Source organism: Cetorhinus maximus, chromosome 1 (assembly GCF_964194155.1).
Source record: "Cetorhinus maximus chromosome 1, sCetMax3.hap1.1, whole genome shotgun sequence".
Lineage (NCBI taxonomy): Eukaryota > Metazoa > Chordata > Chondrichthyes > Lamniformes > Cetorhinidae > Cetorhinus > Cetorhinus maximus.
Window position 1 is genome coordinate 224640945 of NC_135879.1, and position 72089 is coordinate 224713033.

General features: G+C 44.0%; 2 protein-coding genes across 2 annotated transcripts; one reads left to right on the forward strand and one right to left on the reverse strand.

Moving 5' to 3' along the window:
* The first annotated feature begins 8491 nt into the window (after window positions 1-8491).
* LOC144687663 (vasotocin-neurophysin VT-like) lies at window positions 8492-20857 on the forward strand. Its single transcript, XM_078554048.1, has 3 exons — window positions 8492-8679; window positions 15963-16167; window positions 20295-20857. The coding sequence occupies exons 1-3, from the start codon at window positions 8560-8562 to the stop codon at window positions 20456-20458; spliced, it is 489 nt and encodes a 162-aa protein (XP_078410174.1). The 5' UTR covers window positions 8492-8559; the 3' UTR covers window positions 20459-20857.
* Window positions 20858-47433: 26576 nt separating this feature from the next.
* Window positions 47434-53776, reverse strand: LOC144687794 (neurophysin 1-like). Its single transcript, XM_078554302.1, has 3 exons — window positions 53657-53776; window positions 50729-50933; window positions 47434-47702 (listed from the first exon to the last, which is right to left on the reverse strand). Exons 1-3 carry the CDS (start codon window positions 53774-53776, stop codon window positions 47647-47649), a joined length of 381 nt encoding a protein of 126 aa, XP_078410428.1. The 3' UTR covers window positions 47434-47646.
* Window positions 53777-72089: the final 18313 nt, after the last annotated feature.

A 72089-nucleotide genomic window follows, 5' to 3' on the forward strand; every position in this document is an offset into this window, starting at 1 on the left:
AATCTGGGCCTGGTGGTCCGTTGGAAAGGCGGCTGGTGATGCCACTCCGGCACCCGAGGACAGATGCGGAAGAGAGGTACAATCGGAGTCATGCCTCCATAGGGACAGCAGTTGAGAGGACAACAGGGCGACTGATGATGAGGTTCCACTGCCTGGACCGTTCAGGGGGCTCCCTGCAACGCTCTCCAGAGCGTGTGTCGTTTATCATTGTGGCCTTCTGTGTTCTGCACAGCCCGGCACTGGCAAGCGGGGACCTGCTCGAGGATGAGGATACCGAGGCTGCTCCACGTGCCTCAGAGGAAGACTCTACAGGTGGGTGTGATAAGCAGCCCGGGCAGGCTCAGGGTGAGGGTGAGGAGGCAGACTCGATGAACCTTCAGGGAGGCAGGACTGAACGCTCCTTCAGCGAGGCTGCCAGGGCTGTGCTGCCATCTCTGTGTGAGGGCACCGCCTCCGTCACACATAATGCCTGAGACAGCAAAGCCACGACCCAATGTCGCCTCACAGCCTCTGTAATACAGTTTGCTGCCCTTGCCGTCCGTCATAAGGCACAGGTGAAGCCTGCATTCAGGGCATTGAAACAAAATCTTGCTTTATATCTTTACCAAAGTTGCATTAAAGGAACAAAACATATGATAGTTGCCAAAGTCACACAAAAACAATACATAGTGTTGATGAAATGAACGCCTGTTACTCATGAAAACCCCATCCTGTGCTCACAGTGCCTTAAACTTAGGCTTGCGAGTGCTGTGTCATGGTGCCCCCAACCCCGCTCTCACTGATAGCGGCATTGGAGACAGCTTGTTGACTCTGCTGTCCTGTTGGCCCTGGTGGCCTTAGCAGTCGTCCTCCGGCCTGAGCAGGCTCCGCCTGGGAGGATGTGACCAGCAACATGGATGGGCACATCTTAGTCGTCACAGCCTCAAAAGATGCCACAGTCATTGGCAGAGGGGCAAAGGACCTGCTGCCCTTGCCCTGAGCGCCATGAGAGGTGTCCACAGAGATGACAGGCAGCTCATCTGCCAGCGTGAGGTATGTTTGGACCTCCCTGCTCACCATTGATGGACAGGCACCTAGCAGGGAGACTAGGTGTCTCACCCATCTCTCACACGGGCAGTGACCTGCTGAGGTAACAGCAAGTGTGAGGGCTTCCAGGTTCGAGCACAGCTCCAGAAACCCCTGATTCTGTCCCTGGAGCTGCCTTTCCATTAGAGTCGCCACTCTCTCAATGGAGGAGGCAGTGCACTCGGTGCTCAAGGCCATCGCAGATCTCAAGCTCTACATGGACTGCTCCATGACAGAGACCATGGCATGCAGACCCTCAGGGATCTCCACCAGATATTCCCGTGCATCCCACTGGACATCCAGCATCTACTATCTGATGGACGACTCCAGAGGCTCATCATCTGCCTTGGACTCAGCATGGTCCTGGTCTCCAGCAAACCACCAACTGCCAGTGCCCTGGGCTCTCTCTGCCTCTGCCAACTCCTCATGCAAGTGTGATGTGCCCTCAGCACAGTGCACCCCAGAGCTGAGGCACTGTAGCTCACCAACATGCCTGTATCTCCGCTGGTACTTGGTGCAGAGAGCCGATGTGACCCTGGTGCATGGCTCAGCAGTTCCTCCTCAGGTGTCAAGGGGTGTCCTTGGGGTCAGGCGTGGGTCGTGAGGATGGCATTTCTGAGGGGGAAACAGAACCTGTCAGCTAAGAACATCATCACTAAGTATCTGTGCATGCACGCTGCTTGCTTGCTAAAATGGACACGTGCCTCTCTGAGGCACTGTGAGTGGCCAAGCGATGGGTACTCTGGATTTGAACTTCTCATTGGAGATACCGCGACCCTGCCATTCTTGCAGCTACCCCAGTCTCTCTTACCATCCTCCAAGACTCTTGCCTTTCTGAGACCCTTGCCTTTCCGAAACCTGTGGACCTAGCTCTATGCTCGCATTTCATGTCCAGGGCGTCCATCTCAAACCGGGAGAGGATCAGGATTTTGGGCACCCCACTGTCCGTTCATGTGTGCATTATGGCTTCTTTTCTCCTGAAGTGAATTCATTAGTCCATCATCTACCTGCAACACCATTCCAGCCTCACGAACCCTCCCCCCACCGCTGGGGGGCCAGCTTGAGGTGCTGGTCAGATTGGCACTCCTCGTCCTTCTATATACACAAGGTGATCAGCAACATCACCCACCCATGGCAGGCACAGGGATATGTACCATATGGCACCATGCATCTCACACCCCTAATCACCGCGATTTACGGCCATCCTCCAAGACATATATGCTCAGTTCCTTGCCATGTTGGCACTCACCCTTGCGGAGCGCAGAAGATTATTGAACCGTTTCTGGTACTGGATCCACATGCGGCACACCACATCATGCCTGCTCACCTGGGCAGCCACCTCCGTCCAGGTCTTCTTTGTCTGGTGGGGTGGCATCCTCTTGCTATGCCGCGGCATGAGCATTTCACGGAGGGCACTCACTGCCTCCTCTAGAGGGCACAGGCAGTCATCTGAGAATCATGGGGCAGAGGGTCCACCAGCATTGGCATCCCACTGGGCACCGAGGCCATCACTTATGCCAAATTTTCCCATCTCTCGTTGACAGCTCTGTTAGGCTCCTCCCCAATACCTGGCAGCATTCGGGAGGTTGCCTGGGCTCGTTTTATACCGGGACACCATTCAACCCAGCGCCCGACTCCTTCCTGCCCCAGCCAGCAGCATTGCACCAATGTCCGGGTGCGTTTTACTGGCTCTCAGTTGGCCAGCCAACATGAAATCGAGTTGTTCTGATGTTAGCAGGCAGCAGCAGACATCATAGCCACTACTGGGCTCACCAATCATGCCAGCCTGATGAGCACGAAATTTGGGCCCATGCCTTCTCATATTTTGAGAGATGTGGCTTAAGGCAATTCACCCACTGATTACATAATTCTTTGTGTTTTCTAGGTAGCTCCTCTATCGGGCCAAGAATTGTAATGCACACCCTACCAGAAACTTTTGACATCATTTGTGATCAACAGCGTTCATTTTCACTCATTTAACACCAATTGTGCTCAAAAGCAATCATTTAGCTATCATTTGAAATCATTTGCACTCTGGTGGTGTAAAAGGGTGGTGTAGGCCCAAGACTTGGGGGGAGAAGAGGAGAAAGTCGTTGGGGGGCTAGGGCACTAGGCTGCCAGGAGGAGATTGTGGAAGGAACCATCAGGTAATGCTGAGAGGAGATCAGGGTGGTAGGAAGAAAGGGAGGCACCAGGGGTGCCAAGATTTACACAAACAGGAAATGCTGGAAAAACTCAGCAGGTCTGACAGCATCCGTGGAGAGAGAAACAGAGTTGACGTTTAGAGACCGTATGACCCTTCTTCAGGACTCTGTTTTTGTTTCAGATTTCCAGCATCCACAGCATTTTGCTTTTATCTTAGTGCCAAGGCTTACGCTGATTGTCCCACACTTCACAAACTTTCTTCCCGATGGCCATTAATGAATTAATAAAATGAATTAAGAACTGATGGGGATCTGTTGGTGCTCCCAAACGTGTATTGTGGATAAAATGTTCAGACTAAATAAAAATCCTTAATAAATTCTGATATTATTTAAGTAATTACTTTACTTGTGTTTTGAAATGCAGGTCGCTGAGCGCATTTGATACCTTTGAACGCACTTGATAGCATCGAGCATACTTGATGCCTTTAAGCGTCTTTTGCCTTTGATCGCATTTGATGACAAAGATGGCAAAAGTGTCGGGACCAGTCTCAATTCTCCCATTGTCATAGCAAATGGCACCAAAATCATGGGGTGGTCAATAGAAAGTAGAAAACCTTGGCCTCTGTGGCCTCTCACCACCCTCCCTACCAGAAAATTTTGACATCCTTTTTGTGTCCAAATGTGCTCAATGCACTCAAAACCAATCAGCGATCATTGGATATCAAATGTTCGAATTTGGAATGTGTTTTTCAAATTGGAACACAAATTGTTGTCACAGAAAATAGTCAGGAAAAACTTCCTTCAAACAGGTTGTAAATGGTTGGGTGTTATAACCACAGTATCCTTATCCTTGGGCTGCTTAATGTGCCTTGTGAAATGTGTCTCAAACGCAATTCATTGCACAAGGAATGGCCACTCTTGCAGAGGCTACGCTTTGTAGGAACCGAACTACCAGTGTATTTTTCTTGATTTTACAGAACTGGTCACTCTCACAGGGATCCCTGTGATCAGAGTAGTGATCAGTCATTTGTATGCTAAACTCCAAATTCACAGATCTTTTCAGATTCACAGGACAACTCCTAAGATGAGGAAAAATGTCCAGTCTCCTGTGCTGGAACTGATCTAACAAAGTGGAGCTTCATGATATTTACTGTCACCATTCACCTTGAAATTGTCATTTCCTGAGGAAATGTGCATTTAATGTCAATAAATATATTGACGTATGTAGTAAGCTATTAATTTGAACTAATTTCTATATTTCATGGTTGGGTGTGATAATACACTTATTCTTTCTCATCTAAAAGTCTCCAGTAGAAAACAACTCATGACAAATATTCAATATGGTAGTCCCAACAGATAATGTGATGCAACAGCTTGACATTTCTATCACTTTGAATTCAATTAGATATTCATGAGAACCATATGTACGAAATTGGACATTTTTTCTTCTCTGTCAAGTTGTAAGGCTAATTTAACAACAATAACAACTAGCATTTATAAAGTACCTTTAACACAGTAAAATGTCCCAGGATGCTTAAAAGGAACATTATCCAAAAAAAAGTCACATAAAGAGCTATTAGGATATGTGATCAAAAAGCTTGGCAAAAGAGGAAGGTTTTAAGGAGTGACTCAAAGGAGGACAGACAGGCAGAGAAGCTTTTTCCAATTCATTTTGGGATGTGGGCATTGCGGGCTAGATCAGCATTTATTACCCTTCCCTAATTGCCCTTGAGAAGGTGATGGTGAACTGCCTTCTTGAACCGCTGCAGTCCATGTGGTGTAGGTACACCCATAATGCTATTAGGGAGGGAGTTCCAGGATTTTGACCCAGCGACAGTGAAGGAACAGCGGTATATTTCCAAGTCAGGATGGTGAGTGACTTGGAGGGGAACTTCCAGGTGGTGGTGTTCCCATCTATCTGCTGCCCTTGTCCTCCTAGATGGGTTTGGAAGTTGCTGCCTACAGAGGCTTGGAGAGTTCCTGCAATATATAGTGCTATATACAGCACTAAGAGTGCTAAGGACGTGACCACCAATGTAGAGCGAAGAATGCACAAAAGCCCAGGATTGGAGGAGCGCCCAGATCTGAGGCTGAAGGGGGTGCAGAGTTAGGAGGGGCATCAGTATATTAGTTTTAAACAGCAGTACACCAAACACCAGATGGAACTGGATAATACATTAAAGCCAACCTTAGCTTCTGTCATGCTCCAAATATGGGTGCAGACTGCTCATATCTACCCCTGCCAATCTAACCAAATCTGCAGACACTATGAATGTTCCACAATTTAACAGTACAGTAATTCATATGGAGATATGCTTCAGCAGGAGGTCAGTGGCAGACTTTTGTGACCTGGAGCAAGATCATTTGTAGCCAGCCTCCAAGGAACACACATTGCCTGTTGCACTGCCTGAACTATTTTGGACCAGGGTGCCAGAGTCATTAGCCCACCTGGAATGCTTATAAGAATAAAACCCATGAATGAGCACTTGTGTACCAGTGAAAACACCTATATCACTTTCAGAATGGACCATCCAAAAGAGTGGACCTGGGCCATGTCCAGACTGAAGGCATTCCCAAAGTCTAGGGCATTGCACAGATGTTGGCCTGCTTGCATCTGCTCTCTATAGTGTAACTTCCTTGACTCACAAAGGCTTCCACTACACCTAGACTTGTGCTTCAGATCTATCTGTGCTCGTAGTTAAGCTGTTCCAGTATAATGGAATTTACCCAACAATATGGAAAATTGCCCAGCCAAGCCCTCAAAATGCAGGACCAATCCAACCTGGCCAACTACCGCCCCATCAGTCAATGCTCTATTATCAGCAAAGTGATGGAAGATGTCATCAATGGTGCTATCAAGCAGCAATAACCTGTTCACTGATGCTCAGTTTGGATTCTGCCATTCAGCTCCTAACCTCATTACAGCCTTATTCCAAACATGGGCAAAAGAACTGAAATCAAGAGGTGAGGAGAGAGTGACTGCCTTTTTACATCAAGGCAGCATTTGACCAAGTGTGGCATCAAGGAGCCCTAACAAAACTGGGGTCAATGGGAATCCACAAGTAGGAGTCATACCTAGCACAAAGAAAGATGGTTGTGGTTGTTGAAGACCAAACATCTCAGCCTCAGGACATCACTGCAGGAGTTCCTCAGTGCCCAACCCTAGGCCCAACCATCTTCAGCTACCTCATCAGTGGTAAATAGTTATTTATCAGACTGGAGGAAAGCATACAGTGGTGACCCCTTGGGGTCAGTATTGGGACCACTGCTCTTTTTGATATATTTAATGGCCTGGACTTGGGAATCGGGAGCATAATTTCAATGATTGCATATGACACAAAGCTTGGGAATGTAGCAAATAGTGAGCAAATGTCTACTATACACTCTAGTTCCACCAGTCACAGTTAGACCCCCTACCCTATAACCTAGTTGGCCTGAAAACTGAACTTGACCTTGACTCCTAGGGTTGCCAATCCTTCAGAAATAAAAGATTCATCTCCTGGAGACTACTGTGAGCAGGCTTGGAGAAAAGCCACAGGTGCATTCAAAAAAGTGTGCATTTTACATTTTCTTTAAACACTTTTTAAAACCATAAGACCACAAGACATATAAGCGGAAGTAGGCCATTCGGCCCACTGAGTCTGCTCCACCATTCTGTGAGACCATGGCTGATCTGATAATCCTCAACTCCACTTTTCTGCCTTTTTCCCATAATCCTTGATTCCCTTACTGATTAAAAATCTGTCTATCTCAGCCTTGAATATATTTAATGACCCAGCCTCTACAGCCCTCTGTGGTAAAGAATTCCACAGATTCACTATCCTCTGAGAAAAGAAATTCCTCCCCATCTCTGTCTTAAATGGACGACCCCTTACTCTGAGATTATGCCCTCTGGTCCTAGACTTCCTCACAATGAGAAACAACTTCTCAGCATCTACCCTGTCAAGCTCCCTAAGAATCTTCTATGTTTCCATAAGGTCACCTCTCATTCTTCTAAACTCCGATGAGTACAGGCCCAACCTACTCAACCTCTCCTCATAAGGAAATCCCTCCATATTCACGATCAACCTAGTGAACCTTCTCTGGACTGCCTCCAATGTCAGTATATCTTTCCTTAGAAAAGGGGAACAAAACTGTTCACAGTATTCTAGGTGTGGTCTAACTAGTGCCTCGTATAGTTTTAGCAAGACTTCCCTATTTTTATATTCCATTCCCTTTGAAATAAAGGCCAGCATTCCATTTGCTTTCCCTAATACCTGCTGAACTTGTATGTTAGCTTTTTTGGGATTCATGCACGAGGAACCCCAAATCCCTCTTGCAAAAATATTGAAGATGAGGCACAAGATGTTTGAGTGGTTGTGGTAGTTGGAGGTGAGAATCATGTGGTGAACCCTCAACCAGAGTTGACAATCCTATTGACTTCCTTATATGCAACTCTATGGGAGACGGGTGAATGGGCTAAATGTTGCAATGTGCCACTCCCCGACTCGCTTCAGGATTACAGACACAAAATTGAACCCAGCCGGCTATTACTCAACAGAATAATGCAGCAGCGGTGCCTAATTCTGTGATTTGCGCCCTTGTGTGCTGAGCAGCAGCATTTTCGGAATTTTAATCCCAAGTGTTGCTGAAAATTAAAAGAAAAACGATTCAAATGCAACTGTTTCAACTGTATTCTGGGGGTGGGGGTTCATTGTACAGGAAATCTGTTAAAATTTAGATGTTTGCACTTTATTTTTCTCTAGTCGAGGTCATTCGACAGACACAGCAGGGCACAACAGACAATACCACTCAGTTACTTCACCTTGTAATGAACAGTTTTCCAAACTCAAGTTGGAAAGTAGCCAATTGAAAAGGGAAAATGAACCATTTTAAAAATTCAACTATTCTTGGGGGGGGTGGGGGGGGGTTACTTTTGCCTCAGATTCCCCTCTGTATTGTAAAGAGGGCTGCCATCAAAAGGCCACATTGGCACAAGAGGCTAACAATAGCCTAGGATCTTACCCCCTACTCTGAATTAAAACAGACGTCGTCCTTTCCAGCCTCCGTTGCTTTTTTGTTGGAAGATCGCCCCCTAACTTCGTTTTGCTGTTTGGACTTTTAAAAGTTCTTGCCAAGAAAGTGATGGACAGTTTAACATGTCCGTGCTTGGCAGTGGGATGCAGCAATTAACGTCGGCATTTCAATTTTTAAAAAAAAACACCAGCAATTTATGCAGAAGATGAATTGGCAGAAACCCGTGACGTCTGCGGCAGAATGGCTTGAGAGTATAAATAAAGGCTGCTGAAACCGATCCTGCAGCTCATGCTCAGCCAAGAGTGCGTAAAACAGCTGATCGCCTCTGAACACCATGCCTCGACTCTCGCTACCAATTTGCCTGCTTTGCCTCCTGGCTTTCACTTCAGCATGTTACATCCAGAACTGCCCCAGAGGGGGCAAGAGGTCGTTCCTGGATACAGGTGTCAGGCAGGTAAGGAAGGTCCCGTTTATCCTCAACTTTCTTCTACATTTTTTTTAATTTAAAAAGTCCTCGGTTCTTCGAAAGAAAAACGATTCCCAGTTTAAATTCCGTGCATCGATTTACTTGTTATCCTAGTGAGTTTAAACACATTCAGTTCAATTGATGACCGATGCCAAATATTTACTTTGCGAATTATTTCGAAGTTGTAGCTAGGTGAGTGGGATTAATAAAATACGTAAATAATTATGAACCAGACGCTTTTCACCCTGTATGTTCCCCAGGTCAGAACAGAAGTTTTTTTTATTAAAAATTAACCTCTGTGCGCTCATTTCAACTTTCTGGGCGAGAAGAGGCCTGTTCAACACCTGTCGAAAATAAATGTTTTTGTTCTAGCTGGATATGTGTGGTCACAAGCTTCACTTAGACCCAAAGGTAAAGAGATGAGATGGTTTAGTAGTTAGAATGGGATCTCCTACTATCCTAACTCGAACTCCACTACAAACTGATTGGGCACAAGATTTTTTTTATTCAGTCAGGGGATGTGGGTGTCACTGTCCAGGCCAGCATTTATTGCCCATCCCCAATTGCCCTTGTTCAGAGGGCATTTTAAGAGTCAACCACATTGCTGTGCATCTGGAGTCACATGTAGACCAGACCAGGTAAGGATGGCAGATTTCCTTCCTAAAGGACATTAGTGAACCAGGTGGGTTTTTGCAACAATTGACAATGGTTTTATGGTCATCATTTGACTTTTAATTCCAGTTTTTTATTGAATTCAAATCCCCCCCATCTGCTGTGGTGAGATTTGAATCCTGGTCCCCAGAGCATTACCCTAGGTCTCTGGATTACTAGTCCAGCAACAATACCACTATGCCATCACCTCCTCAAAGGTGAACAAGGGGTGCCCAAAAAAGAAATCAAGAAGTTAAATAATTGCCCATGTCATTCAAATAGCTGAGATTATGAGATAAAGAAACCAATGTCAGACTGAGGGAGCATTCCTTCCAGTTACTTCAATGTCCTTTCTCAACCATCTTGACCTTAGTAAGCAGGCAAATGTGGAGGATTTATTCATTTATACGAAAATATTGAATTCACCTGCAAGCATTTTTGTTTGAAGCCTTTCACTTTACTTTAATATATGATTAGCATTATGAAAAGTTGAAGTAAGAAAGTTTTCTTAAAATTAGCAGAAATCACATGCAAACGAGATATAGTGAACAGTTATAGACTGTGAATACGGAAACCTAACTTCTTAAACAAGCAATAGAGAAATACAGTGATTGTAAACGTATAAATTTTGAAGGACTTGTGCTATGGATTGTACATTATGAGTGCAGAATTGTAAAAACAGATGCACCTAGTGTTAAAAGGTTATAAAAGCAAAATACTATGGATACCTGAAGTCTGAAACAAAAACAGAAAATGCTGGAAAAACTCAGCGGGTCTGACAACATCTGTGGAGAGAGGAACAGAGTTGACGGTTCGAGTCTGTATGACTCTTCTTCAGAGCTGAAGAGAAGTGAAAATGTGATGGAATTTATACTGTTTAAGGTGGGGTGGAACAGGTGAAGCTGGATAGAAGACCAGAGATAGGTGGGGGCAAAGGAGAGATTGACAAAGATGTCATGAACAAAAGGACAAAGGGGGTGTTAATAGTAGTGGTAAGGGCTAAAGGAGGTGCTGATAGTGGAATTAAGGCAAGAAAGCACTTTAGGCACTTTACAGTCTTCCAGGCTTAACACTGAGTTCAACAACTTCAGGCCATGAACTCTCTCCTCTATCTACACCTCTTTTTTGTCCCTTTTTCTAAATTCATTTTTATTTTTATCCACTTATTTTTATTCATTTTTATTTTCATCCATTTATTTACTGTTTTATCTCTTTTTTATCGCCCCCTTATCTAATTTTCAATCCCTTTTTGTTTTCCCCCACCGCCACCCCCTTCCCCCATCCCACCCCCACAAGGGCCATCTGTTACTTGTTCATGTTGTTCTTTCCAGAGTGCTTAACCTTGTCCTGCTACTATCACATTCTGCTTTCTGACCTTAATGCCACTATCGTCACCTTTTTTAGCCCATACCACTAACATTATCACTCCCTTTGTCCTTTTGTTTATGCCATCTTTGTCAATCTCATTCTTGATCCTTTTATGAGTGGGAACAGCTTTTCCTTATCTACTCTGTCAAGCCCTTTCATGATTTTGAAGACGTCTTAGCCTTCTCCTCTCCAGGGAGAACAGTCCCAACCTCTCCAGTCTACCTTCGCAGCTCAAGTTTCTCATCCCTGGAACCATTCTTGTAAACCTGTTCTGCACTCTCTCCAATATGTTCACATTCTTTCTATAATATGGCGCCCAGAACTGTACATAATACTGCAGCTGAGGTCTAACTAGTATCTTATATAAATTCAGCAGAACCTCCTTACTCTTGTACTCCATGCCCCTATTAATAAAGCCCAGGATAGTGTATGCTTTATTAACTGCTTTCTCCACCTGTCCTGCCACCTTCAATGGTCTATACACATAATACACCCAGGTCCCTCTGCTCCTGCACCCCCTTAAGAATTGTACCCCTTTTTTATAATGTCTCTCCATGTCCTTCCTACCAAAATGCCACCTATCTGCCCACTCCATGAACTTGTCTATGTCCTTTTGAAGTTCTATACTGTCCTCCTCACAGTTTAAAATGTTTCCAAGTTTCGTATCATCTGCAAGCTTAGAAATTGTCCCCTGCACACCAAGATCTAGATCATTAATATATATCAGAAAAAGCAAGGGTCCCAATACTGACCCCTGGGGAACTCCACTACAAACCTCCCACCAGCCTGAAAAATATCCGTTGACCATTACTCTCTGTTTCCTATTATTCAGCCAATTTTGTGTCCACGTTGCTACTATCCCTTTTACCCCATGAGTTATAACTTTCTTCACCAGTCTGTTGTGTGGCACTGTATGAAATGCCTTTTGATAGTCCATGTACACCATGTCATCTACCCTCTCTGTTACCTCTTCAAAAAACTCCAGCAAGTTAGTTGAACATGACATCCCTTTAGAAATCCATGCTGGTTCCCCCTAATAAACCCTCTTTTTTCTATGTGACTATTAATTCTATCCAGGATAATTGTCTCTAGAATCTAGCCCACCACTGAAGTTAAACTGACTGGTTTGTAATTGCTGAGCTTATCCTTACAACCTTTTTTGAACAAGGGCGAATTGTTTGAAATCGCTTAGTCCTCCGGCGCCCCCCCCTAAATCTAGGGAAGACTGAAAGATTATGGCCAGTGATCCTGCAATTTCCACTCTTACTTCCTTCAAAACCCTTGGATGCATCTCAACCAGCCCCGGTGCCTTGTCAACTTTTGAGCTCTGACAGTATATCCAACACTCCCTCCTTGTCAATTTTGAACCCTACTAGGGACAGAGTTCCCTCCTCTGTCACTATGGCCTGGGTAGCATCTGCTTCCTTGGTAAAGATGGATGCAAAATATTCATTTCACTCCTCAGCCACGCTCCCTGCCTCCATGTATAAATCGTCTTTTTGGTCCCTAATCGGCCCTACTCCTTTTACCACCCTCTTATTAATTGTGTGCCGATAGAAAACTTTGGGATTCTTCTTAATGTTGGCTGCCAGATTTTTCTCATAATTCCTCTTTGCTTCTCTTATTTGCTTTTTTACCTTCCCTCTGAACCTTCCGTATTTCGCTTGGTTCTCAATTGTGTTTTCTACCTGACACTTGTCATAAGCACGCTTTTTCTTCTTTACCTTAATTTCTATCTCCTTTTTCATCCAGGGAGCTCTGGATTTGTTTGCCCTACCTTTCTCTTTTGAGGAAATATACCTTGACTGTGCCCGAATCATTTCATTTTTGAAGGTAGCCCATTGTTCAGCTACAGTTTTTCCGGCCAACCTTTGGTTCCAGTCTATCCAGCTCCGTTCTTGCCCCATTGAAGTCAGTTCTCCCCCAGTTAATTATTCTTAGGGCAGGATTTTACCGTCGGCAGGGCCCTCTTGCCGACGCGTAAAATGACGCGCAGTGACATCGGGGGAATCTTCTGATGTCATCCCGCCCCATTTAAATTTTCAGGAAGGCAGGGGCACAGCGAAATCAGCTGTGCACCCCCCGACCTGTCAATGGCCAATTGAAGCCATTGACAGAGTCAATTATGTAATTAAAGGACATCTTAAGGTTGGCGGGCAGGCCAGGAGCCCCAGCGGGAATTAGGAAAAACATATTCCTAGCGTTTCTCACTTAAATCCAAGTGTAGCTACTTCTTTAAAGGTAATGCACTGTTCTAATTTGCAGCAATTTAAAGACAGTCCCTAACAGTAGTTTCTTACCAACCAATGAGCTTATGGTTTTCCTGTGATGTCGTTATTTGTTTTCTCTCACTCTCCTTTTGAACTCAGCGCACCCTGGTTCTGAGCAGTGGCTCACCACCACCTCTCTGACTCCCACATAAGTGATATAGGCCTCAAGCCTCAGCCCCGATTTATACTCTCTCGCTCCTGATGGATGGTGGCATAGTGGTATTGTCACTTGACTAGTATCCCAGAAGACCCAGGGTAATGCTCTGGGGACCTAGGTTCCAATCCCACCAAGGTAGATGGTGAAATTTAAATTCAATAAAAATCTGGAATTAAAAGTCTGATGATGACCATGAATCCATCTGGTTCACTAATGTCCTTTAGGGAAGGAAATCTGCTGCCCTTACCTGGTCTGGTCTGCATGTGTTTTCAAAAGGGAAATAGATAAATACCTGAAGGGAAAAGATTGCAGCACCATGGGAAAAGAGCAGGAGACTACATAGGACTAATTTGATTGTTCTTTGAAAGAGCGAGCACATTCATGATGGGATAAATGGCCTCCTTCATGTCAGAAGATTCTATGATCCCCTACTAGAACCCTTCTTGCTTGTTCCATCACAATCTTCAGCTAATCCAGCTGTAATGGTTCTGTGGGCCATGTCCTCTCTAACATAACATTAGTCACTGTGCCAGTGAATCATCTTCATGATCCAGCTCCTTACCCTCAAATCTTTCTTCACTGATCGTGCCCTACCCTAATTGGGAATTATTGCACTTGCTTAGCAATAACCTGCTCACTGACGCTCAGTTTGGGTACTGCCAGGGTCCCTCAGCTTCTGACCTCATTACAGCATTGGTTCAAACATGGACAAAAGAGCTGAACTCCCGAGGTGAGGTGAGAGTGACTGCCCTTGACATCAAGGCAGCATTTGACAGAGTGTGGTATCAAGGAGCCCTAGCAAAACTGGCGTCAATGGGAATCAGGGGGAAAACTCTCCGCTGGTTGGAGTCAAACCTAGCACAAAGGAAGATGGTTGTGATTGTTGGAGGTCTGTCATCTCAGCTTCAGGACATCAATGCAGGAGTTCCTCAGGGTAGTGTCCTCAGCCCAACCATCTTCAGCTGCTTCATCAATGACCTTTCTTCCATCATAAGGTCAGAAGTGGGTTGTTCGCTGATGATTGCACAATGTTCAGCACCATTCGTGATTCCACAGATACTGAAGCAACCCATGTCCAAATGCAGCTAGACCTGGACAATATCCAGGTTTGGGCTGACAAGTGGCAAATAACATTCGTGCCACACAAGTGTCAGGCATCTCCAATGACCATCTCCAACAAGAGAGAATCTAACCATCGCCTTGATATTCAATGGCATTACCTTTGCTGAATCCCCGCTACTAAGATCCTGGGCATTACCATTGACCAGAAACTGAACTGGACTAGCCATATAAATACTCTGGTTACAAGAGCAGGTCAGCAGCTAGGAATCCTGCAGCAAGTAACTCATCTCCTGATTCCCCAAAGCCTGTCCAACATCTACAAGGCACAAGGCAGGAGTGTGATGGAATACCCCCCACTTGCCTGGCTGAGTGCAGCTCCAAAACCACTCTAGAAGCCTGACACCATCCAGGACAAAGCAGCCCGCTTGACTGGCACCCCTTCCACAAACATTCATTCCCTCCACTGCCGACGAACAGTGGCAGCAGTGTGCACCATCTACAAGATGCACTGCAGAAACCCACTAAGGCTCCTTAGGCATCACCTTCCAAACCCACGACTGCTACCATCTAGAAGGACAAGGGCAGCAGATACATGGTAGCACCATCAGCTGGAGGCCCACCTCCAAGCCACACACCATCCTGACTTGGAAATATATCGCCGTACCTTCAGTGTTGCTGGGTCAAAATCCTGGAACTCCTTCCCTAACAGCACTGCGGGTGTACCTACACCACATGGACTGCAACAGTTCAAGAATGCAGCTCACCACCATCTTCTTAAGGGCAACTAGGGATGGGCAATAAATGCTGGCCCAGCCAGCGAAGCCCACATCTCGTAAATTAATAACAAAAAAACCTTCCATCATATCCCAGCCTGCACCATCAATTCCTGTTATTGCTTTCTCTATCATAGTGTAGCCAGGTTTGTAACTGCAGAAATTTATTCTGCTGAGCTGTGAAGGCACTATCCATCTATTGCACATATCCATTCACTGACATGTTATAGCTGAACCCTTGTGGGTTGGGTTACACTCTTATCTCAGAAGGAGTAAAGAAACCGCTCATTGACACATCGTGAAGCTTCTAAATAGGCCTTTCACTGTCACACATAGCACTGTGCAGGAATCACTTGAACCTGACGCACTTTAAAAAAAAAACATGCAACTTTCAAAAATCATAATGGAGCATTTGTTAATACTAGCAGAATGAAGGGGAGGCAAACCACCTGATTCATTTCAGAGGCTAAGGTGATATCATTTCCTCTTGCAAAGGACTTTTTAAAGATTTGTCTTCATTGTGCACACTGCTGGCGAGTTTTGGAGCACCAAAGACGGTTTTCTGATCATGCACTGTCATGGGGGTGGCCTCCTGCTGCAGTACACAATATATGAACAAAGTGCATGGTTTGTGTGGCTATTTCCAAACTAAGCAAGGGTGAAAATGCATGAGATATACAGAACCAACTCCTAAAACTACCATTTTGTATCAAATGGAAGGCCAGTAAAAGTCATGCTGAGAATATAGCCTGTGGATTATATGAGTAAATGAATGCTAGAAACGTCAATTTTAAAAGTTTACTTCAGCCCTCTGTTTGGTGTGTTTTGAGTGCAATGATTAAAACAGGACCAGACCTTAGAGCCAGTGCCATTTAACTAACCTTGACGTATGCCTCCATAGCTGCTGCAGTCAAAATTAAGTTTTCTTTTCAAAGACCTTGAAAAAAGCTAAGCCATTCTTTCTTCTCTCCCTTTCCTATCCTTTGCCAGTGTATGCCTTGTGGCCCCGAGAACAGAGGCCACTGTTTTGGAGCTAACATCTGCTGCGGGGAGGAGATTGGCTGCTACATTGGAACCTCAGAGACACTGAGATGTCAGGAGGAGAATTACCTGCCCTCCCCTTGCGAACCTGCCGGAAGAACCTGTGGTAGAAACGGCGGGAAATGTGCCTCATTGGGAATCTGCTGCACCGACGGTAAAACTCTTTTCAAATACCGATCGCTTTATTTCTAGGCATCTGTCTCAATATATCTCCATTGATGCCATTTCCAACAGGCCAGCTTCACTGAGACAAGCCCACCTGTAAAGTTGGTGGGAGGGGGCAGCTGTCGATAAGTACAGATGAGAGAAGCTTAAGTACAGTAAAGTCCCGCAGTTTGCGACTCCCTGTTTCGCGTTTTCACTTGCCCGCGCTTTGAACTTTGTCTACAGCATCGCGAGCAATGTCCGTTCATCCGTGGTTTCTCCACCCCCCCCTCTCCTTTCCCCGGGGGAGACAACAGCCATAACTTGCAGTTGAAGAGCAGCTCGGATGAAGGGGTTAACGCGGAAATGTCCGAATCTCGCTGCAATAATGGCTGTGCTTATTTTTAAATCTTCACTGATGTATTGCTCAGTGACTCCCCTGTCTTTATGGATACAGTTACTGCACCGCAATTTAGAGTAGTGCAACTGCCCAAACCAATGCTGCCCTTGCATGGCTGAAACCGATTTAATTCAGCCCCATGGAAAAGCATGTTCATCATTCACGATTTCGCCACTTGCGAGGTTTCGGTGGGATCGTAATCCCCACGAACAGCGGGTCTTTACTGTACGAGCAAGAGCACCCCCATGAGGTAATTAAACCTCAAGTGACATGGGCAAGGTAAACCCAGAGTATTACTGAATAAACTCGGACTCTAAGGGTTAAATTATGAGGAGAGATTACAAACTAGGGTTGCACCCCCTGGTATTTATCAGATTAAAGAGTGTTTAATCAAAGTTTTCATGATATTAATAGGAATAGATAGAACAGATAGAGACAAACTATTTATTCTGGTCGGGGAATCCAGGACTCTGGGCCACATTAGAGTCAGATCGTTCAGGAACGAAGTAGAAAACACTGGCACACACAAAGAAACATTTTTTTTCATGCAAAGGATGGTAAAGGTTTGGAATTCTCTTTCGCAAATGGCATTCGATCCTAAGCCAGTTGTTAATTTTAAAACTGAGGTTTCTATTATCCAAAGGTATTGAGGGATATAGGGCAAGAGTGGGTATATACAGTTAGGTCACAAATTAAGCATGATCTCACTGAATGGCAGAACAGGTTCAAAGGGGTAAATGACCAACTCCTATGTTCCTATGTTCCTGATTGGCCAGCTGGCTCTCTGCTCACAAGAGGCAAATTGGTAGAAAAAGTGGCTTGAATTGAAAAGTCTGTTGGGAGGCAAAGGGTTAAGTATTACTTTCAAGATAACTTCTGCGTTTCAAGATAACTTCTGCATTTAAAGCAGATATTTGGGGGGGGGGAAAACAATCTTCTTCACTCAAAAGTTGGTAAACCTCTGGAATATTCTATGAGGTGTTTGATTCAAAGAAAATGAGGTGAATTTTTGCCTTTACCACCTGGGTGCTAAGCATTTCCAGGGCAGAGAATGAAAAGGAAAATCTAATGGGCAGGATTTCACGGCAGGAGCATGAACCCACCAGACCTTCACTCCATTGAAATTAATTGAAACCCTCTCTGCTGGATTTTGCTCTCTAAGCTCCATCTTCTATCCCTTTCCCCGGATCAGCTACTTAACCCTTGCGGTTCAGAGGCCTACTCTGGATGTCAGTGACTCAGTGTGCATTTTACTTGCGTCACAAGCAACACTTTCATTAACCTAAACCCCTTAGCATATAAATCGATATCAGTGTAAAAATACCGATACAAATATCGGCTAATGTATGCTCACAATCCGGCTGCTTGGTTTCTCCAGAGACAGACAAGGGCAGGTAGTCGAACCGTCCTGCTCTGTAAGTCGCGTTGATAGCTAACCAGGCTATCTTCTCTTCCGACTGTAGTCATGAGTCCCCTGCGTATCCAGTTCTCATACCCTTCTGTCAGACCTGCATACTACATTTGCAGTGATGTCACTTTCTCATTGGCACAGTGCTGTCAGCCTCAGATTACCCCCAAATGAGATAATGAGATCGTGGGGTCATCACAACTGCCCGCATCCTGATTGCAGAATTCAAACCCACGCTGGGCTGGTCCTTTGTTCCAGGGTCCTGTGTGTGTAGGTGCAGTTTGACTCGTTTCTGCCTATCTGTTTAGGCATGTTCTCTTTCTTCTGGTCATTGTCCATCCACAACCTAACCCTCTTCCCGCCAGCCCTCGGTCCACTTTGTGTTGTACTAAAAATACATTGTTCAATCTCTAATATTACGTTTGGCATGACTTTTACAAAGAAAACCAGTACATCATTTCAAAAATGTGGATCAAAGAAACAAACTACAAAAATATCAATATCAAAACGTCAACACCTGTAATAGCAAATGCCGAGCAAGTTCCATTCTGCTAATTTCATCGCGGTCTTGTTCTATCTCCATATTGCAAAAGTCAGTGACTAAGTTACAGACGTTATTCTCTTCATTCACTGACAACTGAACCACACTCTCTGTTTAACAACAATGTATAGGTTGCTGTTGCCAGGCTTATTAACACTTTCATGCCCACCCCTAGCAATCCAAGGCCTAGGCTTTATTCCTAGAAGGATAGAATTGAAAAGTAGGGAAGCTATGCTAAACCTGTAACAAACCTCGGTTAGACCACTCATGGGGTGCTGCATGCAGTTCTGGTCACCATGTTATAAAAGGCATAATGAGGCACTGGAGAGGCAGCAGAGAAGATTTACAAGAAATGCATGGGTATACATACTAGGAAAGGATTGACAGTCTGGGTCTCTTTTCCCTTCAAAAAAGAAGGCTGAGAGGTGACCTCATAGAGGTTTTGATAGAGTGAATGATAGAGAGAGAATGTTTCCTCTGCTGAGGAAGAGCAAAACCCAGAGTCCTTCAGCATAAGATAGTCACCAAGAAATCCAAGAGGGAACTCAGAGAAAATTATTTATCCAAAGAGTGGTGAGAATGTGGAACACATTACCACAGGGAATGGTTGAAGGGAATAGTGTAGATGCATTTAAGGATGTGAGGGAGAAGGGAATAGGGGGTTACAATGGTATATTTCGACGAAGAATGATGGGAGGAGGGTCATGAAGAGTCTAAACACCGGCATGGACTGGTTGGGAGGAATGGCCGAATATCCTATATAATTCTAAGTAATATGCTTAAAGCCCAGGCAACAAAGACAAAATTCTACTCCATTCGGGCAGTTTAAAATGCTGTTGGATGCTAGCCTAGGTGAACTCGATGGACAGAATGGACCATACTCGTGTTTAACTTTTTCTTGTATTCTTAGCGATTGTGGCTAGATAGGCCCCTCTTCTCCCCCTCAAAAACAAATTTGGTAGTAAGTTATTATGACCATTTAAAAATAAGAAAGGTTTTTCCTTATCACATCAGCACTTAGGGATGTTTTCCTCAGTTAAGTGAAGTCTGTTGAGCCTATAGTAAACTTAACATTTCCTCTTAATTGCTACAGGGGGTTATTTTTGTTAAACAGAGGATAATAAGGGATATTTTCCTTCTAGTTTTGTAACATTACCTATGTCCAATTTTCACCATTGACGATTTTCTAATGTCCAAACATAAGAATTGCTAAATGGGATTAGACCAAATCTGGTAGTCACCTTTTACCATTCTGGTGGCCGCCTACTCCAGCAATATTGGAGTTATTGACGAATTGGAGCAATCAATCAAAAATCAATTAGTTTACAACAGACCCAGATGGGAGGTGAGGAAATCCCCCAGTGGGGGAGACCTTGAGGAACCATCAGTTAAAAATCATCTTTTTCCCCCCCCAAGAATGATATACCTATGATGTTATGTCTCAACTTACCCATGAACTGCATCCCAAATCTACCACTGCCAGCAACGAGCACCAGTCGGGGAATTAACCCTCAGCCCTGCTAAATGTAGCTCTTGGCTGGGAGCGTCAGATTCTTACATGTATCCTTTCACTTTTACTCGAATTAATGATTCTCTCCCAAAAGGCCTTCTCTCTTTCTATACTTCAATATGACAGAAAAAATTGCACATGGATTGCAGAAGGAATGAACATGGTGGACAAAATGGGTCTTTCTTAACAGATGCCTTCCAATCTTCTTAAAAATCTTGTTTGCAGCCAGAAATATTGAAATAAAAATCATGATTATGTGTTATCTTTCTTCTTTCTAGAAACGTGCACTGCAGACTCTACATGTCTGGAAAATGAGAGTAAATGGAAACAGTCTCCGATGGAAAGAAACTTGACCCTTTTAGACAGTGCTGCAACTGACCTCCTTCTGAGGCTAATGCGTCTATCTAACAGGCAGCCCACAGAGAAGAACCAGCTAATATAAAATCATGTATTTTAATGTGCCCTCTCTTTGATGCTGCCTTTGAGAATCATACAACACTCATGGTATAGGAAGCAGCTGTATATGGAGCTGGTACTTTAACAAGAGGGCCATAAACAATGCATGTTATTCTATGATCTATGATATGTCAGAGTGCTATAGAGTGTACTTATCCAATACATAACAGTATGTCGATCTCAATATTTATGCTGAAGGTAGTAAATATACTTTTCCAAATGTCATTTTTAGTTACATTTACTTCACCGAAGTTTTTGTTCATGGTATAAAAAGTACAACCTATTTTTCATTTCTTCAGTAACTTGTAAACATTAAAGGAAGCATGTGTACATACATAGCAAAATAAAACCCTTTGTTGCTTAATGTGGAATTGCAATGCAAAATGGTTGGATCTCATGTGGTCTTTGTATGTTTATTTCTCTGCTAGGGCTCAGGCATATGGCAAGAATAAGAATCAGGTATAAGGAGTAGTTGGAGGTCTTGTGGCACAGTGGGTGGTGTGTCTGCCTCTAAACCAGAAGCTCTGGGTTCAAGTCTCACCCCAGGACTTGGTGGCCAAAGGAGGTGCATTCATCATGCAGCCAAGCAGATTGAGTACAACCTGCAAGTTTATCCAGCACCTACCAATGGCAGGCAGTAAGGGTGGGAATGATTCCTGGTCAGCCATATGATAGAGAGAATGTTGGAGCCTCTGCCATCATTATCCATGGCTCCAGACTATAACCTGTGTATGAGAAGTGCATGTTGCCACTGTAACTTGGACTGTCTGAGTGAACTGTAATTCACCATCACAAAGACCATACGTTTGATTTTGAAAGGCATTCATTGATTCACTTGATTATCCCTTCTTATGTAAGTTATTGAGGAAGTAATCACTATTTTATGACTAACTCACTAAGCACCAATGCTGAGTTAACTCATCGAGTGACTCTGGCCTGCTGAGGGGTTTACCTATCATTGCCTAGAACTTCACTTTTGAAATGGTAAATCATGTTGGAGCTCGATTAGATGAGAAAATTAATCAAAGAACAATTTTAATGACGTCAGTCACTTGTCCATAAATGATTGTGATATTTGGAGATGTAAGAGGATAAGGAAGTCATTTCATTTTTAATGGTTCTTCTTTGGGGAGTAAAACTCATCCAATGGCCAAAAGGCTATATGAGCACAAAAAGGTTTAAACATGGCTAACAACATGCAAACTCTAGAATTGGATGGACAAAGCATGTTCCAATATTATTGGAGAATGAGATTTTTTTTAAATGATGATTTTAAATAGTGGTGAAAATGAAAATTTAGCTTTACCCTAGAGGCGCTGCTTCACGATACACTGATTGAAAGCTATAACCTGTCAGATTCCTTTAATCATTTTACAGGCAATTGTTTTCTCAGCTCTACAGCCTGTAGCCTTTTTCCCCCTCTTACAATCTCTCCAACTTTCTCTATCCTACTATTATGGTTGTTGCTCCCATGAACTGTCCTCCTTTGTTCTTGCTAAACTCTGAATATGCTATCCTCAATGCTGCTTTCCTTTCCCTTATTCACCATGCAGAAATCAATTCACTGCCCTGCTGCCTACTCCAGCACAGACTTGATGGGCCAAACAGCCTCCTTCTGTGCTGTCCCATTCTATTATTCTACGACATAACTTTTCTCAATTTATTATAAGAAACAGCCTTTTAAAACTCAAGCTCAGCATTACCAAACTATTTCTTCTTAATAACCTTAGTTTGTATCCTTTTCAACCTTGGTGGTGCCTGGCACCCTGAGACTCGACCCTTCAACTTCATTCTGCAAGGAAAACAAAATATCAGTAGCATTACAAAACGTAATTCTGTGATCTGTTCCTTGGCGAATAAAATCCAGTGTTTTGTATGCGTCCAAAACCATAAAGGAAACCCCATTTTAGAATTGTTTCGCAGGCTGAACACCATTCTACACTAGATGGGAAAAAAACAGGCTCATAATCTGTTAAAAGAAATGGTTCCAAAGAAGCATGAAGCCCACTGGCAAAATAAATAGAAACCTAAATGGCAGAAAACACAACATGAACAAATTAGACAATTGCAAAATTCCTGGTGCCTTTGATCTATTGCAGGCTTGGCAGAGTCTGATAAATGAGCGTGATCATACTGACATCAGGAACACAGCCTTCAATTAGAATCCACACTGTCAATTCTAGTCCAACACGAATCTTCCAAATACTTCCTGTTTGTGGGTGTCACTGGCAGGGCTGACTTTGATTGCTCTCCCCTGAGAAACTGGTAGGTCTTGTTAAACCATTGGTGGCAGTTAGATGCAACTGAATGGCTTGCCACACTAGTTTTGAGGGCAATTGAGAGCCAACCACGTTAGTGTGTGGGACTTGGAGTCACATATCGGCCAGACCTATATGCTTCCTTCCCAAAAGGAGATAATGAACCAGTTCAGGTTTTTACAGCATCCTGACATGGTCATGGTCACTTATTACTGCAGCCCAATAAAATGAACCCTCCTCACAGAGATAAAACCTCAGTTACCATCAATCGAGTACAATTATTTTTCTGAAAAATGTGCACCCCACCCTATAATGAGAAAATTTTGGTCATGGTTTTAAGTTCTTCACCATTTAAAATGCTTGCACACAAACTTCAGCTTTCAGAGAAAACATTCAGTCATGAGTCACTGTGAAGACAATAATCAGGGTTGTTTTGCCTCAGCTGAAGGAACATTATGATCTGGAAAACAAATAATGGTACTCAAAAAATGTGAATCAGCAAGTCTGCTTGCAAAAACAAAGATATATTGGATCTGTGATTAACTTATTTGAGCTCTTCTGTAATATCGCCATCATTCAGAGCTGAAGGATGACTAGATAGACACTGTGCGGTGTAGTGCATATGGAGCAGGCAGCTCTCAGGTTTAGTCCCTAGTCCTAAATTAACCCATTTCAGCCAAGGGTTAAGATTCGGATGTTTGGACAGGTCTGAAGGGCACATTACAATGATTCACACAAAAAGTGGTACATTGCACCTTTGTCACCAAGAAGCCAACATTTGAACAGATGAAGCAGTAGCAGTCACCCTCATCAGATAACAAAGACCAAAGTGAAAATGAAGGAGTAGTAGAACAACAGGCAAGGGATTTTATGGGGTGGCGGAGTGACCCTATAAGTCCATCGGCTAGAAAATCGGGGGGCAACCCCGCCTCAGCCAGCGATGGAAGCCCCCAACTGGATTTCACATTCCTCAGGCAGTTAACTGCGTGCAGTGAGGGCTTCGGCCCTTTATGGGACAAGATCCTGCCTCCAAGAGCTGCCAGCCAGTCAGAGACTGGCAAATCTTCAGTCCCAGCAGTGCCACTGGGAGCGGTGGCCACTGCTGGTACTGCAGCAGGACCAGACCAGCCAGCATGGAGGAGGTTCCAAACAACAGGCAAGTTTGTGGGGCACACCAGTGCCAATCAGGCAAGCCCTAGTGAGGAGGGCCAGCAAAAAGTTGATAAAAAGGGAAAAAAATAGAATATGAGAGTAAATTAACCAGAAATATTGAAACAGATTGTAGGTACATAAAGAGGAAGCGAGTAGTTAAAGTAAATGTTGGCCACTTAAAAGCAGAGACAGAAGAAATTATCATGGGGAGTGAGGAAATGGCAGAGGCATAAAAGAAGACACAAGTTTCAGACTAGAAAAAGACAGTAATCTAGGGGCTAAAAAGTGAGGAAATTAAGGACATTAATATCAGCAGAGTTAAAGTGTTGGTGAAAGTTGAGAAAACAAAATCCAACAAATCCCCAGGATCTGTTGGTCTACACCCTGGAGTTCTAAAAGAGATAGCTGCAGAGATAGTGGAAGTTCTGGCTGTGAGTTTCCAAAATTCCTTAAATTCGGGAACAGTTCCATTTGATTGGGAATTGGTAAATGTTACACCACTTTTCGAGAAAGGAGGAAGCAAGGAAAAAGTGAACTGCAGGCCAGTTAGCCTAACATCAGTTGTTGGGAAAAGGCTGGAATCTATTATTAAGGAAGCCTTAACAATGTACTTAGAAAAGCATTGTATGATTGGACAAGGTGGTGGTGGTATAGTGGTATTGTCACTGGACTAGTGTTCCAGAGACCCAGGGTAACACTCTGGGGAACCTGGGTTTGAATCCCACCATAGTAGATGGTGAAATTTGAATTCAATAAAAATCTGGAATTAAAAGTCTGATGATGACCACAAAACCATTGCCAATTGTTGTAAGAACCCATTAATGTCCTCTAGGGAAGGAAATCTACTGTCCTTGTCTGGCCTACATGTGACTCCAGACCCACAACAATGTGGTTGACTCTTAAATGCCCTCTGAACAAGGGTAATTATGGATGGGCAATAAATACTGGCCTAGCCAGTGATGCCCACATCCCATGAATGAATTTTTAAAACGTCAATATGGGTTTACTAAAGGAAAATCCTGTTTGACAAATTTATTAGAGTTTTCTGAGAATGTAACTAGTAGGGTAGATAAAGGGAAACCATTAGATGTAGTATACCTGGATTTCCAAAAGGTATTCGATAAGATGCCACACAATAGATTGCTAGGCAAGATAAGGGCTCATGGAGTTGGGGGTAATATTTTATTATGGATAGAGGGTTGGTTGATCAATAGAAAGAAGAGAGTGAGCATAGAGGAGGCTTTTTCAAGTTGGCAGGCAGTGAATAGTGGAGTGCCACAAAGATCAGTGCTGAGCCCTCAGCTACTTACAGTCTATATTAATGACTCAAATGAAGAGACAGAGAGTAACGTATCTAGGTTTGCTAATGATATCAAATTTGGTGGGAAGGTAAGCTGTGGGGAGGACACAGAAAGGCTGCGAAGAGATATAGACAGGTTAGGTGAGCGGGCAACAAGATGACAGATGGAGTATAATGTAGGGAAGTGTGGTGTTATGCATTTTGGTCAAAAGGATAAAAAAGCAGAATATTTTTTAAAAGGTATGAAATTTGTAAATGTTGACATTCAGAGAGAATTGGGGGTGCTTGTTCAAGGAACATAAAAAGTTAGCATGCTGGTACAGCAAGCAATTAGGAAGGCAAATGGCATGTTGACCATTACTGCAAGGGGCTTGGAGTACAAGACTAAAGAAGTCTTGCTGCAGTTTAACAGGGCTTTGTGAGACTGCATCTGGAGTATTGTGTGCAGTTTTGGTCTCCACATTTAAGAAAGGATATACTTGCATTGGAGGCAGTACAGCAAAGGCTCACTAAATTGGTCCCTGAGATGAGAGATTTGTCCTATAACGAGAGGCTGAGTAAATTAAGCTTATATTCTCTGGAGTTTAGAAGAATGAGGTGATCTCATTGAAACCTACAAAATTCTGAAGGGACTTGATAGGATGGATGCTGCAAGATTGTTTCCATTGGTTGGGGAATCTAAAACACAGTGCACAGTCTCTGGATAAGGGGTCAATTGTTTAGGACTGAGATGGGAAGAAATTACTTCACTCAAAGAGTTGTGAGTCTTTGGAATTCTCTACCACAGAGGGTTGTGGATGCTCCATCATTGAATACATTTAAGGTCGGGATAGACAGATTTTTGGTCTATCAGGGAATTAAGGGAAATGGGGAGCGGGTGGGAAAATGGAGTTGAAGCCCAAGATCAGCTATGGTCGTATTGAATGGTGGAGCAGGCTCGACAAGCCATATGGTCTATTCCTGCTCCTATTTTTTGCGCTCTTGTTCTCGAGGGAAGAGGAAGGTTGATCGTGAGAGCAGCAGGGTGTCTCTCATGGGAAGGAAGGCCTTTTGCAGCTGGGATGGCCTCTACTGGGCTGCAGGATGCCCGATCAGGAGGTTTCCATTCAGAGCCTACAGGGAAGTCACCAGGGTAATACAAGCCGGCTCCCCACATGTCAAAGCGTCCACCCACATTGGGCAAAATATTAGTGGCACCAGGAAGAGATCTTTAAATGGCCTTAACTCGTCATTTGAGGGCCTCAATGAGCCTACGGGAGGCGGGCCATCCGCCCCCTTCCCTGAGTCTGATAAAATGTTAGCAGCAGTGGGAAAGGGATGGGCATGCTGTGCCTCACCATGCTACCAATATATTATGCTGCCCATGCCTCCCAGCATACACTCTGGGACCTCGTAAAATCCTGGCCGTAGAATCGTAGTATGGTTACAGCAAATAAAGAGACCATTCAGTCCAAATCCTCCTGTAGCTGCTTTACATCCTCCTCACATTAGACATTCCTGCCTAGCTTTGTATCATCCGCGAACTTGGAAGTCTTACATTTGGTCCCCACATCCAAATCACTGAAAAATGTTGTGAACACCTGGGGCTCAAGCGCTGATCCTTGTGGTACCCCACTAGTCACAGCCTGCCAGCCCGAGAGTGACCCGTTTATTCCTAATCTCTGTTTTCTGCCTGTTAGCCAATCCTTAATCCATGCCAGTATATTGCCTCCTATCCCATGCGCTTTTATTTCGCTAATCAACCTCCTGTGAAGGGCTTTATCAAAAGCCTTCTGAAAATCCAAATATACTATGTCCATCGACTCTCCTTTATCAATTCTGTTAGTAACATCCTCAAAAAACTCCAAGTTCATCAAACATGATTTCCCAGTTGCAAATCCATGCTGACTAAATCCAATCAGATTATCCAAATATCCATTTATCACATCTTTTAAAACAGATTCTAGCATTTTCCTTACTTTTGATGTAAGGTTAACAGGCCTGTAGTTCCCTGTTTTCTCTCTCCCTCCCTTCTTAAATCGTGGGGTGACATTTACTGCCTTCCAATCATCAGGAACCATTCCAGAATCTATGGAATTTTGGAAAATGATCACCAATGCATCTCTATAGCAACCTCTTTCAACACTCTAGGATGCAGAATATCAGATCCCAGGGACTTATCAACTTTCAGTCCCATTAATTTCTCCAATACAACCTTCTCGCTTATACTAATTCCCTTTAATTCCTCATTCTCCCTAGCCCCTTGGATCTCTAAATCTGGGAGATTTCCTGTATCTCCCCCAGTGAAAACAGACACAAACTAATCATTTAGCTTCTCTGCCATTTCCCATTATTCCCCATTATGAATTCCCCTGACTCTGCCTGTAATGGACCCACATTTGTCTTAGCAAAAGGCTTCCTTTTTACATAGCTATAGAAACTTTAACAGTCCATTTTCATATTTTTGCTAGATTGCATTCATATTCTATTCTCCCTTTCTTTACCAGTTTCTTGGTTTTCCCTTGCTGTATTCTAAAAGCCTCCCAATCCTTAGTTTACTACTACTTCTGGCAACTTTATACGCTTTTTCTTTTAATCTTATACAGTCCTTAACTTCTTTTGTCAGCCATGGTTGACTGACTTTTTTGGAGTTTTTGTACCTTGAAGCAATGTATAGGTGCTGTAAGCTATGTAATAGTTCTTTGAAGACTATCCATTGCCTATGTACAGTCATACCTTTTAATGTATTTTCCCAATCCACCTCAGCCAATTTGTCCCTCATGCCTTCATTATTTCCTTTATTCAACTTTAACACCCTTGCTTCAGAGTAAACTACCTCACTTTCAAACATAATGTAAAATTCTATCATCTTGTGGTCACTCATCCCTAAAGGTTATTTTACAACAAGATTATTAATTAGCCCTTTTTCATTACATAATACCAGATCTATAATAGCCTGTCCTCTCATCGGCTCCTCAACATACTGCCCTAGAAAACCATCCCTAACACACTCCAGAAACTTGTCATCCACAGCATTAGTCCTCAATTGGTTTACCCAGTCTTATGTAGATTGAAGTCACCCATGATTATTGTACTGCCCATGCTACATGCTTCTCCCATCTCCTGATTAACACCATGTCCCACATTACCACTACTGTTTGGTGGCCTATAAACAGCTCCAACCAATGTCTGCTGTTTCTTAGCTCCACCCAAACAGATTCCGATCTGAGATTCTTCCTTACTGATGCACTGATCGCATCCTTTATTATCAGCGCAACTCCACTTCCTTTCCCTTCTTGTCTGTCCTTCCTAAACATTGAATATCCTTGAATATTCAGTTCCCAGTCTTGGCCACCAAGCAGCCATGTTTCCATAATGATAATTATATCATACCCATTAACCTCCATTTGTGCCTTTAGATCATCTACCTTATTGCGAATGCTGTGCGCATTCAGGTTAACTTTGTCTTTTTCACATCATTCCGCATTCGAAGCATACTCAGTGCTCTGCTTTGTTTCTCCTGCCTTCTAGTCTCACTACTACTTCCTGTTACCAACTTTACTTCCTTCCAACCTGGGTCACCCCTCAGGCTCCCATCCCCCCTGACAAGCTAGTTTAAACCCACCCCAGCAGCACTAGCAAATCTCTCTGAGTATAGGACAGGACAAAGCAATCTGCTTGATTGTTACCACATCCACAAACATTCACTCCCTCCACCACCGACACACAGTAGCAGCAGTGTGTACCATCTACAAGATGCACTGCAGGAATTCACCAAGGCTCCTTTGACAACACCTTCCAAACCCACAACCTCTACCACCTAGAAGGACAAGGGCAGCAGATAGATGGGAACACCACCACCTGGAAGTCCCTCTCCAAGTCACTCACCATCCTGACTTGGAAATATATCACTGTTCCTTCACTGTCACTGGGTCAAAATCCTGGAACTCCCTTTCTAACAGCACTGTGGGTGCACCTACACCACATGGACTGCAGCGGTTCAAGAAGGCAGCTCACTGCCACCTTCTCAAGGGCAACTAGGGATGAGCAATAAATGCTGGCCCAGCCAGCGAAGCCCACATACCATAAATGAATAAAAAAATATCAATTCCAGTCCTATTATGATGTAACCCGTCTCGCTTGCGCAAGTCCCATCTGCCCCAGAACCGGTCCCAATGCCTCAGAAATCTGATGCCCTCCTTCCTACACCAGTTCTCCAGCCACATATTTAATCGATCAATCCTCCTATTCCTATGCTCAATAGTATATGGCATTTGGAGTAACCCTGAGATGACTGCTCTTGAAGTCCTGCTTTTTAATTTCCTTCCTAACTCCCTGAAATCTGCTTTCAGGACCTCATCCCTCTTCCCACCTATGTCGCTGGTACCAATGTGGACACGACTTCTGGCTGATCTCCCTCCCCCCGAAGGATGTCCTGCAGGTGCTCTGTGACATCCTTGGCCCTGGCACCAGGGAGGCAACACACCATCCTGGAGTCACGTTTACTGTCGCAGAAATGCCTGTCCAATCCCCTGACAATGGAATCCCCTATCACTATTGCCCATCCATTCTTCTTCCCCCCCTGTACAGCTGAGCCATCCATGGTGCCACAGGCTTGCGTCTGGCTGCGCTCCCCTGAGGAACCTTTGCCCTCGTCAGCATCCAAAATGCAAAACCGATTAGCAAGCCTAATAGCAAGCAGGATAGACTCAGGGGATTCCTGCACTACCTGCCTGGTTCTCTTAGGCTCCCAGGCGGTCACCCATTCGCTCTCTGGCTGTACGCTTCTCACCTGCAGTGTGACCACCTCCCTAAACATGCTATCCACGTAGTCCTCTGCCTCGCGGATGCACAACAGTGACTCCAGATGCCGCTCAAGTTCCGAAACCCGGAGCTCAACTTGTGCAGCTGGTGACGCTTCCTACAGATGTGTTTGTCAGGGACACATGGTACGTCCACAACTTCACACATAGCGCAGGATGTACACTCCACTTGGCCGAGCTCACCTGCCATCCCGTAACTCTAAAAATTGTTTTCTTTTTAATTAGAGTAGGTAGAATAAGTAGAATAAATTACTAGTAACTTAATTTTTACTACACTTACATTAACTTCATCGTACTTTGGTTTATTTTATTACTTTATTTCACTTTGACTTGATTTAACTTTACTTCTCTATTGCTAGTGTTCCTTACTGAAATCCAAGTAGCTACTTCTTTATAAATGATATGTTTTTCTGGTTTTAAGCTATTTAAACACACTCTCTAACAGCAGCTTCTCACCAACCAATGAACTTACAGGGTTCCTGTAAGATGTCACTCTTGGATTTTTTTTCAAACTCAACCCACTGCCCAAGGTGACCCTCGCAAGTCCAGCTGTCTCCGCTCCCGGAAGATGAGTGAAAGGCCCAAACCTCTCCCTTTATTTATTCGCTGCCCAAGTAGAGGTGTTCCTCGCTGGTCTCCGCTCCCGCCCCCGCCCCCATAGCCCTGCAAATGTTTTTTCTTTCTTCATTGGATTATCTAATTTCCTTTCAAATGCCACGATTGAACCTGCCTCCGCCATTCTCTCAGGCAGTGCATTCCAGATTCTAACCTTTCACCCCAGGAATCAGCCTAGTGAACCTTCTTTGAATTGTTTCCAATGCAGGTATACCCATCCTTAAGTATAGAGACTGAAACTGTACACAGTACTCTAGGTACAGTCTCACCAATGACCTGTCCAGTTGTCGCAAAAGATCCCTACTTTTATATTCCAACCCCCTTGTAATAAAGGCCAACATCCCATTTCTCTTCTAAGCTATTTGCTGTACCCACATGCTAACTTTTTGTAATTTTTGTAATTTTGTGATGCAAAGTACACATTTGGAACTTCAGCAATGCCCTCTGTCTCGTTGTGTAGGTTTCCTTTTGGCCCCTACGTGCCACCCCTCTTCTTAATACTCTTTTACCGTTTATATTCCTGTAGAAGACATTTGGATTCAGCCTGGTTCTCACTTGTATTAGCAACCTGAAGGCTGTCATATGTTCCTTTTCCTGCTTCATCTTTGTCTCTTTCCCCATCCGTGGACCTCTGGATTTATTTGACCTACCTTTCCCACTCATAGGAATGTACCTCAACTGCAGCCAAACTATCTCCTCTCTAAAGGCAGCTCATTGTTCAAATACAGTTTTGCCCTACGATCCCTGGTTCTAGTATAACCGAGTCAGACATGTTCTCATAACCCAGTATAATTGGCCTGCCTTCAATTAATTATTTTTACTTTAGATTGGCCTTACTCTTTTCCATAGTTAATCTAAACCTTTTGATAAAATGACCATTTCCCCCTTGCTGTCCCCCTACCGAGAACTGATCAACTTAACCCACCTCATTTCCAAGAAGCACATTCAGCAATGCCTCCTTTCTCATTGGCTGGAAACATACTGATCAAGAATCTTCTCCATAACACAATTCAGAAATGTTGCCTTTTTTCTTCTCTTTACACTATTATGACCCCATTAGCATGATTGAAGTTCCCCATTATCATTTCTCTATAGTGTCACAAAACTACCATATTTTTCATAATATTATTGTGGGGTATTGTAAAGTAGGCTTATGTTTGTGTGTGTGTGGATGGTTCTGTCTGTGTGGCTGATTTAATTGAATTAGAGTCAGATAGACTGCAAGGTTGAAATTAACAAAAGAGTTAGATCTAAAAAGGGTGTTTGAAATGCTAATGAGTGAGCTGGGATAAAGTCAGTAGATGGGGTGTGAATGAAAATTGAATTTTAAGCTAAGCGGAGAGGTGTTTGGTTTTCAAAGAAACATGATAAAGCTTTACAACTGACTGGATAAATAGGGCATATTGACAGAAAGATTTTTGTAGTATGAGAAAAGTAAATTCCAAAGACACATGGAAACAATGGGATTTACAGATTAAAGAGGAAGAAATATATTTAAAGAAGGATGGAAGGTTGTGTCAGGCTAGCCGTGTAAGATCTAAAAGATACACGATGTGAAACAGCCACTTTGCAGAGGTCTGCTGTTCCAGCAATCAAAGTTGTGATAAAAAGCCTTTGGGATTCCACTGTCGAGTGGGTGCTGTGGTAACCTTGCTGGATTTCCTCTTTACATTTAAAATCTATTTTGGATGGTTGCTTTAAGGGGGCGGTGGGGGGAGGGGGGTGTATAGTTGGGAGTCAGGCTAATTAAGAATTTTGGGATTTGTTATAATATCAAGAAACAGTGTTATTGTAATCTTGTGTATGTTTAATTCTTTTCTTTTGCTCATAAAAGTTTTAATTTAATTTTTAAAATCTCTAAAGGTGTTGGTGGACTCATTACTTCTGAATTCAATGCATAAACATTCTCGTCATAAATACAAACTGCAAAACCGTTGTGATAGCGTGGCCAAGTTTCCCTTATAGATTTGGTCAGCCTGGCAAATACCACCTGCCATGTCATAACAATAGCTCTTGCACCTCTCTGTAATTTTCCTGAAAATATGTTCCTCCACATCTTACCTAGTAGTTGGTGGCATGTAGAATATACCTAGTAGTATAATAGTACATCCATTACTTCTTAACCATATAGATCCTGTCCTTGACCCCTCCAGTACATCTTCTCACACCAGCACTGTAATATCCTCCTTAGTCAATACTGCCACCCCCTCCTCTTTTCTTCTTTCTATCTTTCTTAAACACTTTGTATCCAAGAATATTCAACTCCCAGTTCTGCTATTTTTTGAGCCAGGTCTCCACTATCATCCTATATTCCCTTGTGGCTCTTTGCATCTGCAACTCACTAAACCTACTTATTGCACTGTGTGCGTTCGCATACAAGTACTGTAAACCAATTTTAGACCTTGTTATATTCTCTCTTAGCCTGACCTCACTAAACAGCTTATTGTTTCTTACTCTGCTGCTATTTGTCTCACCTAATCCTTTGTGCACCTTGTTTCTCCTTTCTACTGCCACATCCATATTTCTATCCCTCTACCAGATTAAATTGTGGCAGCCTTCCATCTCATATGACAATGATTTGTGCTGTGGTGGTCAAGATTAACTTAAACAATCCCCAACAGCAATAGAAAAACACCCCATGACAATAATAGCCTCAGTTCTGTTGAGGTGCAACCCATCCAGCCTGTCCAGGCTCCATTGCCCTCAGAGCTGTTTCCAATATGCCAGGAACCTAAAGCATCCCTTCCTGCACCACCTCCCCAGCCACGTATACATGTGTGCTATCCCATTTCTGTACCTACTAGCACTTGACCTCAGAAGCAATCCAGAGATTACCCCCTTTGAGGTTTTGCTCATTAATCTCTTCCCTAACTCCCTAAAATCTGCTTGCTGGTCCTCATTAATGCCATTAATGCCATTGTCCCCTGGCTGTTCACCCTCCAGCTCAGAATGCTCTGCATCTGCTCACTCTGTGCTGAGCTGTTTAACTAAGGAGGCATTGCAACTAAGTCAGGTCATTCACAAACCCGGCAGTGGCCTTTTACAGTTAAAAAAGTCTCATCAGTTCATCTTTTTATTATGTTATTACAGTGCAGAGATGTCGTGCAGTCCTCATGAAATAGAAATTTAACAAACTTGTTTTATCTGAAAGATCTCCTATACACAATGGGGTGTGAATTGGAATAGAATTTGAAGATCCAAGCATCAGTATCCAATCGGATGTCCGTAGAGGAGAGAGGCATTGAAGAATCAGCATTTTTGGAGATGACTTGAGGCTCTATTAATTTATTTCCTTTGGATCTAACGGCTGTTTCTCTTTGTTGATCAGGACTGATATTCATATGTAAACAGCACTGGCTAATGCAAATGCAAAAGAATAACTAATGTAGTCAATAAAAATCTAATTCGAGCTTTTACTGTTACTGCACGTTTGATGGTAATCATGCCTTTCCAAGTCTAATGTCTGAATGCATTTTTTTACCTCTGCCCGAGTAACTGAAGTTACTGCAGCAGCGAAAACGACTGTCTATCACTCTAGACGCTATAAAGTGAACAAGTTTGTAAGGAAGACACTTCTGATGTAAAATACTCTTGGCCAAAGAAGAAAGAGTATTTTTTTTAAAAAACTCTTGCAATTAACTAATTTCTAACTGGGAGTAAATAATCACTTGCTTCCTTAACTTTTTAATCCACTAGAAAATCTTCACTGCCAACATTTCTGATGATGCTCTGTGTGATGACTGTCACTTTGAGACCAGTTCAACTGAATAGGGGGTCACGTGATTTGTTCAACCAATGTGTGGCTAGCATGGGGGAAATAAATTCTAGGGAGTGGTTTCATAGGAAAAAAAATGGTTGTATGAGGGGCTGGCTGGATACAAGCAGCCATGGAAGCTCTCGCGTAAATAAAGTTTGTTTTGTTTAGGCTAAGAAGCCTCCCAGAGCATGGTTCAACACCTTGTTCTTCAATTGGCTGATGGATTGGGCCTCTCTCCGCCACGGACATCCAATTGGATACTGATGCTTGGATATTCCGAACTGACCGCGATAATTCCATTTTATTCCATTACAGAGTCTCAGAGTCTAATTTTGGACTGTTCAGTGTCGCCAAGTCCCTTGGCCTTGGTTTACAATCACAACATTCTGTTACCATTTTTTCCTTTATGTTGGGTTATGGCCAACATTGGCAAGACAGTAAGCATTTCCCATTCCACATTATCCTGAGGGCATCGAGAAGCAGGTATGAAGTATGGGACAGGAGTCACACGCAGGCCAAACTGGGTCCAGGTGACAGGTTCCTTAAACAAAGGACAGCAACAAACATCTCACTGGGTGTTAGTTTAGTTTTTAAAAACCTTTTGTCCACAAAGTTGAAGTCCAAGCCAATGAGGGCAATAGTGAGGGCAACAACAACAACAATCTGTATTTATGTAGCACCCTTAGTGTTCCAAAATGCTTCACAGGAGCATTGTCAGACAGAATTTGGCACTGAGCCACAGCGAGATGGTGGAGTGGTGGTAATTTTCATTGGATCAGTAATCCAGAAGCCCAGGCTAATACCCTGGGGACATGGATTGAAATCCCACCCTGGCAGCTGGTGGAACCTAAATTCAAATAATAAATCTGGAATATAAAGCTAGTCTCAGTAATGGTGACCATTGATTGTTGTAAAAATCCATCTCGTTCAGAACAAATCTGCCATCCTTACCTGGTCTGGCCTACACGTGACTCCAGGCCCACATCAATGTGTTTGACTCTTAACTGCCCTCTGAAATGACTCAGCAAGCCACTCAATTCAAGGGCAATTTTTAAAAAAAAATTTGTTTGTGGAATTTGGTTATTGCTGGCTGGGCCAGCATTTATTGCCCATCCCTAATTGCCCTTGTTCAGAGAGCATTTCTTTAAGAGTCAACCACATTGCTGTGGGCCTGGGGGCACATGTAGACCAGGCCAGATGAGGACAGCAGATTTCCTTCCCTAAAGGGCGGTGAACCAGATGAGTTTTTACAGCAATGGCCATTATTAGACTTTTAGGCCAGGATTTTCCCCTTGGCGATTTGGGGGCGGGTCCCACTCGCCGAGGGGAAAATGATGCGGGATGACATCGGGAATAATCCCCGACGTCATCCCGGTCCATTTAAATCTTCAGGAAGGCGGGCGGACAGCGAAATCAGCTGTCCGCCGGCCGACCTGTCAATGGCCAATTAAGGCCACTGATGGGCTAATTAACCTTGTTAAAGACCCTGCCTGTCCAAGCTTAAGGCTGGCGGACAGGCCAGGAGCCAGATTATTCATGAAACTTCATCCACTGGCGGGATGAAGTTTCATGTCTGTTTTTTAAAAATTTAATAAAGTTTATGTGTTTCTTATTAACATGTCCCATCCCGTGTGACATTGTCACATGAGGTGGACATTTTAATAATTTTAATATTTCTCTATTTTTTGACTTTTCTTATCTGTCAGTAAACTCCCTGAGACAGGACTTTGCCTCAGGGAGCAATGCGCTCTTTCGTGCGCATGCGTGACAGACCGCACTTTGACAGATGGGGAATCCCACCCCCCCCCACCGCACAGGAAGCGCATAGCGCTCAAAATGGCGGCGGGCCCCGTTTCGGCGGTGGAGTTCGGCTGCCCGCATGCCGCCGAGCCGGTGGGGCCCGCCCGCCATCCGAGGGCAAAATTCTGCCCTTAATCTCAGATCTTTATTGAATTCAAATTCCACCATCTGCTGTGGTGGGATTTGAACCCAGATCATTACCCTGGGTCTGTGGATTACCAGTCCAGTGACAATACCACTACACCACCACCTCCCTCCAACTAGGAATTGGCAGCAAACGTTGGTCTTGTCAGCTACTCTCACATCTCATGAAAGAAGAAAAAAATCATACGGAGACTTTGTGGCAAGTTCTAATCAAGTCGAGCCGCAGGGATTGGGAACAGGAGCTGTTGCCACTCGGATGGGAATGTGGGGATTCAGTGGCAGCTAGTCAATTAACTGCTGGGACATGGAGGAGCCATCTTCTTAGGCAGCAGGAAGTATTGGCGCTATATTTAAAGAGGCTGCTAGCACTCTGTCACATCATTCCTCCCACTCTTTTGATGGAATATTTTCCTGTCCATTATCCAGGGGTGAGGGGTGAAAATGCCTGAGATAGATGGGAACACCACCGCCTGGAAGTTCCCCTCCAAGCCATTCACCATCCTGACTTGGAAATATATCACCGTTCCTTCACTGTCACTGGGTCAAAATCCTGGAACTCCCTCCCTAACAGCACTGTGGGTGTACATACACCACAGGGACTGCAGCGGTTCAAGAAGGCAGCTCACCACCATCTTCTCAAGGGCAGTGAGGGACGGGTAACAAATACTGGCCGAGTCAGCGATGCCCACATCCCGTGAAAGAATAAATAAAAAAAGAAATGCAATAACATTGATTAGAGGTTAAAAAAAAACTGTAACTTTATATTTACAATTAAGTGGTTACTGCTCTTTAGAAGTGCCTGCCCTGTCTTAATCTTGACGTCCTCCACAGTGCGACATTTCTTTTCACTGCATTTCTTGACCTTTTTTGAAGGGCCCGCTCGTCTTTCAGCAGCTTGTCATGGAATTCAGCACACTTCAGGTCAAAGTTCACTCACTGGGCAGACAGTGGTGTGGTGGCACTGGATTAGTATCCCAAAGCCCTAGCTGATGCCCTGGGAACCCAAGTTCAATCCCACCGCAGCAGCTGTTGGCAATTAAATTTAAATGAATAAACCTGGAATTGAGTGCCAGCCTCAGCAATGGGGACCATGCAACTATCATCAATTGTTGTCTAAACCCATTTGTTTCACTAATGTTCTCCCTCGTGGGAAGGAAATCTGCCATCCTTACCTGGCCAGGTCCAGCCTTGAATCCAGGCCCACAGCAATAAGCCTTAATAAATGGTCTGGTCACTCAGTTGTACCTATCTGCTACAGAACAGGCTGCTGGGTTTAAGAAGACAGCTCACCACTGCCTTCTCAAGGGCAATTAAGGATGGGCAACAAATCAGTAATGCCTGCACCCCATGAAAAGGTGAAAAAAATGCTCTTACAAACAAAATAGCCTTCATTGCAGAAACACTGAGACGTGATATTTCAGGTAACCAAGCTGCATTCATTATTGAGAAGATATATTCAACAGGGACTGTGGTGCCTGGCCCACACAAGATGAGAGGAAGCTAGCTAAAAATGTAAAAACTGATAGCAAGAAGTTCTACAGGTATTTAAACAGGAATAAAGTAGGTAAAGTGAGTTTTGGTCCTCTAGAGAGTGAGAATGGATAGTTAATAGTAGATAATAAGGAAAAAATGGATGAAATGAGCAAATATTTTGTTTCTGTCTTCAGTATAAAGGATACAAAAAACATTCTAGTAAAACTGTAAATCAGGAGGTAAAGGGGAGAGAGGAACTTGGTGAAATTACAATCACTAGGGAAGCAGTACTGAGGAAACTGATGGAGGTGTGGGCTGACAAGTTTCCGGGTCCAGATGGACTTCATCCTAGGGTCATAAAAGAAATGGCTAATGAGGTGGTAGATGCATTGGTATTAATCTTCTAAAATTCCCTAGATTCTGGAAAGGTTCCATCAGGCTGGAAAGTAGAAGGTATAACCCCTCTGTTCAAGAATGGAGAGAGGCAGAAAACAGGAAACTATAGGCCAGTTAGCTTGACATCTGTTGTGGGGAAGGTGCTAGAGTCAATCATTATAGAGGCTATAGCTGGGCACTTAGGAAGGCTCAAGGGAATCAGGAAGAGTCAGCATGGTTTTATGAAAGGGAAATCATGTTTAACCAATTTATTAGAGCTCTTTAAAGGAGTAACATGTGCAGTGGGTGAAGGGGAGCCTGTAGATGTGCTGTACTTGGATTTCCATAAGGCATTTGATAAGATGCCACATCAAAGGTTATTGTGGAAAATAAAAGCTCATGGTGTAGGGGGTAACATATTAGCATGGATAGAAGATTGACTGGCTGGCAGAGCATGACTGAGATGAGGGGAGCAAAGGCATGGTAGCTAAGTTTGTAGACAATACAAAGATAGGTAGGAAAATATGTTGTGAAGAAGACATAAGGAGTTTGCAGACAGATATGGGTAAGTTGAGTGAGTGGACAAAATCTGTCAGATGGAGTATAATGTGGGAAAATGTGAAGTTGTTCACTTTGGCAGGAAGAATAAAAAAGCAGAGTATCACTTAAACGGAGAACGACTGCAGGATTCTGAGGTGCAGAGGGATCTAGGTGTTCTCGTGCATGAGTCACAAAAAGTTAGTATCCGGGCAAGTAACAAGTAATTAAGAAGGCGAATGGAATGTTATCCTTTATTATGAGAGGAATTGAACACAAAAGTAAGGATGTTATGCTTCAGTTATACAGGGCACTGATGAGACCGCACCTCGAATACTATGTGCAGTTTTGGTCTCCTTATTTAAGGAAGGATGTAAATGTATTAGAGGCGGTTCAGAGTAGGTTCTTTTTTTATTCATTCACGGGATGTGGGCTTTGCTGGCTGCACCAGCATTTATTGCCCATCCCTATTTGCCCTTGAGAAGGAGGTGGTGAGCTGCCTTCTTGAACTGCTGCAATCCCTTGAGCCTGTTCCCCCATTCAATAAGATCATGGTTGATCTGTTTGTGTTTCGGTTCCACATTCCCATCTACCCCTGACAACCTTCCCATCTATCCCTTGCCTAACAAGAATCTATCTACCTCTGCCTTAAAAATATCCAGGTTTACTCGATTGATACCTGGAATGAGCAGGTTGTCTTATCAGGATAGGATGAACAGACTGGGCTTGTTTCCACTGGAGTTTAGAAGAGTGAGGGGTGACTTAATTAAAGTATATATGATCCTGAATGGCCTTGACAAGGTGGACGTGGAAAGGATGTTTCTTCTTGTGGGTGAGTCCAGAACAAGGGGGCACTGTTTTAAAATTAGGGGTCGCCCTTTTAGGACAGAGATGAAGAGAATTTTTTTCTCTCAAAGGTTGTGCAACTTTGGAACTCTCTGCCTCAGAAGGCAGTTGAGGCGGGGGTCACAGAATATTTTTAAGGCAGAGGTAGATAGATTCTTGTTAGGCTAGGGAGTCAAAGGTTATCGGGGTAGATGGGAATGTGGAACCGAAAAACAAACAGATCAACCATGATCTTCTTGAATGGGGCAACAGATTCAAGGGGCCTACTTCTACTCCTATTTCGTATGTTCGTATGAACTCAGCTGCCTTTGCCAGACATAAGTATTAAAAAAAGAATAATTTTATAGATTAGCCAGGATAATATATATATATTATAAAAATATAGAGTGAAGTCTTAGTCCCCAGACACCAGGCATGAGCCTCACATGGTGCAAATAAAATCCCAGGATCAAAGCCCAACACTATTGAAGAAAGCATTTAACTACCTTTGTTTTGAATGTGTGTAAAATAAACTAACCCTTTTAGTTCATCCTATCTCGGGTTTGCTGGGGGTCATTAATAGAGAATTGGATCACACCAAAACTGAGGGGTTGGGAAAATACGTCACCACTTATAAAGGGGAAATCGAAAATGAGAAAACACCTTTCTGTTTACGGACTGGCGGTGAGAGTAGAAATCAGGGCTGTCTAAATTAAACCCCTTGCTGTCCGTAACACTAGTTACCAAGCTGTCAGGTAAAACCTGGTGAACCACGGTGCCAGGCTAGAGGGGGAAGCTCCATGATGGTTATCCTGTGCCCACAAGAGGCCCACCCTAAGGTGTGAAGACCCCAACATTCGGCCCCAACGATGCCTCACTCCTTCGCTGGGGCCTTGCCAACTGAGCCCCAGCGAGACCCCAGACTCACCTTACATCCCAGCTCCAACACAAACCACCCTCCTCTAGGCCCTTCTGCAGTCCCAGCAGTGGCCACCATGCCCTGTGGCACAGCTGGAACATGAGAGCTGGCAGACCCAAAGTATCACTGCCCTATTCCAAAATTGGAAGAGATCGCACCAGCACTGGCTGGGGCAAACTTTTTCAGCAAGCTTGATGCAGGAATAGCTACTGGAATGTGAAGCTTGATGAGGAATCTTCAATGCTGACAACATTCAACACACCCTTTGGTCAGTACAAATTCCTGTATTTACCTTTTGGCTTTAAAGTGAACAGGATGTGTTCTAGCAGAAAATAGATGAGACATCCAAGCATGTAGAGAGCAGTTGGTATAGCTGATGATATCCAGATCTACAGTGCAGATGAGAAGGATCATGACTACCCTTGACCTGAAGTGATGGAGAGAACCAGGAAAGCTGGGATCAAGCTAAATGCAGACAAATACATTATGAAAATAACAGAATGTCAGTTCTTTGGTATAGAATACACACCTGATGGAGTTAAGCCTCATCCTAAAAGAGTCACAGCTATCTCTGAGATGAAAGCTCCAAGACAAGAAAGAGCTGAGAAGTTTCCTTGGCTTGATCCAGTTCGTGAGTTCTTCCATACCTCACATGTCAGAACACACAGCAAACCTGATGAAAGAAGTTGTTGAGTACCAGTAGTCAGAGTCACACGAGAGGAGCTTCAACAAATCTAAAGAAGTGGTATGTGAGGAGACAAGTCTGTCATCCAACCACAGGAGAAGCCTATCACTCTGTAAGTAGATATTTCTACAATAGGACTGGAAGCAGCCTGAGAACAAGAGGGGAAACCAATAACGTTCATATCCAAAGCTCTAACATCAGCTGAGACCAGAAATGGGAACATATAGAGAGAGCTTTTGGCAGTCGTGTATGGGTGTGAGAAATTTCATCTGTATCCTTATGAGAGAAAGTTCATAGAGGAGAGTGATCATCGTCCACTGGATCAGACCTACAGGATAAATCTATTTAAAGGACCAGCAAGACTATAGAAGTTACCCTTGAAGCTTCAGAGTTACGAGTTCAGTCTGAAATACAAGCCAGAATGGCAGTACTGACCCATCAGAAATGGATGTGACAATGGAACCCAATCCACCTCCAGAGAATTTAAGGAATTCTCTGAACAATGTGGGTTCAACATCATCACCTCATCACCACCTTACCCAAAGGGACACAGATTTATGAAAGGCCAAGAGGCGAGGGAAAACCCAAACCTTGCCTTATTGTCACTCCAGTCTACACCTCTTAAGGCTGACGTGATTTTTTTGTTGAATGGAAGAAAGTATAAGATAATACTTCCTCCAAGTGACCAGGGGACGTAACACAATAACTTACTGACACAAAAGTAGAAGGTGGTCAACACTTCAACAAACATGCCAAATCCCTGCCTGAGCTGTTGAAAGGCTATACACGAACAGGATCCAGTCATAAAAACCGGGAACCCGGCAAAAGTTGTCGGTGAAGCTGAGCCTCCAAGGTCATTGAGACTGAAACTGCTAAACAAATAAGAAGGGAACAAAGTCCATATTCGACCTACATCTGAGCTGAAAAAGCAGAAAAGATCATCAACAACACCAGCAACATCACGAGCCAGTGAGACAACATTAGCAGCATCGGTAACAAGTGGGACAACATCAGCAGCATTGCTAACAAGCAGAGCACCATCAACAACGTCACTAGTAAGTGACAGAACATTAGCAACATCAGCAGCATTGCTAACAAGCAGAGCATCATCAACAATGTCACTAGTAAGTGACAGAACATTAGCAACATCAAGCACGGCTCCTATTAACACAAAGAACAACATACACAACATCGCCTGTGCAGCGTGCAAACTCAACCATAACAGCAATGAATGCCAATTCTACAAGATGGAGGCACATCCCACCACTTAAGCGATATTGTGAATAGTATTTTGAGAAAAGAAAACAAGCTATAACAGACTCTAAAGTTGCTCAATTATAAAATTATAAATTATAAAAATTATATTGTTAATCATCTTTAGTCTAGATAATTTTAAAAAATTGATGATTGGAACAGTTGTATTTATGTAAAGAGATTATTTTTTAAAAAGGAACATGGTATATTGTTATATTATTCACAAAGTGCTGGGAACTAATTGTTCTATGGATGTACATCCAGGTGCCACATTTACTGCTGAGCAAAAATGTATCAGCCCACTGGCCACACAGAGAGCAGCAAAAATACACTCGATGAAGTTCTGGCATTTGGAGCCTAAAAGTGTAATTATTTTGAACTTTTGAGAGCTAGAAGACACGACATTATTGCTTCAACCATCGGGCAGTTCATTCCAGATCATGGAAACTTGCTGTGTAAATAATTCTCCTCATCTCCCCTCTAGTCCCTTGCCGATTATCCATTCTAAGACCCCTGTTGCTGATTCTCTAGCTATTATTTGCTCTATCAAAACCCCTCATGATTTTGATTTATTAAATCTATTAAATCCCCCATTAACCTCTTGTTGTAAGAAGAACAATCCCAGTTTCTCTGGTCCCTCCACGTAACTGAAGACCCTCATACCTGGTACCATTCTACTAAGTCTCTTCTGCATTTTCTTCAAAGCCTTAACATCCACCTGAATGTGTGGCTCCCAGGATTGAACTCAATACCTCAACTGCAGCCTAACCAGTGATTTATAAAGGTCTGATGTAACTTCATTCGTTTTGTCCTTTGTGCCCCGGTTTTTAAACCCAATGATCATGTGTGCTTTTTAACAGCCTTTTAAACTATTCTTGCCACCTACAAAGATTTGTGTACAATCACTCCCGGCTCTCTCTTCGTTAAAATTTTTTGCTACGTCCCCATGAAGTCTGTTGCCATCCTCCTATTTTCTATATTTATAAGGAGACAATTCCCCCCTGTCGGGGTGGGGGTCGAGCGGGGGTGGGCGCGGGCGGGCGCAGACCTGATCGGCGCCCTCGATCGGGTCCGTGCAGCCATTTTACGTTGGCGGGCCAATTAAGGCCCACCCAGCGTGACGCGCGCCCAGAAGCGCTGTGCGCTCCCTGTGCGGGCTGCGGGGAAGGTCCCTGAGTCGGGAGTGTGCATGAAAGAGCGCAGAAATCTCCCTGAGGCACTGAGGTGCCTGAGGGAGATAGGTTTTAAGTTTTAAAAATTTTAATAAAGGAAAAAATTTGAGACATCTCCCCTCATGTGACAGTGTCACATGAGCTGGGATATTTCAATGAATTTTAATGAAAACATTTATTTAATTTATAAGCCCTTCATGAAACCTCATCCCAACAGTGGATGAGGCTCCATGAAAAATGCGAAGGCCGCCTGGGCTATTCGCCTGCCCGCCAACCTTAAGGTTGGACGGGCAGCTTTCTCACTAGCCTTAATTAGTCAGAGTAGAAATAGCGGGATATATCGGCTGAATACGTGGCTGAAGAGATGGTGTGAGGGGGAGGGTTTCAGATTCCTGGGACATTGGGACCGATTCTGGGGGAGGTGGGACCAGTACAAACTGGACAGGTTACACCTGGGCAGGAGTGGGACTGGTGTTCTAGGGGGAATAATTGCTAGAGTGGTTGGGGAGGGTTTGAACTAAAATGGCAGGGGGGTGGGAACCTATTGCAAGGAGTCAGAGGAGGGGGAATCAAGGACAAGAGCAAAAGACAGAAAGGGGAATAAGAAAAGTGATAGGCAGAGAAATCAAGGACAAGAATTAAACAGGGCCTCAGTGAATAATACTGGGAACAGGACAAGTAATGTTACAAAGGCAAGCCTTAAGGCTTTGTGCCTTAACGCAAGGAGCATTCACAATAAAGTGGATGAATTAACTGCGCAAATAGATGTAACAGGTATGATATAGTCGGGATTACGGAGACATGGCTGCAGGGTGACCAGGGATGGGAACTGAACATCCAGGGTATTCAGTATTTGGGAAGGACAGACAAAAAGGAAAAGGCGGTGGAGTTGCATTGCTGGTTAAAGAGGAAATTAACGCAATAGTGAGGAAAGATATTAGCTCCGACGATGTGGAATCCGTATGGGTAGAGCTCAGAAACACTAAAGGGCAAAAAACTTTAGTGGGGGTTGTATATAGACCCCCAAATTGTAGTAGTGATGTTGGGAATGGCATTAAACAGGAAATTAGAGATGCATGCAATAAAGGAACATCTGTAATTATGGGTGAGTGTAATCTGCATATAGATTGGGCAAATCAAATTAGTAACAATACCGTAGAGAAGGAATATATGGGATGTTTTTCTGGACCAATACATTGAGGAACCAACTAGAGAACAGGCCATCCTAGACTGGGTATTGTGAAATGAGAAAGGAATAATTGGCAATCTAGTTGTGCAAGGCCCCTTGGGGATGAGCAACCATAAAATGATAAAATTCTTCAACAAGATGGAAAGTGACGTAGTTGATTCTGAGACTAGGGTCCTGAATCTTAATAAAGGAAAATACAATGGTATAAGGCGCGAATTGGCTATGATGGATTGGGAAACATTACTTAAAGGGATCATGGTGGATAGGCAATGGCAAACATTCAAAGAGTGCATGGGTGAACTGCAACAATTGTCTATTCCTGTCTGACGCAAAAATAAAACAGGAAGGGTGACCAAACCATGGCTTGCAAGAAAAATTAGAGGTAGTATTAGATGCAAGGAAGAGGCATACAAATTGGCCAGAAAAAACAACAGACCTGAGGACTGGGAGCACTTTAGAATTCAGCAAAGGAGGACCGAAGGATTGATTGAGAAGGGGAAAATAGAGTACAAGTGTAAAGGTTCAGGGAACATAAAAACTGACTGTATAAGTTTCTATAGGTATGTGAAGAGAAAAAGATTGGTGAAGACAAATGTAGGTCCCTTACAGTCAGAAACAGGGGAATTTATAATGGGGAACAAAGAAATGGCTGACCAACTAAATACATACTTTGGTTCTGTCTTCATAAAGGAGGATACAAATAACATACCAGAAATGTTGGGGAACACCGGGTTTAGTGAGAGAGAGGAACTGAAAGAAGTCAGTATTAGTAGGGAAATGGTGTTGGAGAAATTGATGGGATTGAAGGCCGATAAATCCCCAGGGCCTGATAATCTACATCCCAGAGTACTTAAGGGAGTGGCCCTAGAAATAGTGGGTGCATTGGTGGTCACCCTCTGAGATTCTATAGATGCTGGAACAGTTCCTACAGATTGGAGGGTAGCTAATGTAACCCCACTATTTAAAAAGGGAGGTGTGGAGAAAACAGGGAATTATAGACCAGTCAGCCTGACATCGGTAGTGGGGAAAATTCTAGAGTCCATTATAAAAGATTTAATAGCTGAGCACTTGGAATTCAGTGGCAGAATCGGACTGAGTCAGCATGGATTTACGAGAGGGAAATCATGCTTGACAAATCTACTGGAATTTTTCGAGGATGTAACGAGTAGAGTTGATGAGGGGGAGCCAGTGGGTGTGGTTAATTTGGAATTTCAGAAGGCTTTTGACAAAGTCCTACATAAGAGATTAGTGTGTAAAATTAAAGTGCATGGGATTGGAGGTAGTGAATTGAGATGGATAGAAAAGTAGACAGGAAACAAAGAGTAGGAATTAACGGGTCTTTTTCTGAATGGCAGGCAGTGACTAGTGGGGTACCGCAGGGATCGGTGCTGGGACCCCAGCTATTCACAATATATATTAATGACTTAGATGAGGGAACTAAATGTAATATCTCCAAATTTGCAGATGATACAAAGCTGGTTGGGAGTGTGAGCTGTGAGGAGGATGCAGAGATGCTTCAGTGTGACTTGGACAAGCTGAGTGAGTGGGCAAATGCATGGCAGATGCAGTATAATGTGGATAATTTGAGGTTATCCACTTTGGTAGCAAAAACAGGAAGGCAGATTATTATCTGAATGACTATAAATTGAGAGAGGGGGATGTGCAACGAGGCCTGGGTGTCCTTGTACACCAGTCGCTGAAGGTAAGCATGGAGGTGCAGCAGGCGGTATAGAAGGCAAATGGTATGTTGGCCTTCATAGTCAGAGGATTCGAGTACAGGAGCAGGGATGTCTTGCTGCAATTATACAGGGCCTTGGTGAAACTACACCTGGAATATTGTGTGCAGTTTTGGTCTCCATATCTGAGGAAGGATGTACTTGCTATAGAGGGAGTGCAGCGAAGGTTTACCAGACTGAATCCTGGGATGGCGGGACTGACATATGAGGAGAGATTGAGTCGGTTAGGATTATATTCGCTGGAGTTCAGAAGAATGAGGGGGGATCTCCTAGAAACCTATAAAATTCTAACAGGGCTAGACAGGGTGGATGCAGGAAGGATGTTCCTGATGGTAGGGGAGTCCAGAACCAGTCTGAGGATATGAGGTAGACCATTTAGGACTGAGATGAGGAGAAATTTCTTCACCCAGAGAGTGGTGAGCCTTTGGAATTCGCTACCACAGAAAGTAGTTGAGGCCAAAACATTGTATGTTTTCAAGAAGGAGTTAGATATAGCTCTTGGGGTGAAAGGGATCTCAAAGGTTATGGGGACTAAGCGGTAGCAGGCTATTGAGTTGGATGATCAGCCATGATCATAATGAATGGCGGAGCAGGCTCGAAGGACCAAATGGCCTACCTGCTCATATTTACTAGGTTTCTATGTAATTAGATAATTAGTGTCCTTAACAGGCCTTTGACAGTTCGGCGAGCGTGCAGCCAAGTTGGCTGCGCGCCTGCCAAACTAAAAATCTAACTGACGCGCAGTGACATCGGGATGCATACCTGAAGTCACCCCGCATCATTTTACGCCTCCGCTCGCTGAGCTGAAAATTCTTCCCCCAAGTTTCAAGTCATCTGCAAACTTTGAAATGAAAGTGCGTGTGTGTATATATATATATATATATGTGTGTGTATATATATAAAATATATATAATGTCATTGTTTGAACATGAGAAATACTCAAGAAAAGGGGTAAATAGTTGGTGTGTTTTATTTATTTTTAATTGTTATTCCAACTTTTGACATTTTTTCACATTAAGCTTAAAACACCTATACATGTCTGAAAATTGTTATAAGTTATAATTTCTATCTATTTAGCATTAAAATATGATTGTATTCAATGTCTATAGGCAGGAAGCTTCGGGCAAGAATTCAGGACTCTGGATCTTGTGCTGGTGATTAGCATATTCCAGAGGCACAGATTAATCTGAAGGGAAGACAATCCTGGTGTCACATGTGGGATCCATGGCACAGCTCTCTGTAACAGGGGAATACAAGATAGGATTATATAGAATATACAGCATTGAAACAGGCCATTCAGGCCAATAAATGTGTGCTGGTGTTTTAGCTCAACATGAGTCTCCCTCCATTCTGTCTACCTACCTTTCAGCATTTCATTCCTGTTCCCTCATGTACCCATCTAGTTTTCTTTTGAAAGTGTCTAAGTTATATGGCGCAATGGTGACAAGCTACACATTTTGACCATTCACCAAAAAAATGTTTCCTTATTATGTTTCCTGACTAGAGTATCAATGTATTCGGGAATCTAAAAGGGACACTAATCTAACCTCCATGTGCCAGGAAACAACATGACCTAACTTAACTAACTTAAATGAATCCCATGCAAATAGTTAATGAATAAATAGTCCAAAAATAGGAATGCAGTATGCTACTAGATTGAGAATTCAATCTGAGTAAAATTTTAACTTTTTGCAGAGGCAGGAGCCAGACAGGAATGGATAAGTGGCCTGATCATCCACTCCCTCAGAGTGAAAATTTCAAGTTTAGAAAAGGCTGATTCAGGTAAATTATTCATAACAGCAAAGGAATGAATAAAAGAAAGGGCATAGAACAGGAGGGCTACTGATTTTTTAAAATATTCATTCATGGGGTGTGGGCTTCACTGGCTGGGCCAGCATTTATTGCCCATTCTTAATTGCTCCTGAGAAGGTGGTGGTGAGCTGCCTTCTTGAACCACTGCAGTCCATATGGTGTAGATGCACCCACAGTGCTGTTAGGGAGGGAGTTCCAGGATTTTGACCCAGCGACAGTGAAGGAACAGGGATATATTTCCAAGTCAGGATGGTTGAGTGGCTTGGAAGGGAACTTGCAGGTGGTGGTGTTCCCATCTATCTGCTGCCCTTGTCCTTCTAGATGGTAGTGGTCGTGCCTTTGGGAGGTGCTATCTAAGGAGGCTTGGTGAGTTCCTTCAGTGCATCTTGTATATGGTACACACTGCTGCTACTGTGCATCGGTGCTGGAGGGAGTGAATGTTTGTGAATGGGGTGCCAATCAAGTGGACTGCTTTGTCCTGGATGGTGTCGAGCTTCTTGACTGTTGTGAGAGCTGCACTCATCCAAGCAAGTGGAAGGTATAACATCACACTCTCGCCTTGTGCCTTGTAGATGGTGGACAGGTTTTGAGGAGTCAGGAGGTGAGTTACTCGCTGCAGGATTTTGAGCCTCTGACCTTCTCTTGTAACCACAGTATTTATATGGCTAGTCCAGTTCAGTTCCTGGTGATTGGCCACCCCCAGGATGTTGATAGTGGGGGATTCAGTGATGGTAATGCCATTGAACATCAAGGGGCGATGGTTAGATTCTCTCTTGTTGGAGATGGTCATTGCCTGGCACTTGTGTGGCATGAACGTTACTTGCTAATTATCAACCCAAGCCTGGATATTTTCCAGGTCTTGCTGCATTTGGTCATGGACTGTTTCAATATCTGAGGAGTCGCAAATTGTGCTGAACATTGTGCAATCATCAGCGAACATCCTCACTTCTGACCTTATCACAGAATCACAGAATTACAGAATCACACAGTGCAGAAGAGACCCTTCAGCCCATCGAGTCTGCACCAACACGTGAGAAACACCTGACCTACCTACCTAATCCCATTTACCAGCACTTGGCTCATAGCCATGAATGTTATGACATGCCAAGTGCTCATCCAGGTACTTTTTAAGGGATGTGAGGCAACCCGCCTCCACCACCCTCCCAGGCAGCGCATTCCAGACCGTCACCACCCTCTGGGTAAAAAAGTTTTTCCTCACATCCCCCCTGAACCTCCTGCCCCTCACCTTGAACTTGTGTCTAAAATGAGCATGATGGAAGGGAGGTCATTGATGAAGCAGCTGAAGATGGTTGGGCTGAGGACACCACCCTGAGGAACTCCTGCAGTGATGTCCTGGAGCTGAGATGACTGACCTCCAACAACCACAACCATCTTTCTTTGTGCTAGGAATGACTTCACCCAATGGAGAGTTTCCCCTCTGATTCCCATTGACTCCAATTTTTCTAGGGCTCCTTGATGCCACACTCTGTCAAATGCTGCCTTAATGTCAAGGGCAGTCACTCTCACCTCACCTCTGGAGTTCTGCTCTTTTGTCTATGTTTGAACCAAGGCTGTAATGAGGTCAGGAGCTGAGTGGCCCTGGCAGAACTCAAACTGAGCGTCAGTGAAAAGGTTATTGTTCAGGAAGTACCTCTTGATAGCATTGTTGATGACGCATTCCATCACTTTACTGATGATAGAGAGTAGACTGATGGGGCAGTAATTGGCCGGTTTGGATTTGTCCTGCTTTTCATGCACAGGACATACCACATTCATGGGTAGATGCCAGTGTTGTAGCTGGACTGTCTGTTTTCTGTCTCCACTGAAAGTTGAAATTAGTCCTTATTACCTTTCCAACTTATGTACAGGAATAGATTTATAGACAGCTTTACGGTCTGAGCATGGAGCATCATTCTGGGTTGGAGGACTGTACCACCAAGGGCTCCCTAATTGCCCTCCTCACCTGACTTTCCTCTTTACGCCCAGGTGGTCAGTAAGAAAGTCTAGCCCACTTTTATTTGGGATGTGCTATAAGGGGTTAATTTCTTGGCTTCACTGCTATTTAGGACAGTAAATAATACAATATAAATTAATCCAGAGTGATACTTCAAATTAAACCATGGACATAAGACAAGAGAGTCCAAACTAGAGAAAAGCAAATGTCAGGATATACGTAAAGCATATGCAGCAAACTCCCAGCCAGAGTAATGGCAACATACAACATGGAATAGGTTGCAAATTGATGTGTTGATGGGAACATTGCATGTCCAATCTGGAAGGTTGATCACTATCAGCAAGCACGGATCCAAACTTTTCTCCAAACAACTCACTCTCATACAACAAAAGCTCACAAAATTTAACTTTTAAACATCTGAATTTGCTGGATTGGGTTTCTAGTGAGATAGGTGTCATTTCTTTGAAACAATGTGAATTGATGAGCCAGTTACTCACCCTCGGTGCAGCAGATTCCTGATGACGCACATTTCCCGCCATTTCTACCGCAGGCTTTGCCAGTGGGTTCACAAGGGGAGGGCAGGTAGTCTTCCTTCTGACACCTCAGTGTCTCAGGGGTTCCAACGTAGCAGCCAATCTCCTCCCCACAGCAAATGCTGGCTCCATAGCAGTGGCCCCTACTTCCAGGACCACATGACATACACTGTGTAGGATTGGAAAAGAGGTTGTTTCAGTGATGTCAGTAAAACTCCATATCCAAATAGAGCTAAATAATTCTTACAATGTCATTGATCAGCCAAAGAAAATATGTTAAATGTACAACTTGACTCTACTTATTCATTAATATTTCATGCAGTGATTTACTTTGCAATTCTATTGAAACCTCAGCAAATGTTATTATGCTGCTTAGCTGTAATGGGCACCTCATCATCATATATCACAGGATCCATCTTATGGAAATATATGAGCAATGATAATAAGACCTTTTGTCAGCTAGAAATAATAAGGCCTCACAAATGTCCTAAACCCAGGATATATCAACATAAACCTCAAAGTCCCTTCAAAATCAAATCTATTGTTGAGATAACATGATACCATTCTTAATACGATCGCATGCCTTTTAAGAATCTTTAGGAACACAATAAATCCATTAGGTTCATAAATCCTGTTCCATTTCAATGACAGCCCCATTTATCCTCTCAACACTTCCAGTGTTCAGCAACACATAAAACTGCTTCTTCAATCCATTCAGTCCCTGCCTTCCATCATAACCTGTTCCACATGCTTAAGTACAAAGAGTTGCACTCCAAATCTTTAAACATTAAGGGCGTAATTTTTCGTGCTCACTGGCACTGGGTGAGGTCGGCAGCATAAGTGGACAATATGGCAAGGGGGCCAAAAATTGGCTTCACAAAATCGTGAAACCAGTTTGCAATCGTCCACTCTGCCCATCAATGAGGTGGGGGGGGGGGGGGGGGGGGGGGGCGTAATACATCTGCATATTATTAAAAGGCCAGCCCACTGGAATCAGCCCCCACGCCCCCCACAATTGGAGCATCCGCCCACATCAGTGTGATTGCATGCCAGCGTGTTTCACAACTGTACATAAGCGACGTACACTTGGCGAGCTGCATTTCGTTCGGTACTTCGAGGTTTGTTTGCCTACCTTGCTTTGGGCAGTGCTTGCAGTCATCAGCACCAGTCTTTGCAGACAGCACCAAATCACTCCTGGTGGGGCTCTGGGGCCGGTCTGTACCTACCAGGTCAGCCATAAGGTGATGGTGGCTTCTCAATGACTGCAGGGCTAGGGCTTGCTTGGGGAGGGGAGTGAAGTGGCCTCGGGCAAGGGAAGAGACTGCAGGTTGAGAGTTGCACTGGGGAAGGGGGTATCCCAGGGTGTGTGTGGGGGCACAAGTTGACCTGTGCAAGTGACCTCAAGGTGGTGAGGGCTGAGGAGGCCGTCCCCAGAGGAGGTCAGGCCAGATGGACATGTGAGGGTGTGTGTGTGAGGATGGGTGGTGATGTCCCTTGAGCTGGCAGTGAGTGAGATGCCAGTGAATGTGTGATGGGCTTGAGTGTGTGAGTTTAGAGTGATGAGATGTTTGCCTTACCCTGGCTGCATGGATGAGATCATTCATTCTCTATCTGCATTGGATGGCCAATCCCTGTGCAGCGTTGGCACTGATCACCACTGCCATTGCCTGCCAAGCCGGAGTGGTAATGTTGCTGCTCCTCCTGCAGCCAGAGCTGGGGTAGAGGGCATCACGGCGGGACTCCACAGCGCCCAAAAGGCACTCGAGAGATGCGTCACTAAACCAGGGGGCTGCAGTCTTCTTGCCTTTCAGGGCCATCTCTTCTTTGCAGCGTTACTGGACTGGAAGCACTGAGAGGTGTGCACGCAGCTGCACTTTAAATATGGCACCCAGCGTGATGAAGCAGCGAGGTGACGGACCCCGCCCACCATCGAAATAGTGTGTTTCCCAGAATGCATTATTACTGATGCGGGATTGGTACAGCATGAGAAGCCGCCATTGCGGCCAGCGGGTAAAACGTCGTTTCTCCCTCCCGCTACTGCACTTAATGCAAATCTGGGACAATTCAGCCCTAGGAATAATTTGCCTGAATTACTTTTTCCATAATTTGAAATTTTCAATTCAAATCCTCGCATTCTCCCATTCTTCCAAAATACAAGGCCAACTTCTTTAATTTTTCCTTTTATCAATTGAATTTCCAGTTACTACAATAACCTTTGTTGGTCTGGAAAATTGCCAGTACCAGAGACACACTACCTTGCCAGGCACATGCGAGGTGAGAATTTTTACACAATGTTTTGAGGTTTGAGGTGATCATACTAGGGTTGGACAGAGATATTAAAAAAAAACAATTATTCTCCATTAAATATCCCTTTAAAATAAGTCTGATAGTCTGTCCTTATATGCACTTTATCCTTTTTACCTGAAAGTAAAAGATTTTAAAACTGAACAGTCTGGTTAAAATAGTTAAGCTGCAAACGCTAATATCCTGCACAGCGGCTTCACTGAGAGTAACGCATCGCACATCACCTCAGGGTCACAGTCTCAGGGTTTAGGATGAGATGGGGGTCACATATTGGAGTATCAGAAAGAAATGTGCTTTTGTTGTCGACATGCATGTCCTGCAAGGGAATGAGGTCACTGATTCCTCAACAATTGTCAATCTAGTCAGCTGACCTGACCTTCCATTATGAGCCATGCTGAAGGTTATCAGCGTGGAGCTTCCCAATATTGCTTGTAAAATCTGTGAGATTTTGCATATTTATTTGTTGCACTACTTGCACACTTGTTTGCAATGTAAGAGAATCATTTAAGGAACAGCCAGTGTTTAGTTATTTCAAATGACTGTTACTGTTAGACTGTAAACAAGTTGACAAAGGAAGTTACTCCTTACCTGTCTGATCTCCATGTCCATGATGGATCTTTTGCCTCCTACGGGGCAGTTGTTAATGTAACAAGCTGCAGAGAAAGAGATGAGGCAGAGGAGGCAAACTGCGAGGCAGGCAGACTGCATGATGTTCTACCAGTGAATCTGGATCCAGGGAACTTTCCAAACTGCACTGAGAATCTATGAATCTTCCCCTTATTTATAGCTTTGGACAAACATTCAGAGTACGGATATGGAATCATTTTGCTAATTTAGCACAGGCTGAATATATTCTCTAAACTATTGTAATGAGCACAGGCGCAGTGCCACTCACGATTCACCTAAGGTCCATCATAACCTGAACCAATGCTTTATTTTTATAATAGAACTTAATTTATTCAACAACATGCGTGCAGGTGAATGCAGGCAACATGATTCTAATCTGAATATCATTTTCCAATTAAATGTTACTTCTAAAAACTAATGCAAAGAGATCATTTTACTGAAGACTAAGCTTAGAATTAACAGTGCATAAGTTCTAGAATCCAGGAAACAAAGCTTTAAGGCAGGAAGAAAAATTTTAGGGATGATTATGAAGCAAATGGGACTTCATGGTACAATAGAAGATAAATTAATCTTAAAGGCTTTATTATATGGTATGTCAATAAGAAACAGGAAATAGTTCAAAGACCACCCTATGGTTCCTGGGATGAAAGGGTTGTCTGACAATGAGAGGCCAAGTAAATTGGATCTATGTTCTCTGGATTTGGGAAGAATGAGGAGTGATCTCATTGAAGCATACAAGACTCTGAAGGGGCTTGACAGGGTAGACACTGAAAGATTGTTTCCCCTGGTTGGGGAATCTAGAACACAGCAGCATGTCAGGACAAGGGGGTGATCATTTAGAACTGAGATGAGGAGCATCAGTTGTGAATCTTTGGGATTGTCTACCCCCGAGGGATGTGGATGCTTCATCTTTGAGTATAATCAAGGCTGAGGTCAATAGAATTTTGGTCTCTCAGGGAATTAAGGGATGTAGGGAGGGGGTGGGAAAGTGGAGTTAAGGTAGATGATCAGCCATGATTGTATTGAATAGGAGGAGCAGGCTCAAGCAGCCTTATGGGCTATTCCTACTCCTATTTCTTATGCACTTCCGTGCTAATAATTAACAACCACAGCAAAAAGTGGAGAGCTGTCGACAAATGGTAAGGCTGCTGCTCTCTCAGTGCTGGAGTGCCTCCTATTGACCCGTCTGCTGATTTTGAGTGGATGATGAGCCTGCATCCTGACCACTGGTTGTCCAGCCCTTCAAAAATCTTGTTGGGCCGACATGGTATGGGGATCCAGGCCTGGAAATGGACCCAGTGTGGGGTCCCGACCCCAAAACAAAGATCCTGCTCCCCAGTGTCGACCTGAGGTTAGCTCCATAGTGAATGATTATAGTGGGCTCATGTTTGTTGGGAAGATTCCAAGTATTTTGATGGATACATTTGTGGTGCTGTTTGCCTTGTTATGTGCTTCACAGGCAATCTGTAAGCTTGCCTTGAGGCGTGAAGCTGTGAGGGTATGAGCTGTCATCATGCATGATGGCACTGCCAGGAAATGAAAGGGGAATGGAGCAGCCATGGTAGAGTTGTGTCTCTTTACACACTGAATTCTGCCAAGCTTTAAAAGGCCTCTTTAATGAAGAACCACATCTCTGGGACAGTGGTTCTTCTGTAGTGGGTTCCAGCAAATACAAGCCAAGATCGACTGAATGTTGACTTGAGTATTGCTGAAAAAAGAGACATGCTGTCAAAGCTTATCATCTTGCACTCATCAGGAGAGACACAAGAATACCAAATTTCAAAGGGAACAACAATTTATATTGTTCTAGGCTTGTTTTCTCTCAGTGCCCACAAAGTACCATTTGCAGGTGTTCATATAGCCTTCAGTCAGCCTAGACCTATTCTTGATGCTATGGTGATATATCTTCTCCTGCATTGTCTTTTGTAACCAAATTAATTTGGGCTGGCCCACGAGGCAGATATGGCAAAGCCCTGATATAGCATCTAGGGGGAAGGGCCCTCCATGGGCTGACAAATGGGCATCAGACCTGGGAGACCTGGGATGCACCATGGAGTTACGTCAAGTACATGGGCAGGCATTGATTTTTTTGTGGCAGGCGAAAACAAGGGCAGATGTCTCACTCAGTGCTCAATCAGGCTGTGAAGATAAGGCAATAAATTAGTCTTCTCATCTGCAGCTTATTCACAGAGATGCAGATGTGTGTTGTTTGGAGTGATAGTGAGATAAATTTCTATTTCCCTGAGCCTGTTTCCCTTTCTTCCCACAAATGTGTGTATTGACCCCCACCACCACCAGCCCCCCACCCCCCAACCGCCCCGCCTCCCCCCCTCCCCACCAGATGAGAGAAAATTTGAAATGTGCCCCCCAACCAAGTGAAAACCAAGCCTGTGCTAGATTGTGCCTGACTTTTTTTTATTTTAAAATCATCCCAAATTCAAATAGCAGTGTTGTTGGCTGACAGGGTTTTTTTTTAGTGTTCAATGTATTTCTTCCAAAAACAAACTTTATTTTTGATACTGAGAAACCACCTCGGCTGTTTCTCCATTAGTTTTTTTTGGGGGGAAAATTAGAATTTGTTTATCCCCTTAAATGTCAGGTAAATTTCCCTTTGCATGGATGAAATAGCAACACATGTCCATTTATTTATCAACTCCAATTTCACAAACAGGTTTTAAATGGTGGTTTTGCATCAGAGACAAAAGCGTTTGCAATCAGTTTAGAGGTGATTTCCATGCCACCCATGTCCAAACACTTTGTCACAAAAGACCATAAGACCATAAGAAATAGGAGCAGAAATTAGGCCATTCGGCCCATCGAGTCTGCTCCGCCATTCAATCATGGCTGATAAGTTTCTCAACCCCATTCTCCCGCCTTCTCCCCGTAACCTTTGATCCCCTTACCAATCAAGAACCTATCTATCTCGGTCTTAAAGAAAGATAATAAATAGTAACAAACAGCCTGAATGGTGAAGGTCAAGTCTCAGCAAGGTTAAATCTTTTTGCTGTACTTTAATTTTCAAAACTGCTGGGTTCACTTGGAGCTGGAGACCATCATCACCTGTTTGAAAAAAAATACAAACAATCCATTGTGGCTCTGGCAGGGAGACCAATGGGTTAATATCACAGAATCACACAGTGCAGAAGAGGCCCTTCGGCCCATCGAGTCTGCACCAACACATGAGAAACACCTGACCTACCTACCTAATCCCATTTACCAGCACTTGGCCTTGAATATATCCAATCACATCTATAAATTTAGAAACTTAAAACCTAATAATGTCCAATATACATTTAGCAAACTGAAGGTTGTGTGATGATTTTTTTTAACTGGAAGAAGCAGCTGCCAGCAGAAAGAGTTAACTCCGTGGCTAGTCTCAGGTGGTGGGGTAGGTAGAGAAAACCTGGCACCCAATAGCATCTCTTTACGTAAGTTAAAAAAAACTTCTCTGATCAGAAACCAAACTTCATTTTAAACTTGTTTCGTTAAATCCCTTTGTTATCTCCAATTTCCTCCAAATTTTAGGTTAAATTCCAATTATTTTGAAAGCTTGTTAGCATTTTGTAAGAGACAGCAACTTCTTAAAATAAAAGTCAACACAACAGCCTCACAGGTTCTAGAAAAGGAACAGGATCCTTCCCTCCTTTGAAACAAATTTCAAATTTCGAGGTTTGCTACTTAGCCAAATTGGAAAGAAATAGTCAGTAAAACGAGTTTCTGCTTTGAATTTCAGCAATTCAGTTAACTGATTTTGAAAAGTTCAAATTGGATTACTGCCAAACTGCAGGCTTATCTTTATATTTTGGGAACCACCTGGCCTTCACAGGTGTATATCAGTATAGTTTGAAATTTCTTTTAGAAGAGCCACTAAGCAGTTTAAATTCAGTAAAACATGCTGTTTGAATTTTAAACATTTTAGCTTCTTCCTCGAACCCAATTTTTTGAATCTTTGATGTTTGTGGACAACACCCTGCTTTAGCAATAACTCAACTCAAATGGACGGTATACTCCCAGCTGAGCACAAGTACTCCCTCGGCTCGGCATAAGGATCATGGAGGATGACAGTGCAGGAGTCTGTGAGAGGGAGGTGGTGGTGGCATAGTGGTATTGTCACTAGACTGGTAATGCAGAGACCCAGGGTAATGTTCTGGGGACCAGGGTTCAAATCCCACCATGGCAGCTGGTAAAATTTGAATTCAATTTAATAAAAAAATCTAGAATTAAGAGTCTGATGATGACCATAGAATTGTTGCTGATTGCTGTAAAAACCCATCTGGTTCACTAATGTTCTTTAGGGAAGGAAATCTGCTGTTCCTGCTCTGGCCTACACGTGACTCCTCACCCACAGCAATGTGGTTGACTCTTGAATGCCCTCTGAACCAGGGCAATTAGGGATGGGCAATAAATGCTCAGTGATGCCCACATCCCATGAACAAAAAATAGAGAATACACTTGGCTTTTGGTGAGGACCTGTTTGACACTAACTAGGACCTTATGAACATCAATGCTGTCTTCCCTTAGTGTTCTAATCTCACCCGGGGAAAGGTGCAAGGCAGTGACCTCTTCTCCTGCCACGGCGGGTGGTTCTTTAGCATTTCCTTCCACCTCTGTCCTTGCCCTGGATTGGGTAACCCCACACATCAGCTATCCCTTATCACATAGGAGAGGCGGAAGTGCTTTCTACTATATTATTCCAGCAAAGCTTGAGAACTTGTTCCAGTGTTTGGTCTAGCAGCAGTTTTTTCTTAGCACAACATGCCTTGTGCCTCCTGTTCCCAGTGTAACTGATTGTTCAGGGCAGTCATGCTCCTCTCCAGCCATCAGTACCCTTTTGCAACTTATCTACCAGTTCCCTTAAGTCCTTGTGCTTTTTACTCAGCTGTAAGGCACACAATTGTGCACCATAGGGCCAATTTATTCCAGACTTTCTCCAACTCACTGTTTCCTTTCTGAACCTCTTTTAGAAAGCCTATCAAGGATACACTTGTAATCTCCATCACACTCTTCTACAGCTAAATAGGAGACGACTAGCCATAAGTAATTTTAAGATGGTTTATTAAGTTGACTAAGAAACAGCAGGTGATAATGATATAACTAATTAGGCAGAAAAAATTATGTACCACCAGTAACAGCTTGTGATAACAGCATTCCACTCTCTAGTTGAAGTGTTAGGAAACTCTTCCCGCGATCTCGAACTTCCTCCTTCTCCTCTGGTCCATCTTCTATCTGAAGGAGGCAGCTGCCCAACGAGCACGGGCACCTCACCTGTACTTCAGCCCCTTACCAGTTTGACACCAATCTATATGCCTTTTTTGGGGGTGCTGGTGGCTTACACAGTGTCAATCATCTATCTAATTATTCTGACCAATGGGCACAGGACAGGTGCTTAAAACATCAGGGTGGTTACTACCCATCTTGTGCGTCACCCTGCTCGAGGTCAGCTTTTTAAGTTTACATCTTGCTGAGGGTCATATCCTGGCCCTTTCTAAACAATTGCATAGATAAGGGGATATAGAAGACGCCATCTTAACTTAGGAATGACAATATGAACTAAGTGACCTTGCCTGTTTCCAGACTGTTTAAAAATTGTTGTCTTTTTAGAAAGCTTTTTAGGAGATGTTATATTATGCAGAAAATATCTATTTATTCAAGACCCCAATTTCTCACAGAGAGAGAGGTGGGGAGGTCTCTCAAGATGGAGGTGGCCTCTAAAAACTTGTTAATACACCTGAAATTTATACTGGCCGTAACTTTGGAGGGCAGCTTGTGAAACCAGTTATGATAACCTCAGAGAAACTGTCACAGTCGGCGGGGGGACGTGGGCCACAAAAGTTATTTGGAGAGCTGGTACTATCCGTCTCCCACTGGGAGGCCCTCTAGATGCATCAGTTGGGATTTGGCCAACACAAGGGGCTCAACTGCCAACTGGAAAATTCCAGTCGGTGTCTCCCCAGTATCCTCAACGGACCCTGTGAGGTCACCCCCATCCCCCACCCCCAACTATCCATTATTAAAATGGCCCTGAGACAGGAACATACCAGCAAACTAGCACATCGCTCTCTAGTGAAGTTTTCCAGACCTCCCACCTTCGACACAAATCAAAACTTCTGCCTTTGATTTCCAAGAAGTTGCCCGTTTTAGGCATTCAGAAGGTTGTTGTGTTGTTCTTAAAGCAATTCCAATTTGTGCTTAAATCCAGGATGTGGTTTGAATTCTTATGACAATTTTCTAGTCTTCATAAGAAAAGAGTTCCCTTTCTTCAGCCATAGTTTGTATCTAAAGTTTCTGTAAGAAAAAGAACCCACCGAGCTGAATTTCACAGGACCCTCGGGATGGGTTCCGAAATGGGAAAGCAGGGAAAATGGTGTCATAAGGCATCAGGGCAAGGCCTGGCATGTACCTGCCAGCATTTTACCAGCAGCAGGAAAGGTGGCAGATGGCCCTTCTGCCCACTTGGGGCCAAATTAGGCATTTAGGTGGCAAATTAAGGGCCTCTTTCTGCCTCCACTGGCATTTTACCAGTGGTAGACCCTCTGCTGCATGGGGAGACTGTCAGGATTTCCCTGGCGGCCTCCCACTGGGTTTCGGAGAGGAGGGGGTAGGTGACTTCATTTTTGGGCACCCTTTGACCTGAAGAGGGGCCCCCGTCGGCAATGGCCGCCCTCACAACATCAGAGCTGCCTGCGCTCAGCGTCCCCTCACCCCTAGCCAACGTCAGTCTGAATGGTTTTGCCGCTGCCAGATGCCACTTACTTGGTTGTGAGGGTGCATGTCCATCGCTGCGCCCTCCTCCTCCGAACGCAGCCCCAGAAGTGGCCACCACTCCTGGTGGCGCAGTTGAGGTTCCTGAGCTGCCAACCCGCTTTTCGTAATTATAATCATTATCATTATACTTAGTAGTGCCCGCTTCCACCTGTAGAATGTGGCCCACAATCCCACCACCCACCAAAGTAATGGCCAGCCCCTCACTTCTGACCCAGGGACACACCTCTCAAAAACATCGGCCATTAAGTTGGAAACAGAAGCACATTTTGTGGAGATGAGAAGGGAACGCCCCAAATTAAAGTGTAAAGTCACTGTGCCCTTTGTCCTACGACCCAGAAGGGAAAAACAGTTTGAATCAGTTCAAGACTGAACTGGCCTGAACTGAAAAAACTGGTTTAGAGGACATCTCAACTGGATTTTACTGCAAGCAAACTGGCAACTCTTCTGAGCTCATTGAAAATCCAGTAGTGGCTCATAGTTTGTGAGCAGTCATCAGTAGGTACCAATACTTCTCAGCTGATTTGTGCTAGAACCATATGGCACTCGCTGTCACAGAATCACAGAATTTTAACAGCACCGAAGAAGACCATTCGGCCCATCATGTCTGCATCGGCTCTCCAAATGAGCATTATGACCTAGTGCCATTGCCCTACCTTTTCCCTGTACCCCAGCACATTGTTTCTATTCAAATAATCATCTAATGCCCTCTTGAATGCCTCGATTGAACCTGCCTCCACCACACTTCCAGGCAGTGCATTCCAGACACGAACCACTCATTGTGTGAAAAAGGTTTTCTTTCACGTCATATTTACTTCTTTTGAAAATCACTTTAAATCTGTGCCCTTTCACCCTTGATCCTTTTACGAGCAGGAACAGCTTCTCCCTATCTACTCAGTCCAGCCCCCTCATGATTTTGAACATCTCTATCAAATCTCCTCTTAGCCTTCCTTTCTCCAAGGAGAATAGTCCGAACCTCTCCAATCTATCTTTGTAACGGAAGTTTCTCATCCCTGGAACCATTCTTGTAAACCTCTTCTGCACTCTTTCCAATGTGTTCACATCCTTCCTATAATGTGGTGCCCAGAACTGTACACAATACCCCAGCTGAGGTCTAACGAGTGTCTTATATGAATTCAGCATAACCTCCCTGCCCTTGTACTCTCTGCCCTTATTAATAAAGTCCAGGATCCTATATGCTCTCTCCACCTCTCCTGCTACCTTCAATGATCTATACACTTTTTACACCCAGGTCTTTCTGCTCCTGCATCTCTTCAAAATTTCATCCCTTATTTTATATTGTCTGTCCATGTTCTTCCTACCAAAATGCATCGCCTCTCACTTCTCCATATTGAACTTCATCTGCCACCTATCTGCCCACTCCACCAACTTGTCTATGTCCTTTTGAAGTTCCACACCATCCTCCTCACAGTTTACAACACTCCCAAGCTTTGTATCATCCGCAAACTTTGAAATTGTCCCCTGCACACCAAGACCTAGATCATTAATATATATCAGGAAAAGCAAGGGTCCCAGAACCAGCCCCTGGCTCTGACACATGAGCAGGGACGTATTATTAATTAAATTTTAAAACTTTTATTTTATTTTTTATTTGCTTTTGGAAACCTCACCCGCCCGTGTATAAGGTTTCCAAAAAAAATACAAAGGCCTCTTGGCATTTTCGCCTGATCGGCAACCGTTAGGTTGGACGGGCAGCGAAAAATTTAAGTTAATTGATTATTTGATGGCCTTAACAGGCCTTTTAATTGTCGGTGGGCACACTGCCGACACTGGCGCGCGACTGCGTGCTGACGCTGGAACGCTCGGCCAATGTCAACACGCATCATTTCACGCTCGAGCGGGTCAGGTTCGTGTCCACCTGCCGAGCGAAAAATTCTGCCCTTGGAAAATATGCAAAGTAGCATATAGCACAGAACTCCATTTTAACACAGGTGGTCACTGCTCCTTCAGCCGGCACTGCTTGGGTGTTGGGAATAATGCCGGTGCAGATCCTCATATGTGCAATGTCCTGTTTCTGGATCTTGGAATGGGTGAGTCTCTTGGAACAGTAGTTCTTTGATAACTATAAGAGCATGACTGTGAAATCCCAAGATGATTTGTAGCTGTCCAATTTGTTGGTTGCCAAATAAAACATGAGAGCTATTTCTTTGCATAGTTTCAGCTCTGTAAACGACGTTTTACCCGTCGGCCGCAATGGTGGCTTTTCACACTGTATCATCCCAAGCCCACAGCATTAATTATGCATTCATGGGAAACACACCATTTCCATTCGTCCGCCACACCATCACCTCGCTGCTTCGTCACACCGGGCGCCATATTTAAAGTCCAGCCACATGCGCACCTCTCAGTGCTACCAGCCCACGACTACTGCAAAGATAACATGGCCCTGAATGCCAAAAAGACTGCAGCCCCCAGGCTCAATGACACGTTGTCATGAAAATAATATATTTTACATTATATTATTGTGATTTATTGTAAAGTAGGTTTATAGGGGTGTGTATGGATGACTTGCCTGTGTGTGATTTAATTGAATTAGAGCCGGCTTGAAATTATCAGAAGGAGTAAGATGTAGAAGGGTACTTGAAATGCTAATGAGTAAAACATGGATGAAGTCTTAGCATACAGGGCATGAAGGAAATTTGCATTTTTAGATAGGTGAAGGAGTTGTTTGGATTTCAAAGGGATGGTGGGATGTTTACAACTGCCAAGATAAGCAAGGCCAAGCAGTGTGTTTATTTTTCCCAAAAGGAAAGAGGTCATATTGGCAACATGAAATATTTTTATATTATGGGAAAAGTAAATTTGCAAAGACATATGGAACAATGGAATTTACTGATTAAAGAGAGAGCAACATATATAAATGGGAATGAAAGACCATGTTGGGAGACCATGTAAGATCTAACAGGAGCGTGTGAAACAGCCTTGAAGAAGCCTCCAGCCATATTTGCAAAAGTCTGCTGTGTCCAGACAATAAATTTGGAGAAAGGCCTTTGGAATTCCACTGTTGAGAGTGGTGCTGTGATAACTTGCTGGCTTGTTTTTTAAATTTAAAATCTATTTTGGACCGTTGCCTTAAAAGGGATGTGTAGTTGTGTTATGACCAATGCAGTTGGTACAGTTGAGTTATTTAAAAATCCCAGAGGGAAACTTTAAACAACTGTCATAACCTATAATTTTAAGTGTTATGTTTGAGATGTGACTCTAAATTCAGGAATCAGACCACCAGTTCTCAAGGTTTTACATTAAACTAAATGAAACATTTTATACACAAGGCTACAAATTACTATTATCATAATTTTTAACAAATTCCCAAACTAATCTCCATTAAAGCAACAGCAACCCATAGACTTAACCAGACAACAGACAAAAGCATTTTCACCTTAGAAATTCAAAATGATGTTCTTTTTATTTTGGTTCCTGTGGAGACAGTTGGAGGCTTACAGCTGCCTTTTGATCTCATATTGCCTCAGCCCTGCACACACAAAACTGCTGAAGTTATACCTACCACCCACATTGAATGTAAATTCTCATTGTATCACCAACCTCTGAACTAAACCTCTCTAACAATAAAACCCCTTTTATAGTACCAACTTTATTAGTAATATAAACATATTGCTTGGTGTCTACTAAATAGGCATCAGTTTTCACCCCACTTCTTGAATGGTCTATTCAAAAAACGCAAATGCATTCTACCTCTCTGTTTAAATCTCAAAACTAGTACATATCAAAGCACCCAGACTAGCTGGCTTTAATCCAGTTAAGACACACCCACAGGCTAAACCTCTATTTTAAAAGAAAAATCTTTTCCCATAGCATTATATACATTAATAGCTTCAAGACAAGTTGGGAGTTAGGTTAATTAAGAATTTTAGAGTTCGTTATCATGTTAAGTAACTATAAATCGTATGTATGTGCTTGAAATATTTCCTTTTGTTAATGAATATTTTAATTTAATTTTTAAAATCTCTAATGGTCTTGGTGGACTCATTACTTCTGAATTCAATGCACACATACGAACATACAAATTAGGAGCAGGAGTAGGCCACTCGGCCCCTCGAGCCTGCTCCGTCATTTAATAAGATCATGGCTGATCTGAATGTAACCTCAACCCCACATTCCTGCCTACCTCTGATAACCTTTCACCCCCTTGTTAATCAAGAATCTATATATCTCTGCCTTAAAAATATTCAAAGACTCTGCTTCCACTGCCTTTTAAGGAAGAGTTCCAAAGACTCACTACCCTCTGAGAGTAAAAAATTCTCTTCATCTCTGTCTTAAATGAGTGACCTCTTATTTTTGACCCCTTGTTCTGGATTCTCCCACAGGAGGAAACATCTTCTCCACCCTGTCAAGACCCCTCAGGATCTTAAAGTTTTCAATTAAGTCGCCTCTTACTCTCCTAAATTCCAGTGGATACAAGCCTAACCTGTCCAGCCTTTCCTCATAAGGCAGCCCATCCATCCCTGGTATTAGTCTAGTAAGCATTCTAGTAAATGCTTCTAATGCATTTACATCTTTCTTTAAATAAGGAGACCAGTACTGTACACAATGCTTCAGATGTGGTCTCACCAATGCCCTGAATAACTGAAGCATAACCTTCCTACTTTTGTAATCAATTCCCCTCACAATAAATGATAACATTCTTTTAGCTTTCCTAATTACCTGCTGTATCTGCATACTAACCTTTCATGATTCATCCACCATGACACCCAGATCCCTCTGAATCTCAGAGCTCTACTATCTCTCACTATTTAGATAATAAGCTTCCTTTTTATTCTTCCTGCAAAAATGAACAATTTCACATGTGCCCACATTACACTCAATTTGCCAGATATTTGCCAACTCACTTAAGCTTCTATGACACTTTGTAGCCTCCTTACATCCTCTTCACAATTTACTTTCCTACCTATCTTTATGTCATCAGCAAATTTAGCCACCACTCCTTTAGTTCCCTTCATCCAAGTCACTTATTTAATTGTAAAAAGTTGAGGCCCCAGCACTGACCCCTGTGGCACACCACCCATCATATCCTGCTAACCAGAAAAAGACCCATTTATGCCAACTCTCTTCTTCCTGTTACCTAACCTATCTTCTATCTATGCCAATATGTTACTCCCTACACCATGAGCTTTTCTTTTCTGCAATAACCTTTGTTGTGGCACTTTATCAAATGCCTTCTGGAAATCTAAGTATAGTATATCCGCCAGTTCCCCTTTATCCAAGCACATGTGATTCCTTCAAAGGACATCAATAAATTGGTTTAAACATGATTTCCCTTTTACAAAACCATGTTGACTCTGACTGATTTCCTTGAATTTTTCTAAGTGTCCTGCTATAACATATTTAACAATAGCTTCTAATATTTTCCCTGTGACAGATGTTAGGCTAACTGGCCTGTAGTTTCCTGCTTTCTGTCTCCCTCCCTTTTTGAATAAAGGAGTTACATTTGCTATTTTCCAATCTAAAGGAACCTTCCCCGAATATAGGGAATTTTGGAAAATTAAAACCAACGCATCAACTATTTCACTAGCCGCTTCTTTCAAGATCTTAGGGGTGAAGTCCATCTGGACCTGGGGATTTGTCAGCCTGCAGCCTCAACAATTTTCTCAATACCACTTTTTTGTGATTGTAATTTTCTGAGTTCTCCCCTCCCTTCTATTTCCTGATTTACAGCTGTTTCCAGGATGTTTCTTGTGTTGTCTGGAGTGAAGACCGAAGCAAAGTAACTGTTTACTTCATCTGCCATCTTTCTACTTTCCATTATCAATTCCCAAGATGCATTCTCTATAGGACTAATGCTCACTTTAACTCTTTTCTTATTTAAATATCTATAGGAACTCTTACTATCCATAATAATATTACTAGCTAGCTTTCTCTCATACACTAATTTTTTTCCTTCCTTGTTAATCTTTTTGTCATTCTTTGCTATTCTTTATATTCTTTCCAATCTTCTGACCTGCCACTCGTCTTTGCATAATTATATGCTTTTCCTTTAAATTTGATACTGTCTTTAACTTTTTAGTTAACCACGGATGGTGGGACCTCCCCTTGGAATTTTTCTTTCCTCGTTACATTTTTTCATAATAAATACAAATTGCAAAACTGTTGTGATAACATGGCCAAGGTTTCCTTGTGGATTTGATCTGCCTGGCACACATCGCTTGCCACGTCATAACCGCACCCCTCGAGTGCCTTCCGGACGCAGTGGAGGCTCACCATGATGTCCTCTACCCCTGCTCTGGCCGCAGGATGAGCAGCAACCTCACCAATACAGCATGGGAGGCGGTGGTCAGCATCAATGCCCTGCAAAAGAGGGCAGCCACCCAGTGCCACTACAGGATGAATGATCTCATCCATTCCACCAGGGTAATACACTCTTCTCATCACTGTCAACCCACACACTCACAAACCCATCACACGTTCACAGCCATCTCACACCTCAAGGGACAACACCACTAACTCTCACACACACCCTCACATCTCCATCTGGCTCATAAGCTCTTGAGCTTGTGTCCTCATCTGGTCCATGGCTTCGCTCACCACACAAACATCCCACGCAGTGCCATGTGTCCTGCTCACACCCTCTCCACCTGTTTTCATGCAGAATCTGGCTCACATCAGCAGGAAGAGGTTCCAGACCGGGGGTGGAGTGGCCCACATTAGGCCCCTCACTCACTTTGAGGAGTGTGCCATCGCGCTGACTGGTCAGGGCATGGGTTGCGCCTGCAGTGAAAGTGAGACCGGCGATGAACATCCTCATAAGGATCCTGCGCCACATCATCCCTCTCTCAACGCAATTGTGAGTGTCTCTCTCCTGTTTTTGACTCTGCTGCCATGCACTGATTATCTCTACTTTGGTTCACAGGGAGCTCTGCCAAGCGACCTACACCCTCAGCCAGCCAGTCCCTCATCTCCATCCAGGCCCTCACCTCCAGCCAAGAGGACACCTCCTCCATTGAAGGCCTGGAAATAAGCAGCCTGGAAGACCCATCACAGCGCCTACCCACACCCTCCACCAGCACAGAGACACACACCTCGGTGGGACCTAGATCTAGAGCAGGCTTGGGTTCAGAGTCTGGTGGTCACCATACGCTCATGACAGCTCCCTGACATTCGGAGGACAGCTGGGGAAGAGGCATCTGTGAGGTCCGAGTCAGGTGACAAGTCTCTGGATTTGGCCTTCCAACTCATCCTGGAGAATCAGCAGAAGGCGGAGGAACATCATGCAGGGTTGTTGGAAGCGCCCAACAGAGTGGCAGGTGAGTTGGAGGAGTGCGTCCGCCTGCTCTCTGATGAAGTGGTGCCCACATGTGCATGTATGGAGGTCTCCGTGGGAAGCATGGCGGACACCATGGAGACGCTGGTCCAGCAGAACACAGAGATGCGTGCAGACATGCACTCCATCGCGGGATCCATGGGTGAGTTCCTGCAGTAGCAATGCTCCTTCCACTCAAGGAGTCAAGCCAGGGCCCTCGGACACCTGAAGGGAGGAGAAGTTGGACACCCCCTGGGTCATCCACTCAGGAGTTTCAGAGGCTGTCCTCTCCCTCCGAGTCCCCTTTGCCTGTGAGCCCTTAACCTCGTCCTCTGTCACAGCAGAGGGAGCAGCTGGCCAGCGAGTGATTCTGGAGGGAGAAGTGTGTGTGTGTGGCAGGGCCTTTCGGAGCCTCGTGCAGTCACTGTCTCACACGCGGATCCTTCACGTATCACACTCACCTCAATGTCCTGAGCATTTTCAATGCTGCCTGCTGGGGTTTGCTATCAGTTGTCCATCTGAGCTGACCTGCATCTCCACCCACCCACTGATCACACTCTTATGCAGCACCTGATGCCACCCACCACAACTATCATTTCACTTTCGATTTGGACAGCCTGGTCTGGATTCACTTTTTCGTCAACTCCCCCATCTTTTCCCCTCCCCAAGTCCCCCATTCCCTTTCCCCCAACACTATTAACCCCCCTGGCATCATCTTCCACCTCCCCTCCGTGACCTACCAGCCACAACCCTTATCTTTTGGGAATGTCCAGGTGAACGAGCATGTTCCCTTCCTTCCCAAAAATCCCAGCTCCGTCCACATTCAGCTCCCGACCTTCTCCTTCCCACCCCCAGGGTCCGTGTCTGCCTCCAAGTCCCCACCAACCACCCTCACCGTCCTTTCTATTGCTACCGTCAGACCCCCATCCTCCTACCCCACCACCTCACTCTGCCCTCGGTCATTCTCACCATTCCCTCATACTACGCCTACCCTCAGCTCACTCCCAAGGAGACAGTCATGGACCCATCAGACCCCACCCTTGCACATTCACCTGGACACCCCCCTCCAGAGCCCTTCCCCCTCCAGAGCCCCTTCCCTTCTGCAGAACACCTTTCCCCGCTTAGTCCTCCTGCCACACCCCCCAAAGACTGTCCCCCACTTAGTCCCTCCCCCTTCCTGACTCCCTCAGGCACCCTTACTTCTTCCACCACCCTTAGTCCTTCCTCCCTCTCGACTCCTTCCTCCAGCCTCACTTCTTCCTCCAGCTTTACTCCTTCCCCCTTCACGACTCTTCCCACTACCCTTACTTCTTCCTCCACCCTTACTCCCTCCTCTCTCCACACCTACCTCCTCCCAGATTCCCTCCCCTCTCTGCACTCCTTCCTCCCCCTGGACTCCTTCTCCTCTCCACGCTCCTTCCTCCTCCTGGACTCCATCATCTCTCCATATTCCTTCCCCCCTCCAAACTCCTTCCCTTACACATTCCTCCCCCGTCACACCTACCTCCCCAGTTGCCATCTTATCCCCCTTAACCCCCTCCTCCACCTCATACTCCCTCCCCCACAACCTCACCCCCTTGACACCTTTATTCACCACCCTCCCAACCTCATCCCCAACACCTTCATTCTCCCCCTCCCAGCCTCACCCCCTTGACACCACCCTCCCAACCTCATCCTAGGCACCTTCATTCCCCCCCTTCAAACTCAACTTCCCGACACCTCTTCCTCCCCCAGTCGATCCTAGACCTTCCTCTCCCGCCCCCTCGACCATCATCCGTTGTGAGCATCAACGGTGACTTTCCAACTTCCCTGAGCTGCTTCGTGGCAGTGCCATGTCCATGAGAATCCACCCAGCATGCGATGGACGTTCCTCTAGGATCCCGTTGCTGTCGGGCTCCAGCATCTTCTGCTACTCAGATGTCCGCGATGTGAACAAGGCCCTGGCAGTAAGTCCCGACTTCTGCATGTCACACTTGTCAAATTGTGTTCTGCACTGGTGTGTTTTCCTGCGAACATAGGCGGACGATCGCGCGGGGGGGATGGGGGTAGGATGGAATGAGCCCGGCAGGCTGGCCTTATAATGATCTGCTGATGACATCCGATGGTGGGGAATGCGGTCCGCCATCGACGGGGCTGAGCGGACGATCACAAATTGATTTCATGACGTCGTGAAACCAGTTTTTGGCCTTCTTGCCATATTGGCCACTCACGTCACCAAACACGTCCGACACCAGCGGGCACGGAAAATCCTGGCCTCAGAATGGGAATAAATTCCTGAGGGTAGTGTCCTAGGCCCAATTCAGCTGCTTCATCAATGACCTTCTCTTCATTGTCAGGCCAGAATTGGGGATGTTCACTGATGAATTGACTGTGTCCAGCTCCTTTTGCAATTGTACAGATAATAAGTCAGTCCATGTCTGCATGCAGCAAAGCCTGGACATCATCCAGCCTTGGATTGATAGGTAGCAAATAAGTAGCATCTGCATCACATAAGTGCCAGGCAATGATCACCTCCAACAAGAGAGAGCATAACCACTTCCCCTTGACATTCAATGGCATTGACATTGCCAAGTCCACCACCGTTCACGTAATATGGATCATCATTAACCATAAAACTGAATTGGACCAGCCTTATAAATGACGTGGTTTTGGGAGGTCAGGAGTTGAGTTATCTGCCGCAGAATTCCCAGTCTCTGACATGCTCTTGCAGCCACAAGTAGTTTTGTAGCTGCCTGGTTAAGTTTCTGGGGTAACCCCCTGGAAGTTGATGGTGGGGGATTCAGCAGTGATAATGCCTTTAAATGTCATGGAGAGATGGTTAGGGTCTCGCTTTTTGGAGATGACCGTTGTCTGTTGCCTGTGTGGCACACATCTTACTTGCTTCTTATAAGCCCAAACCTGAATATTGTGCAGGTCTTGTTGTATATGGGAACGGGCTGCTTCAGTTTTTGAGGAGTCATGAATGGTGCTGAACATTGCGCAATCATCAGCGAACATCCCCACTTCTGACCTTATGATGGATGGAAGGTCATTGATGAAGCAGCTGAAGATGGTTGGGCCAAGGACACTACCCTGAGGAACTCCTGCAATGATGTCCTAGGACTGAAATTATTGACCTCCAACAACCACAACCATCTTCTTTTGTGCTAGGTATGACTCCAACCCAGTAGAGAGTTTTCCTCCTGATTCCCTCTGACTTCCATTTTGCTCAGGATGCTTTATGACATATTCGGTCAAATGCTGCTTGATGTCACAGGTTGTCATTCTCACCTCACCTCTGGAATTCAGCCCTTTTTTCCATGCTTGGACCAAGGCTGTGATGTGGCCTGGTGCTAAGTGGCTCTAGCACAACCATATTGCCCCAGCCTCCTTTACTCCTTGGTGTCAAACTCTGCTGGCAAGCCCATTGTGTGGGCACTTAATCAAATGCCTTTTGGAAGTCCATGTGTTCATCACATCAACCACATTACCCTCATCAACCCTTCCTGTTACCTCACCAGACCACTCAATCAAGTTAGTTATACATGATTTTAACAAATTCGCATTGGTTTTCCTTAATGAATTATCACCTGTCTAAGTGACTATTAATATTGCCTGAATTCTCATATCTAAAAGCTTTGCCACCACCAAGGTTAAACTGACTGGCTGGGTTTGCACTTTTGCAGTCCTCTGGCACTAACCCCATATCTAAGGATGATTGGAAGATTAAGGCCAGGACCTCCACAATTTCCACCCTTACTTCCTGAGCATCCTTGGATGCCTCCCATCTGGTCTTGGTGACTTGTAAAAAGAAAAGAAAGACTTGCATTTATGTAGCGTCTTTCATAACCACCAGACGTCCCAAAGTGTTTTACAGCCAATGAACTTCTTTTGAAGTGTGGTCACCATTGTAATGTCAGAACGCAGCAGCTACTAAGCACAGTGAATCTTTCTAGTAACTCCTCTCTATCAATTTTTAGCCCCACCAGTATCTTAACTGCTTTCTCTTGAGTATGACTTTTGTGGCTTCTTCTTCCCTATAGAGACATTACAGGTGTTAACTTATCTGTGTATTTCCAGCATTTTCTTTTAGGTGATGATTTCCAGCATTAGCACTTATTTTTTCATGGAATCACCATAAAGCAAAGAAGGAAGTCAGCCAGCCCATTGTGCCTGTGTCAGGTCTCTGAATGAACTATTAGTTAGGTCCACTCTCCCACTCTTGTGTTTCTGATGCCAAACTGCACTTCAACAGAACGCCCAGCAGCCTAGTTAACTTGCAGCGATATGAAAGGGAAGTTGAGCCATCTTTCTAATTATATGTGTTATTTCATATGCTCCTGTTAATTGTCTGCTTATTGCTTGGTTAACGACACA

Excerpts from the sequence above, each read along its gene's own strand:
- LOC144687663 (XM_078554048.1), top strand. The coding sequence starts at position 8,560 with ATGCCTCGACTCTCGCTACCAATTTGCCTGCTTTGCCTCCTGGCTTTC. Across the intron at positions 8,680-15,962 it reads TGGATACAGGTGTCAGGCAG|TGTATGCCTTGTGGCCCCGA; the intron begins GTAAGGAAGGTC and ends ATCCTTTGCCAG. Across the intron at positions 16,168-20,294 it reads GGGAATCTGCTGCACCGACG|AAACGTGCACTGCAGACTCT; the intron begins GTAAAACTCTTT and ends TCTTCTTTCTAG.
- LOC144687794 (XM_078554302.1), bottom strand. The coding sequence starts at position 53,776 with ATGCAGTCTGCCTGCCTCGCAGTTTGCCTCCTCTGCCTCATCTCTTTC. Across the intron at positions 50,934-53,656 it reads TGGACATGGAGATCAGACAG|TGTATGTCATGTGGTCCTGG; the intron begins GTAAGGAGTAAC and ends AATCCTACACAG. Across the intron at positions 47,703-50,728 it reads AGGAATCTGCTGCACCGAGG|AGAGCTGTGCCATGGATCCC; the intron begins GTGAGTAACTGG and ends CCCCTGTTACAG.